This window comes from Phoxinus phoxinus (genome assembly GCF_949152265.1).
Source record: "Phoxinus phoxinus genome assembly, chromosome: 8".
Lineage (NCBI taxonomy): Eukaryota > Metazoa > Chordata > Actinopteri > Cypriniformes > Leuciscidae > Phoxinus > Phoxinus phoxinus.
This window is the reverse complement of record NC_136883.1, coordinates 3,759,661-3,827,405: the sequence shown is the minus strand read 5'-3', so window position 1 is coordinate 3,827,405 and position 67,745 is coordinate 3,759,661. Positions and strand designations below refer to the sequence as shown.

The 67,745-nt window shown below is 38.9% G+C and overlaps 1 long non-coding RNA gene across 1 annotated transcript; it reads right to left on the bottom strand.

The window, feature by feature from the left end:
* Nucleotides 1–16,785: 16,785 nt before the first annotated feature.
* Nucleotides 16,786–63,375, bottom strand: LOC307002494. Its single transcript, XR_013798485.1, has 3 exons — nt 63,290–63,375; nt 44,915–44,953; nt 16,786–17,228 (listed from the first exon to the last, which is right to left on the bottom strand). It is a non-coding gene; the product is annotated as an uncharacterized lncRNA (long non-coding RNA).
* Between the last annotated feature and the right edge of the window lie 4,370 nt (nt 63,376–67,745).

Genomic DNA, 67,745 nt, shown 5'->3' with positions numbered 1-67,745 from the left:
GTGCCTTAAAAACTGCTAATTCATTGATCATTATAATCTGTGACACAACTTGATGAGCACAAATGTAAAGGGGAGTGATGATTTGTCCTATTATTTTCCATTTTAAAAAACATCCTCACATCCTTTTCTTTACACAATTATTTCTTGAATAAACAAGTTTGACTATTATAGGCTTATCATTCACTCCACACTTCCTTCACGCTGTCCTGTAGTGCACCTCGCTCAAACAGGTTTGTACCGTCAAGTGCATTTTTGGTAGTTTACAGCACACACACTGATGAGAGCAGAGGCAATCACCTTGGGCTGTATGTGAGCTTGTGCATGTGTGAACATACACACGTGTGTGTGTGTGTGTGTGTGTGTGTGTGTGTGTGTGTGTGTGTGTGTGTGTGTGCGGACTAAAGGGGTCAGGGTCAAAGGTAGCTTGAAACCCCGAGGCAGAGGATTACGGCTGACAGGAAGTTGCAGTGGAAATGTCGATGATTGAAGTGTCACTGATTATCACTAAAGAGAGAGACACACTGCTTGGCTTCAACGTTTCGGGTCATGTAACACAGTCTGCAGTGGCAAACATTAGTTAACAAGAACTAACAATACAAAAATAGCATGTATTCATTTAATAATGTTCATTTCAACATTAAGTAAAACGTTATTACAAATCAAAAGTTGTGTCTGCTACTATCATTTGATGTAACAAGCAATGAACAGTTAACAAAGATTAATAAACACTGTAACAAAAATGTAATGCTCATCGCTTAACCATTGTTATATGTTTGCATGATATTTATTAATCAGTTATAATCACTTTATAAATGCTTCATAACTGAATACTTTGCAATACCGTAACTGGTTCTGTGAGCAAAAAAAAGAAGAAAAAATCATATTTCAAATATGTATGTAATATATTGTATTATGTGTAATATAAATTTGATATGTAAAATATTGTAAATAGTATGATTAAAATCTTTTAAATATACGGCATTGTTAATTTCCACATTTACTAATACATTTGTAAAATCAAATAGTTTAGCTTGTTATAACATGTTATCTCCAAAAAAAATATTAACCAGTTATAATGACTTTATAAATGTTTAATAATAGTAAATTTTTTAGTTTAAAGTCTTTAACATTCATATCTGCTTTGGAGTCTATGACTTTCTTTGAATAAAACAGATATATTAAATCACATTATGAATTAATATGTAGTATACATGTAATGTGTAAAATATACATGTAATATGTATACATAAATAAAACATACTGCAATAAAACCCATTTATATAAAACATCACTGCCAACAACTCTTGTCTTGTGTTGCTAAATTTTCATATCTTTCATAAACTGTCTTTATGCAACAATCATCAATGGCTTCCATATCTATAATCAGCTTTTATATAAGCAAGTAATCATCTGTGACTATTTTAGATAAAAACCCTAGATTTTTGTTAGAGATATCTTAAACACATTTAATTCAAAGTCATATTTCATTAAAAAAAATGTCTTATCGAATGCATTATAGGTTTAATCTAAGACCAAACAGCTTAGCATCGGGTCAACCCCCCGTGGAAAGTGATGATTTACTCATGTGTGTGTGTGTGTGTGTGTGTGTGTGTGTGTGTGAGTGAGGAGATCACATTAATGATCCTGCAGGTACAGCCGTCCCAGACTGAGATGTCTGCTGAGTCTCTTTGAGCATGGCAGGTCACAGCAGGCCTGTTGCATTGTGGGTAATTGCTGTGTGGTATGGTCAGTTTATGGAAATAGCCCGCAGGTATTGCTCTAATCAGAGAGGCAATCATTTAGTCTCCTGGCCCTCAGGTTCACCGTCAGGTCAGTGGAGTCTGGTAACCCTCCCGACGTCATCATCACCCCCCCACCTCACGACGTCAGTCACATGACACACATCCATCCCCACCTTCACCTGTCAGATTAGCTCGCACGTTTAGCATACTGTTAAGAATGAAAAAAACGCACGACTCGAGCTAACATACACGTGTGTTTGCCTTATCTGTCCTGTGACAGGGGAGGTTTCTACATACCGAGAGAAGAAACCGCAAACTGTCCAGAGGAAAGGATCCACCCTTCTATCGTACGAACAATGACCCTGTTGTCTTCACCTGCAGATGAAAACCTGTCATTATCAAGGGCACATACTTAAACTAACAGCAAACACACTGTTCTGTATCCATAATTAATCATGATGAGTTTCATCACTCTGGCAGACAACGCTTCACAGTGATTACATGTTTTTACAGTAACCTTCCTCTGATTATGTAGTCCAACTACATACATTCACAGACGGAGCTTAAAAGTGCACTATAAATAATCTCGCCTGAAACTGGTTTAAATATAATTAAACATTTTAATACTTCCCCAGTTGATTTATCTCTGTACATTAATTCAATTGTTTTGTATTACAAGTTATCTAAACATTTTATGTTTAAGTATTCAAATGAAGCAACATGTAATTAAATATGCACTAAATTTACAGAACATAAATCTGAGCATTCGATAAGTCCAGGTTTCATTTTGTTGACATATAAAAGTCAAAAGAGGAAAATTTGGATATCTCTTTTTATCATTTCAGCCCGGTCTCACCCCAAAACGTCACATACTGACGCGTCTTGACCATTCGGCAACATACGACGAAAAAGGTACCCTTTAACGTCCATATGAGACGCAGACATAAGCGCACCAGCAGCGCCTTCTAGCGGTACCCTACCGCATACCTAAACCCAACCATTCCCGAATCGTCACATATGGACGTTAAAGGGTACCTTTTTCGTCGTATGTTGCCGAATGGTCAAGACGCGTCAGTATGTGACGTTTTGGGGTGAGACTGTGTTAATCATTTATACCATCAACAGAAAAATGAAACTACCAGTTTTTAAGAATAAAATGTTATATAAATCACGCAAATGATATATGAACAAACTTTGTAAAAACCTTCAGATTATAGATATAAATAAAACTAAAGCTTAGTTTTAGGCTTAGTTTTTTTACTCAATGCAGGAGAAAAACTAATATTGAGAAAACAGCCTTTAAAGATATGTATTGTAATTGAAATCTGCTGACAGAAATAGACGAAGTTCAATAAAATAAACTTAAACATTTTTTTTTTACTTTTGAATGTTTTCTTTCCACTAGTCTGAAAGAAGACATGTTATGGAAGCAAACCAGCCAAACATCTCAAAATTGAACAGTGCATGAAAAAACAATACAGTACTTTTCCCTGTGTCTTGCCTTAAATGTGAAAAATATTTTACATTGATTAAATACATCAAATATTTACTATTGAGAGTGGCTTGCTCATGCAAAACTCGCCACCAACATCTAAGTGTGCAGTAAGCGGTCGCCAATCAATGCTACGCAGTTGCTAAAGTGTCTTTGCTATGTCACTGTTAGCTATGCTAAAGTGCTAGGAGGATGGTGCACCAGCAAGCATTATTAAATATTACTAGGGTAAAAGTGAAGAGGTAAAGCTGTAAGGTGACAATATAAATGATGTCTACAGGTGTCAGTGTTATTCACAGCCAGAGGAAATCACATGCTTCAACCTGTGGCCCTAATATTTCATCAATACACACACACACACACACACACACACACACACACACACACACACACACACACACACACACACACACACACACACACACACACACACACACACACACACACACACACACACACACACACACCTTGCTAATACCGTGTTGGACCCCATTCAAGACTGCATTAACTATTCATAATTACACCAAAATAATGCCTTAATAATGCTGGAATAATGCTCTATTGGACTGAGATCTGGTGACTGTGGAGGCCAATCTTCTATTGTTACACTTTGTTGAGTCCGTGTGAATTGTAGCCTCAGTTTCCTGTTCAGCTGACAGAAATCAAGCTCGCATCAGCCGACTCTCAGCTGATCAACTTCTATACCTATACGAATACAACGTCTATCACGTATAAATATATAAGCTCCTTCAGTATTATCAGCAGCTATCGCGTTTCTCAGGAGCGAATTACCCTCCTCCCTCCCCAGCTCCACCTCTCGTCAGTCAGGATTTGGCATTATGATTCCCCTTGAATCAGAATAAATTCTCGAATTATGTTGTACTTTAAAATCTTGAGTTAAATATATTTGCATACATTCATGTTGGTTCTGTTGTGTTTACCCCAAGGGGGGGTATTGCTGCTCTTATCCATGCTTCGATGCGCAGGGAGTTCTCGCCCAGAACAAACCATACCGCCAATCCAAACTATATGCCAATTGTCAATCATATTTGAGGATAGTGTTCCTGACAGAAGTGTCACCGATGTGTCTTCTGACCTGGTCACTTGAGTTACTGTTGCCTTTCTATCAGCTGAACCAGTCTGGCCATTGATTCTCCTCTGACCAGACATTTTCACCCACAGAACTGACGCTCACTGGATATTTCCTCTTTTTCTGACTATTCCCTGTAAACCCCAGTAGATATCTGCTTTAACGAGCAGTTATATAGCCTATATATATATATATATATATATATATATTCAGTGAGAACACTATATTTCATCTAACAGTAACTGGTTGGATCAAAAAACAATTTATATGCCATAATGGTTACAGGAGAGGGGTCGATAAGTAAGAGAGATTCGTAATGACAGCTGGGAAGGTACGGTATCTTTTTATTTGGAATAATGTGCACCAAAGAATCATTTAGGGATATTAAAAACTATGCAGGTAGGGTAAATGTTGATTTCAGCTTGATTTTGAGTATTGGAAAAATCATCTGTGGAAGACGACCAATCGGTTTAATAGTCTCTACATTTTCTCAGTCAATTTGCCAATCAGCGCATCTAAAGTCTATCAATCTTTTTCATCTCACACCTAATTAATTCCGGTTAATGCTGGTCCATGCGGACAGCTGGTTGGTGTTATTTTAGATACTTGCAAATGTATTTACAGTAGCAATTACCCTTCAGCAGTCCACCCCCGCTCTCAGTCTAATACACCGGTCAACAATCTGTCCAGCGTCTGCGAGATGGCGCTGCCGCCTACACACACATTAAACACTCTGCCTTACACATACTGTACACAGGCCCACAAACCTAAAGAACAACACAATCTCTTGTTTGTCATTTTGGGGGATTTGAGGGAATGCTTATCATCTAGACCTCAATGGCTTGACTTGTAAACCACCTCTAAGAAACAATACACTGGTTTGTATCCGACTTTACTAGTGGCCAAAAGTGATGAACGGCCTAGAAACATTTACATCTTCACCCTTTATTCAAATATTATTCAAATTGTGTTAAATATTTTGTAAGCATGTTGCATAGTAAAATAAAACCTGTAGCTGTAGTTTGCCTTTTTAATGACAATAATAATTTTACTACAGTAGATAATAACTTAACTTAGTGGTTTGTTCTTTCATATCTTGATGGTTTAATCAAACATGGGTCATTAAAAATTATATTTTTTTGGGCACTACTGTAACTATATTGTCACTGCTCTATATAAAATTGTATATAATATCCAACTTCTAACATATACATAGCATATACACATAAAGCAATACATAGCAAATCTCAACTTCGCTTTTATTGTTACAAAATGTAAACTATATTTTCCTCCAACTCTATTTTACTAAATGTGACTACAAGGCATGAAGATATTAAGATATTATAAACATTAACACCATGTTGAGCTGCTTTAAAACAATGTATATTGTGAAAAGCGCTATTCTAATTAATTTGACTTGGGGAATTACAAATAAAATCACAATTTTACTCATCCTCATGTTGTTACAATGAAAGTGAACACAGACTCTGTAAGACTCCAAAAATGAAACATAAAAACAAGTACTGTATTAAAAAAACATAAGTAAAAAAATAAGTAGTCAATATGACTCACAGGAACAGACTGACATTTATATTATTTCATTCTAATATACGTGTATTCAAATGACTCTATATAGATTTTTTATTCAAGTTGTTATAACTTACGTTTCAGTCTGTTCCTCACATGCTACAGAAGCACATAAACTATGGAATAGTGTTAAGCTTACTTTTATGCTGTTTTTTTGTCTTTTTTATGGGAGCTTGCCATTCCTTGTTCACTATCCACTTTCATTATGTGGAAAAAGTAAGAGCATCCCATCTACCGTAAATGGAACAAGCGAATCATCAGGGTTTAAAATGACACAAGGGTGAGTAAATAATGACAAAATAAATTTTTTTATGAACTTCGTCCGGTATCCAAAACTTCAACCCTGGTCCCTGAGAGATCCACAGAGAGGCGAGTCAGACGTGACACAGATAGCATGGAGTCTGCGGGACATGTGATCTGCCTGTTCTGGTGCCCAAACACTCCATTAAGGCAGTGATGGGGATGGACAGACAGTGAAGATGGAAGAGGAGGGCACAGCGGTCACTGTCACCCAGCTGGTGGAGCTATAAGTCATCACTGGGCACAGCTGCACACAGATCTCCCAGAAGCCACCAGTGCAGCCCGGTCTGCGCTTGTGTTTTCTCTCAACATGATCTAAGGCTCCGTTAAAGCTTGAGCCAAAAAAGACTTTCATGCAAATTCTTTGTGCTGGAATCCATGCCTAAGTCAATGGCAATTTAAAAGCACTGACACATACGGTACGTTCAGTAACACTCACACAGTGTTTAAACGGGCACAGGAGTTTCCGTGCCAGACCTCAACCGTTGGTTTCCTATTATGATAAAAACAACTCTTAATGCACTTCATGAAACGTTCGCTACAAGCTTGTAATCCACATTTTACACTGCTACTTGGATTTATAAGAGAAACTGCTTTCAGAGCCAAGGAAACATCAGTGGGATCGGGGAAGACTGCCACGCTGCAGACTGTGTAATGCAGGATCAACTGCCTTTGGAAATCGCTGCGCAATTACGTATTTGTTGACAGGCCGTGGCAAAAACGAATGTGTCTTATGGAAATGATATGCTTCAATAGTGCATGAACACAGGCAGGCTGGAAGACATGGATTCCAACTAACTGTTAAAAAAAAAGAGATTTGAACTTCTGAAAAACTGATTCATTACTTTCGGCTGCACAATGGATTCCCTGGTAAAATAATGGATGATGTACAGTCACACAGTGCAGCTGTTTTTGAAGCCAATGTCATTTAGTTTACTGAGGTCCCTGTTTGAGAAAGAAAAATGAACTTGAACAGTTAAACTGAATGCAACAGGCCTGTGCTTCATTTGTAGTGGCAGAGCATTGCACACTTGTATTGTTTTGTATTATAAAAAATAAAAATAAAAATGATTGTGACATGTAACAGACTCTGCAAGTCCATCTCATATTAGCGACAATATAAATGTTTTTAACTCAAATGTTTATTATTTAATTATTATAAGAGCTTATATTTTGAGATTCACTATATATTATATTGAAAAATATATTTGAAGGTAACATTGTGTCCCTCAACTTCTATTTTTGATCAATATAATCTTATTAATATTTGCAAAATGTAGTCTATATTTTAGAAAAGTTCAGATTGTTTGTGAAGATACTGCCTGCACTTTTACCATTGAAGACAGAAACTCCACAAATTGTTTACATTTAAAAGTATTTGATAAATTATTTAGATGATAAAACTCTAAAACTTCAATTTCACTGGATCTAGCATAATAGCTATTTTTAAATATATAACCATAAAGCATATTATGAAATGAGTAACACACCACTCCAGATGTTTGTGTAAGTTTTCCATTGATTATGGCAGCAATTAACTAACTGATTGGCTAATTTAGCAGCTATGTACTGTATATGTTATCAGATCTGAATTAAATCTCAAACATCAGTATGCCGTCGCTGTCGGGCGGAAACCTTGTTTTTCAGATACATCGCCGTTTTCAATTCGTTTTCATAAATCATTAGCCTACTATTGGTCACCCTTTACGTCTGTCTGTGGGTTTTTGCAAATATTTAAGAGATGAATAGCATTTAAAATAGCTTGTGACTAAATCTCGCGACTTCATTGGATCCTCAAACTGTCAGTCAAACCTCATATCTCCGCCCCTATCGTGAATGAAGTGCCACGTGCAAATCATCTCTGCTTGTTTGCAATGCAAGCGTAAATAAAGAACTGGTTGTTTGAATAAGTACATCGTTTTATTATTATATAAAGGCTAATGTTTTATGTATTTGAGGGGCGGAGAAGAGTGTCTTAGTCTAGCATTTGTCATTGAATCATAAGCAACACTGCTTTAAATAGCCTGACTTTTCTAACATTAGATTTTGGACAAATGACAGAAAAAACTGAGTAACCCCATAGCTATAATAAACGTAATAACCTGTAAGTTGATGTAACGTGATGCAGCAGCCATTCCAATGACGGACAAAACATGTATGTCCCAAATTCTCAGAAATTTGCTGGTCAAAAACCTTGTAACTAGCTTGATTTTGGTAAAATTTGAATAATAGAATGACACATGCAAGAGTCTGACCATATCAATAATATCAACTTCCATATCAACTTCGACAATGCAGTGTTTTACCCTTTCCTGAAAAGTACTGTATTCGTACATACAGGGTTTCCGCCCGACAGCGATGATGTGTAAAAAAACAACGGCATCAGTAGATCACACAGATACAGTGTTCAGTGACACTGTGTTTGGAACGGCACTGATGTCTTCACTTTTCCTAATCCCCTTCATACACTTTCCTGTGTTGATAGACCGGATCTCAGACCCTTGACCGTAAATGCTCGGCACCACGACCAAAGCTGCGGAGAAGAGAATTAAAGGTATTAACGTCAGGCCGTCTGTTTTCTTTCTCATTTTTGTTGGTTATGAACCACGGTCTGTGTGCTTTTGCAGGATACTTTCCAGCAGGAAAAAGAGAAAAAAAAAAGAGGAAGCGGGGATTTCTGAGTGGCAGGTGTTGAGAGACTTCTCCCATCATAGACCATTTATGCTCATTTTTAACGAACGCTCTGACAGAGGTGGATGTCAGGCCGTTTCTGTGGGCACCTGCTTCCTCCAACACGCTGGAGGTCAGGACGGGGTCGCGAGAGAGTCAGTGGGTGGGGTTAGTCAGTTTGACTGACAGCCTTTAATGCGGTATGTTAACGCTGGAGCTATAGCACACGTAGGCCAGAGGGGGAAAGGAATGAAGAAAAGTATAGATTGGCCTCCAAAATAAACAAAAAGTCATTGTCTGTCAAATGATGACACAAGGAGTGCATGTACACACACGTCCACGTAAAGCCATTCACGTGCACATAAAACGCCTAAAATTACAGCTAAACGTCAAGTATGTTTAGATTACTGACCAAAGAAGTTTATATGAACGTGTACTTTTGAAAGAAAAACATAACCCGTTCTTGCCACGCCATCGTCCGGACACGATTATCCATCTGATCGCTGCAATTACCAGCTTCATATATTTTTAAGACACCCTTGGCTCCTGCAACAGACCCTATGACTCCATCAAAGAGAGGAAAATGGGGAAAATAACACTGCAAAAAGAGCTTTCATGGGTCTTCAGGTAGGAGTAACTCAGCCGGACGCTTTCCCAGCTCGTCTAGGTGAGCTGCACAAAAGGCTAAAAGCATTAAAACACTATTTCGTTTTACAAGCATTACCTCTGATTGCAAAGTTATTGCACGCTTTATTAAAGAGCAGCTGCGCTAGGTTAAATGTTCAGCCAACTTACATGATTTCTTTTTATTCTTCTTAGGTTTACTTTTCTGAGATCAATAGGAACATAAATTACGTTGAATATTAACTGATGAACAGAGGCCTAGAAAAGGAAAGCATGTCGAGACAAACTTTGATTAAAGTCGTAAAGATAGAGGAAACACAAACCGAAGGAAACGGCTTCAGATAAGCCTAGACAATATTTCCCAATTGTTCTCATTCACCAACTGAATAATTTTACATTCTCATTCACGACATTAATGCATTTAGGTGTGTGTGTAGAGCCCAGACTTGTGTAACCAGTGCGGTTCATGATGTTTTTCAAGTATGACACAGTTCAGGATCATTATACTGGTATTGCAACCACAATCGCCCTCAGCACATTCATGTCAGTACTTTGCTGGAATATTTTCATGATCATTCTGTGAACACAGTCTAATTTTGCTTAATGCAGTCAGTACAGAATTCATATGTATATTTTTTTATGTGTTTTTTTTTTTTTTTTTTTTTTTTGATAATAAATACAAAAAAATGCTTCAAATTCATTCGTTTTGGCCTGTAATTAGTTTAGATGCTAGCAGGCCCGAACACGGTAAAGAGGTCAAACTGCATGCATGGTGGCCGTGCTGTTAAACAATAAGGCCATGTTCTCAATAACAAGCTCAACTGACTGATGACTTCATGTCTACTTGATGAGCTGTCAAAACCCATCAGAAAGCACGGTTCATGAAGAACGATGCCAGCATTCCTCTCCACCACCCTGTTAAATGCCTGTGTGTGTTGCTCCTGGTTGCTATAAACATTTAGGTAATTTGCATTGACTTTGTGATACTGTAATATTTCCTTGGAGATGTTATCTGCTCAGGTTTGGTGTGCTGCCACATATGCAGTGATCTGATGTGCCTTCGGTCTTGACAAGGTGAGTGCAGAGCCTGCAGGCCCACGATGCATTGCTGTTCACTGAGGCAGAAGAGGAGGCAACGAGCCAACGGCAAGCGCGAGATTTCATAAGCACTTAACTCTGATGAAACCAAAAAATACGGGGTGAGATGACAGAGTTAAAAAAATGAGTGTCAGGGTTTATGTCACTCTGAATCTGTCTTTGTGGGTGGGTGTGTCTTCGTGTGTGTTTCTGAAACTCAAGCATGTATGTAAGCTTTTAATCTCATGCAGCACAAAGAGATCATTTTTTCAAACCCACAGCTATCTATAGTGTCTCTAATTAACTAAATATATATCTATAGTGTCCCCGAGTACTAAATAAACTGTCTTCAGACCACAGGAAAGAAGAACAATTGATATTGTTGGGGAACAGTTTCCTAAACAGGTAATAGCTGTTCATAATTTTATTAAGTGTGACATTTGACATGAACATAGGAAACTGTGTTGCATTAGAAGTTAGACAAGTAAAAAGGCAATTTTTAAAAAGTTTTAAGATGTTAACTGCTTTAAAAAAAGAATACATAATTCTTATATAACAATATTATTAATAATATGTATGAATTGCTATTTTATATTCCTAAGGCCATTAAATTGATATATTTTCATGTTTTAATTGTAAAATAATCACCAAGGTAAGTGAGGATGAAAAACATGTTTCGCTCCAGTCATTAGCAGTGGGATGATTTGTGTACTAACCACTTGGCAGTTCATCGGCAATCTTTTCGCAGACGCATTAATGCACTTCCAAGTTTATCTTTCATACAGCGTGGGTGGTAATGATTTGATTTGCCCAGTGCAGTCACAGAAGATGTTTCCTCATTAGAGTACAGAGCAAAAAGAAGCTGTCCACCCCGCTGTGTATTAATGATGAGTGAGAGCAGGACTGTTCATCTCAAATAAGTACAGCCAAGAGGTTCCTCCACCGATCAGGAGATAATACACATAAATTACCCGTCAAGATATTCATCAGAGGTTTTCATCAAGTTTTTTTCCATACAAGTTTGTCTTGCTATATACATGTGAGGACATTCCATATGCGTAATGGTTTTTATACTGTACAAACTGTATATTCTGTCCCCTTACACTGCCCCTATCCCGAAACCATCACAGGAAACATTCTGCATTTTTACATTTTTAATAAAACATTGCTTTTTATGTTTTTTAAGCTATTTAAATTATGAGGACTCATGAAATGTCCTCATAAATCACGTTTAAGTTGTAGTGTAATACACATGTCCTTACACAAATTTGTGTTCTCATAAATCACATAAACAAGAACACACACACACACACACACACACACACACACACACACACATGTATACATACACACGCAAACACACAGAACAATAATTTTATTTAATCAAGCAACATAATATCTTGACTGTAGTGCAGTATTAGGGCTTTTGATTTCCCATCACTGCTGTGCATATTGACATATTTTATTCCTTAAGCTGTGGCTACATTACACATCTCACAAGTCAAATGCTGTCTTGGCTCGTCTGTATACCAAGACAATTGTGTAAATACAGAATGTCACAATTCTGTCAAATTACCCTAGAACAGCTTACAATGGCTGGAGAGAACATATTAAAATGGTATATGGGAAGTTGTTCTCTGGGTGAGTCATTTGGACTTTCAAGTTCACCGTGAATGAGTCATTTGGAGTTAGCACAAAGGCTAATTGTTCTCCAGTGGCCTTGGAGGCAATTTATGTTAATTCTGAGCGTACAGTCAAGACACGCTTAATTTTAGTCTGCTTAAAAACAATGACATATAGGAGTCAAAACAAAAAGAGGCCCCACACAAAATCCTCACATTTATCAATCAGTGACAGAATCTCACCGAAAGCAAATGAATTATTTCTGAGGCTGTTACCCACAGGGGGGGAAATCACCTTTAGCCTCCAAAGAATTTTCAATGTGTGCATACCTGCATACACTCCCATTCCCATGTACACACACACACACACACACACACAACACACACACACACACACACACACACACACACACACACACACACACACACACACACACAAGCTTATATACCGCTGCATTGTTCACTGCAATAATGATCCTAACATAGGAGTGTGCAGATACTATACATTTTTTGAAGATTATTCAGTAATATTGTAATCCCAAAGCACAATTAATCAGTTTAGAAAGCAGTAAGTCTGGGAAACAGGACCGAAAACTCAAAGATCAGAGTCAATGTTTGCATTGAGTGTTAGAGGGCAGACTACTGTTTCTAGATCTAATCTTCTGCTGAACATGAAAGGAGATACTTGGAAAAAATGTCTGGTCGCTCAGTTATTTAAGTATTTTTTCGCATTAGCTATGTTTCCATAACCCTGTTTTTATGCATATTTTGAAGTATCACATCAGAAACGAGTGATGGGAACCCTTAACTTTTTTACACATTTTTGTTTACGCTTAAGGTGTTTTTTGATATGTGAAAAAGAGTAATTGCGAATAGTGGGAGATGGAAAGACATTACACAATACATTCTAACCGCTGATGGTGTTTTATTTACTATTGGTTACTAGGTTACCAATACCGCAGTCATCCGCTCGAACAACTTGATGGAAACGCACGGATCAACGAATTCAATAAAAGATCTGGCTCAAAACTGAAACTTGTTCCGGAATCGAACACCATTGAGATTTCCTGTAAATAACGACATTTCAGTTTGTCTCTCATTGTGTCAAATAAGCTTGATAGAGAATCATGACGATTGATGTTTATATCTTAAAGTTCCCCTATTGTGCTATTTTAAAGGTTTCTCATTTTATTTTGGAGTCTCCTACAATAGGTTTACATGAATCCAAAGTCCACACTTTAGTTTTCTCATAATATACAGTACATTGCACATCACCTCATTTCTCAGAGTCTGAAAACAGTTCTTTAGAAGATTCAGGCTCTCTAAACCCCTCCCTTATGAGAGCCTTCTCTGCTCTGATTGGTCAGATGGCTCAGTCTGTTGTGATTGGTCGATCGCTTACAGTGCATGTCGGAAACTAAACGCCTGTTGCCATATCTGAACTTCATCTCCGGAAGCTTCCTCTGTGCTTGATACAGTGATCCCAACAGCAACAATGGCGTCGCTTTTTCCATATCAATTCCAGTGCAAGTCCTCAATCTTTTGAAGTGTATTCTCGACATACTCTTCCAAACCTCAGCAACAACTACAGTGTTTGAGAACGGGGAAGAGCAGACGTTGTTCACGGGCAGCCAATGAAGAGCTTAGGCTGGCATTATTCAAATTTGTTACATTGTTACTGCGGTATGTCACAGGAAGTGAGACTGGAGTTGCTGACGGCAGTTCAGAATCGATTCTTTATCTTAGCAGACGATAACTTTATTCATCGTGCACTTTGATCTTTAAAACTTCACGAACAGCTATATTACACACTGCATGAAAGATAATGTTCGAAAAAGCATAATAGGGGCACTTTACAGTTTTTTCCAACTGCTTACACACAAAATATTTTTATGTCACACGATTTTTGAAACCTCTCACTCAAAGTGCAAAACTACACACCAAATCTTCAAAACTATAAGCTATTTCTCAGCATTTGTCTCAGTTTTCAATAGCATAAAACACTTTTTTCAAAACACTACACACAATTCTCTACCTAAAACACAAAAATCTAACAGGAAGTGACTTGCTTTCCTTTTCCAAACACAACCAATCAAAATGCTACACTTATTCACCAGGTCACACACACACACACTCCTCACATGTGCAAACACTACAGTAATTGCTGATCACTAACCAATCACAGCTTTACTGTAGTATAGGCCTACAAACAGGTCAAAGGTCAGATTACCTGTTTTGAACAAAGGATGCCAATAAAGGACAGAGACCAACACACAATTGTGTTTTTACTGTATTCTAAAGAATATACTTTTGGTTTACATATGTTTATGGTTTTTGTTGTATGCTACTGTATACAGTAATGTTTGGCCTGATAAATATTTTCTGTTTCTACATTGCATTGCTGTTCACAGTGTACTTGTTACCGCTCTCAGTAGATTACTTTCACTGTAAAACATTGTATTGAAATGTAGATATACGCCTATGAATGACCAAAAAACTTTAGATTTAGAACAACAGTGTTTACATGATATATCCAAAAATGTACTATTATGAAAGAAGTGTTTGCCATTTGATGCAAATGCTTCAATCTGACGTGTGTTTATGGCATTTTGAATGCAGTGTTACATTTTGAAGGAGATGTGAGGCATTTTGCATTTTGTGTGTGCAGTTTTGGGAATTGTGTGTAGAGTTTTGAAAAAAAGCGACATTGTTTTAAAAACGTGTGTAAGCAATTGGAAAAAAACTGTAATATCTTCATGCCTTCTGGTTGCATCAAGCAGATTAGATGTGGTCGATAATAGTTTATATTTTGATTATACAAGCAATCAAAGAGATGAGATACGCTATATTTCACTAAGATTGTAATATAGCACTCAAATCATATTTATTTTGAGATTTTTTTTTTTTTTTTTTTTTACATTTTGGAGTTTGGCAGCCCTTATCTCAATCACTTTCGTTACTCAGAAAAATGTGGCCACGAAATTCTCCAGAAATTCTTAAACAAACTTGGAAGGAAGCAATAACATCACACAGTTTTGAATGATAAACAGATAAACAGTGCACGAGGAGGTTGATTATAACACTTCACATCTGGGATTTAACATGACTGAAACATCTAAACAGCAACAATTAATTGGATTGATGGATGGAGGGATGATTCACGTGTGCAACATCCTCAGGCAAAACATGAGCTAATGCTCTTCTCACTTATGGAGACTGAGAAACAAGCTTTCATTAAAAAAAAACATTTCCAAACTGCTTACTTAGATACAGTGTTGACTGTACTGATTTGATCCAAGCACAATCTTAAAGACAGCAGACCTCACACACCTTTTGCGAAGGAAAAAACCTCAACCACTGCTCGTCACGAGCTCTTGTCTTCTCCGTGGTTATTAGATTGAGGTCTACGTTACAAATTCTTCATTTTATTGAGGTGATAAATCTATCAACTCTCCAGTGCTATGATTTTTTTGTCTTTCCTTTCAGAGCAGATGTGTGGCATAAATAAACAACTGGTTTCTTCTCCTTGTCTTTCATAATTGCTTTTTCCCTCCCTGAGTATTTGTTATTGGAGGGGCATGTCTTGCTGTTTGTGTGTGTTAGTGAAGTCTTCTGTCAAGATGTACACACTTATCATGGTGACAGTAATCCTAGCTGAGCTGTCTGTGTGTGTGTGTGTGTGTGTGTGTGTGTGTGTGCGTGTGTGTGTGTGTGTGTGTGTGTGTGTGTGTGTGTGTGTGTGTGTGTGTGTTGAAAACAGCCTGCAGTATATGTTTAGTCACAGTTGTGTTTGTTACATACAGCATGTCAAACGGAGCACATCTTGATGTTTTTGACAGATACCTTTCTTCCACAATGAAACAAATAAAGATACACAGTTGCTCCTTTTTCAAGTTTAGAAATAAAAAAGATAACAAGATGAGGGAAGGAAAGGCATTTTTACTGTTGAAACTGGTGGCATTCCATTAATATGCACCATAATCTTTTTTTTTAAGAAGAGTTAACTTAGCATGAAACGTATCGATCAAACACATTCCCCCTTAAAATGGTGATTTTGGCCTGTCTTGACATTTCACAAATTTTGATTTAATCTGAATTTTGATTTTCAAACCACTAAACTGTAGTTAATTTAATACATATTTTAAAACAATATTCCTAAAACATAATATTTAGGAATTAAATACAATGAATTGAAACGTAGCATTACTTAAAATTGTGACACCCAAGACATAGTTTCAAGTTCCAACCCTTTCTAGCACCGTGGGAAGATATCATCAATAGGCCTATCTAACTAACATTTTCCCCTAAACTAGCTTCAACTGAGCTACCTAGTTTTGCAAGTTTGTGAAAAAGGACAAAATTTGCAACTTTCATTTTTATTTTTGAAATTGTAAAAAAATTTGCCTATATCTTTCATTTTATATAATGTATAGATTACAAAATCACACAAAACAGGGTTTTAAAATGTATTCAGACGTGATTTAATAACAGCGCGGCTAAAATTGTAATCCTATTTAATATACAAATTACACCAGCTCATTTAATATTTACTGTAGATATCACGTTAATATGACCATCAATATTCTCTGAAGGTTAATCACATACCTCCCCAAAATAAAAGAAAATGTGTACCCTATTCGAGGAATGTGCATGCACGTTTTTATTAAATATACACAGAAAAGGCAAAGATTACAGTTCAGATAAAAGTGAAGCACTCATTTAGAAGCACACATTTACTACCACCGACCCACAGTAGCGACAGTAGTGGCTTTTCTTTTTTTTGTTCCTCCCGGCAGACATCAAGAAAACAGAATCAAGTAAATGTGTGTGTCTGTGTTTTATGCGCGGCCAGTTTGTTCCTGTTATACTCCCACACACCCATGCAGGTTTCCACTAGCTCATCTGAAGAACTCAATCCCTCCCGAATTACAGGGAGATTTAACTAGATTATCCACTGGGTCCTCGCCCGCTGAGAAAACCAGGCCCGACGCAGCGACGCTGGGCCAGCACCTGTTCCTCCACAGCTGCTCTATAGCAAAAGAGATAGAGGGAGCGAGAGAGAGAGAGAGAGAGAGAGAGAGAGAGAGAGAGAGAGAGAGAGAGAGAGAGAGAGAGAGAGAGAGAGAGAGAGAGAGAGAGAGAGAGAGAGAGAGAGAGAGAGAGAGAGAGAGAGAGAGAGGAAATGAGAAAGAGACACTCACAGAGAAACGTCTGAACTAACTGTTTCCCTTTCCACTCTAATTAATACAATTAATTCAAAGAAATGGGTTCAAAAATTTTTTTACACTTGCATAGCGGTTGCCAAGCATGCTTAATACATCATAACGTAATAGTTAGTGCAAGTATAAAATGACATAATAGTAATAACAAATAACATAATAGTTTCTCCATTACTTCAACATAGTCATCAAATCAAACTCTTAATGAATAGAATTTGAATGCTGAAATATTGGCTGTAATAAAATGCAGCAATTTACTGCAAAATCCAAACAAAACAGGTGCAATTTGCACAAATTATCAGGTCTGAAACCCTAATAGCTCAGCATGGCATCGCTAAAAACACATTACACAAACCTTATGGCATTAGACTAGTTTCAACAGTGAAAAAAATAAAATAAATGCTAAAAGCACTTTAAAATTAACACTCAAAAAATTTACATATACATCCAATTTACTGCAGTTTCCAGCAGAAATGAACACTAGTGGCAGTAAAACCCCAACTACTCATTTTTTTCACACAAATTATGATTAAGGGGCAGATTATCGATTAATAAATACTTATTTTCGTGCGGTTCTTTGCAGAATACCCTCAAAACACTTTTATCATAATGTATGATTTGTTAACTATTACATTCTGAAGTTTATCATCACATAGCCAGATAACCAGCAACATTATGTGGTTTTTCTGACAGTAAACTTGCACGGTAGCTCATCTGCTACAACATTGCACTTGTGATGCGGAGCACTCGAGTACGAGTCCCGTGAAACGCAAGTCACAACTAAAGAGCTCAAAGACTAGTAGAAACAAGCTAAAATGACATGGTTGCGTAAGCAAATGTGTTTTTATCTCGCAATTGCTTTAGTAAACACTAGATTTAGGTTTAGGGTTTAGTGTAGTTGGTACATTATTTTCAAACGTTTTAATCTGTCAGCGCCACTCACCGGACATTTCCTCTCCCAACTGCAACGATAGCTACAATAGCCAATGTAATAAAAAGTTGCCAGTATAACCCCTCCAGTCTTACTCGCCCCGCAGTCTCTAGTGCACCTAGTGCACATCAGGGGAGGGAGGATTACCTGCACAGCTCTCACTAGCTGGCTTCTGTTATGTAAAGGACTCGAACCTACTGGACACTAGAGACTAAGGTCTCTTCATGGAGTATGGGACCTGGACAGCTCTCACTAGCTCACTCACTCACATCCGGGTCACGGCACCAATCTAACCCCTCCGGTCCTACTTTCCCTGCTCCGAGCGGGACTCAAACCGGCATCTCCAGCATGGGGGGCAGTAGCGCTAACAAGGACACTAGAGACTACGGTATCTGCACGGACTACTGTACCTGCACAGCTCTCAGTAGCTGGCCTCCGTTACACTAGATTCAGAATGTGATTCACGATCATCTGTTTAGGATGAAACTGAACAGGCTTTTTGCACCACTCACTGGACCTTTAACTTTTAAAGTATCGCAAAATATGGAATATGCAATATTTGCACATATAATTTGTGCAAAAATGTCGTAACAGGCAGGTTTTTTCCTATGAGCCTGGGTTGATTGTTTTTTAAATTAGTGAACAATAATGAAATATCAGTAAATTCATTGTTGTCATTGTTTGTTTGTGCACAGCTTAGCATTGTCTATCCATAATGACCTTTAATAGACTGTTCTAAGACCAGCTATTCAAAAATGCAAGAACACTGCATACACATGCGTCTTTGGCTGCTGTACTAAATCTTATCTCAATGTTTTTTAAGCATCTTACACCATGAATGTTGCAAACCTGCGTTCATTTCCACTCCATTGCTGTTAAACACAATAACTCGTCCTGCTTGAACGCCTCTTCACTTACACACTTGCTGGCACTCTGCTCTGATCTTTTGTTACTGGATAAATTTTAGATGGATTACTTTTCACCGTAATCCGGCTTTATTCTTTTGAATCTTCAGACTAAATCTCAGTTGACAGAAGATGATGAAAAATCTTCATCTGTATTTCTATTCATTGAGCTCCTCAATAACCACACCTAACACTGAATGGATCTTCAAAACTGCGTGTAGTTACTTGATAGTTGTGAGAATATAATCATTACGATTGGACATTTCTAGGGCTTAATAATTGACAATGCGCTGATAAGAAAGGTTGCGCAAAGCCTTTTTGAACACTGTGATTTGTTATCTGAACGCAATGTTTTTTAAAACGCTGTCATTTGCAGGACATAGGAAGAGGACGTGTCTCAAACTCTCTTATTAGAGACCTTGATACTAGTCTAAACACTATGGCTTCAAAGTGTTGGCCCAGGTGGGAATAAAGACGGTGATGTAATGCAAAGATGTAATGTCTGGCTGTCTCATACCTCAACGTTATTTGGTCATAAATAATTAGAAATGATAGAACTACCTTCGCTTGTCAGGTGAGAACACAGCACAACTAATAACTGAGGTTAGGGCAAAAAAACGAAGAAGCCACGAAATGCCAAAACGTTAACTATACACGGAAACATGTTGCGGGGGTTGCTAGGAGACATGTAAACAAACATTGTTGTGAGAAATGGGTGTTGTTTCAATGAGCCTGCAGGTGACAAGGCCAAAACGCCTAAGGAGCCAGTTCCACAGGAAACAAAGCCAAGTATCATTCATGGCACATTCCGTGAAAGTAATTGTTTTAACTTTTCACCTCGTTCAGTTCACCTATCAGACAATAGATGCAACATTGTTTTAACTGTTGATTCAATGATTATTATAATTACGCCTATGTTAATTAATTAGTGCATCCTAATAAAAGATTGAACAATAGATGCAAGATTGTGCTATTGAGAATATAGTCATAACTTATGGTAGTGGACAACCTGCTGTGATTATACAGTAACGATGACAGAATTTACATTTTAGTGTGAACTACCCATTTAAGCAGCATCTAAAATATAGACCCAACATGTAAATGAAGCAGTTCATCTTGTAGTGTTGAAGCCAAGTCCAGCTAAACTGAGACCAAGACCAGAGTGTGTTGAGACCAAGACAAGACCAAAACCCGACCAGCACTCCTCAATTTCATGTCTCATTATTCTTAATTGTATTTATTGATTAAATGTAAGACACTATACAATCAAATTAAAAAACTATAGCAACAAAATATTTGGTTGCAGAGATGGCACACATGTAAGTTGAGAAATAAAATTATACTTTTAAATATTAAACTAAAACTCATTTATCATTTAATGAGCGAGTCACTGAATCATTTATTCAACCGATTCGTTAACGAAACGCCATGTGTGTTTCTTGAAAACGCACAACAGTTCTGCTATGGATTTGTTTGAAACTATTTTCATTGCACAAATAGCAAAAACGTGTGTCTAAAATTGTATCTAAAATGTAAGACACTTACAGTAATATTAACTTCTTGTTTATTGAAGGTTTCTATAAAATCAATACCACATTTGCAATTATGCTCATATTCGTGGAAACAGCTCTCTTGAAATTGTGAAATTGTTTAAAGCTACAATAAATATTGTTTTTCTCACCGCTAGGGGTCGCTAACCTCTTACAATAACACAGCTGTAGGTTGATGATGCAGTGATAAGCAGAATGATGGGACTTGCTGTCATGCTGATGGATCTAATAATGTGTATGGATGAGTGAAAACATTTATGTTTTTTAACATTACAGCGGTATGAAGCAGGTCGCGATTCCTAATAAGACACAGATATCAGCGTCACACGTGAGTCCCGCGGATATAAAGGAATAAGGACATTTAATTCTACCGAACTACCCGCAAGTGCTGAATTACTACTCACACAGGTCAGTTTATTTGACAAATTAAACTTGAGGTAACGCAGCACTGTTTCATTTGGTCTTATGTTACACTATCATACTAAACAGCATTTGAGTGTGTTGAAAGTTTTCTAGTTTGTTTGCTATATTAGACTAGCAGTAAGCTATATAAATATTAGAATAACATACTGATCATATTCTAACATTTCATCATGCTGAGCTATATACTGTAACATTGATTTGTTTGTACATTTCTGTATAATAAAGTACATGTAAAAGTGGCGTCCCTGTCAAGTCGAAGTTTGTCATGGAAGTGGGGCTCGTTTAGTACCTGTTAAGTTAAATTCTTGAAATAAATCAACTTTTTGATGATATTCTAATTATATGACAAGCACCTGTGTATATATATATATATATATATATATATATATATATATATATATATATATATATATATATATATAAAATCTGAATTAAAATTTATGAAAAAATACCATTTATTTACATATGATATCCACTTAATACTTTTGTTGCATTTATTTTTTTGCTATACAGGCTTGCTTTCAGCTCACTAATCTATATAGATTAAAGATATGATAAATTTGACTATATTCAGTGTTTCCGCCATGTTTCAATGGTTCATGGTGAGTCATTAGTAGCCACACTATTAGCTATGTATTACACACTTTCCTTACGGCTGACAGCAAATATACTTTTCTTCAATGGCACTGGTAACCAGAATGAATAAAAACATATATATTTGTTTTTAGTTTCTGTTTTAATTTTAATTAATTTTAATGTTTTCTTGCCATTTTTATTTGTTTTATGTCTATATAGCTTTTTATTTATTTATTTCAGTTTTAGTTATTTTAACAGTTAAAATAATGTAAAGAAAAAATACATGAAAATAAAAAATTTTGGTTTATGCTTTATTGGTCCCCAATATATAATCTGTTGACAATAAGTAACGTTGCACCTACATGTCCACTAACTCTCGTATTAGTAGACTCTTAGGTTAGGGTTAGTAGAATAAGTTGACATGTACTTGGACAGTTACTTATACTGTAGTCAGTAATGTCTGTTGAGGAGCATCACAATAGGTGTTCGGAGATATTAAGTAGACAGTTTACTAATACTCTAATGAGAGTTAGTTGACATGTAGTTGCAAAGTTACTTAGTCAACAATGTCGAAAGGGGACCATCAAAATAAAGTGTTACCAAATGTTTTATGTTTATATTTTACTCAACTACAATCAGAATCATCATACATTGGTGATGTAATGTCGTCTCCAGGTCAGTTCCTGTGTGTGGGGCCTGAAATTACATCTGAAAACTGAAAATTAAGTTGTCATTTTTTTCCTGCTGTAGGGCAGTTAGGACGGGGCCTGTAGTAATAACTTGTCTGTGCATGAGCTAATCTACAAATACAGTGTCTGACCTCTGATGACCCCTGCTTACATTTCTTGCATTTCAGCAGGCCTCGCATTTGCTTTCACTGTTTCTCTTGACAGCTTGCTGGCAGAGAAGAAAGTGAGTTTTTGAAAATATATTTCCAAAAAAAAACTGAATGACTGAAAGAGGAAATGCAAGGCTTGATTGGTATGCACTGTCTGCGGCCTTTCAGATTCATTCTATTTTGAAGGCCGATACTTGCACGCCGGTTTCGATGCTGTTCCACTGAACCGGGCCGACCAGCGCATTCCACAGATGTGCAGAACACACACTCCCATGTGCACCATGTAAATACATTAGCTGACAGGACACATGCACACACAGACACTCAAACGGAGCATCTCGGATCAGCAGAAACTACGTCTATGACAAGGTAATCACACACAACAATGTGTGTGTGTGTAAGCACTCTCAAGCTCTGTCTTCCTGGTCAGATGCCCACACACACACCCAGTTCTATCAATCACTGTGCATTCTAAAAATGATTTAGCCATTCAGTAATAAAGCCCGCCGGACACATTCAGACTTGCACATAGAAATAGAGAACTCAAGAAACCCAATGCTACTCTAAAGGACATACTTGCTTTTCAGCAAGCCACTCTTTCACACCATTTGGACAACGCAATGCTGAAATGGTTTACAATAAAAGTGGTGCTCAGGGAAAGACCATAGGTAGAATTACACTAAGCATTCTGGGACTTCATGCCAGTAATTCATTTGGCGTGATGGAGGATCTACACAGGGCAACGCTGAAGTGTGTAACAACCACGGTCAGATAAACAGTACAATGCTTAAAACTTAATTATGGGCTCATTTATCCAATGTTTAGCAATAACTAACTAGTGATACTACTAACTTAACACTTAACAGTGGGGTAACAGTGGTACAGCTGTTATATAATGTGGTAAAGTACTTTTTCCAATGCTACATCGCTACATTTAATGTGACACTGTTATGCAGTGTTGGGGATTAACTAACTAAAAGTAGCAACATTACCAACTTAACTACATTTAGCAGTGGTGTGACAGTAGTGCCGCGTTTCCAGTACCAAGCTTTCAAATGTGTAGCGCAACATGCTACGTTTAATGTGACACTGTATTGCATACGCAGCTTTACTCTCAAACTGCACACAATTAAATATGCACGTTCTTAAATGAGCTTCTCTCATATGCAGCATTGCAACATCTGATTCTTAGTGATAATATGTAAATGATTGGACTGAATGGTAAATTAAGCCATTTTTCCCTGTTTTGTGAAATGCTGCTGTTCATCTCTAAATTTTCAAATGAGTGTCTTCTATTCTTTTATTTATTTTTAAAGTTTTGTTTATTACTACCTAGCTTTGATTCTGTCACACTAACTGGCATTGATTCATACAAAATTCCATTATTAGAAGATTAGAGAAAGTTTATTGCCATTCCTGCTATATGCAGGTATGCAGTGGAATAAAATGTCGTCTCACTAGTATGCAGTGTAGTTTACAAAAATAACATTATGAGGACACATGGTTAGTAAAACAATTACTTCACTGTAAACAATATACATATTTAAATGATATTATTGCAAGCCAGCCTCATTGGAAATACATGATTCTTTGTATAATTCTGCTAAATATACCTGTACATTATTTTCACTTTGGAAACAAGCTACAATGCTAACACAGTCGCTCAAGTTTAATGTAGGGGTTTAGTGTAGGTGGTACGCATTAAGCTCTATTTTATTTCATCTCCGAACTGCTGTGATACATACAACAACCAATATAATAATACTCTGCCAGTCACATTTAACTGTTTTGGGGAAAATGTAAGACGCTATTTAACTGGACACTTCACTTTGAAAAGGCCATGAAACATGCTACAAAACAATATAATTTTGCAAACATGACACTGGGCTGTTTAATAAACCTGCATCTGCAATAGAGAACAAATTATATTGCTTATATAGAGCCACTTGTGGACATGTCATCTAAAAAAAGTGCAGTGAAACGTACCCAGAGCTACATATTTTATTATTTTGCAGAAATGTAGGCAGAGTCATGTATTTCCAATGAGCCTGGGTTGCATTATTTATACTGTATATACACAACACACATATATAAAAATACACAATGTCCCCTTAATTAGCTTAAATGCAGTTAGTAATTATTTGTTAGTTTATTTATTTTTAATTTTAATTTCTACTACATTCCAAAGCATAATTTCATACTCCACTACATTTCATAAAAACATTTAAATCCTCATTATTTTGAACAGAAGAAATCGACACCCGCCCTGAGGTGCAATAGGGATATCAGATTCTTTCCAATAAAACCGATGAATTGGTTCAACAATCCAACTGAACGATTCAGTTAGTGAATCGGCTGATCCAATTGCAGCTGTTCTCGAGTCAACAGCTGGGTTCCACTTGATCCAGAAAAAAATTTGCCAATAGCGATTTTCAATTCCTGAACAAGTTGAATCTTTCCAATAAACCAGATGAATTGGTTAACAAATCACACTGAAAGATTCAATCTGAGAATCGGACTGATTGCAGCTGTTCTTTAGTCAACTCACTGATTCAATGATCCAGTCAAAATGAGCCATGATATTATCAGAGCTTGAACGTGTGCACGACTGCTTTAAAAGGCGAGCTGTTTTGCCCATTAAATTGCTTGAATGTGGACATGTCCGCATTTGTGTGTCAACATCTGTACAGCGATTTTTGGTTAAATCACGCAAATTAATGTTAATGCATATTATCCGCTGCTGTAGCAGTTTCAAATGATATAAAACCAGTATGTTGGCATAGCGTTCATCTTAAAATGTTTCCGCAGTTTTTCCCTATGTGATGTCTTTGCATTGTATTTGTAGCCACATGTTTAGCTACACAAAATAAGTCTTTCCTCAAAAAAGCAGCCTGGCTGTGGTTAAGTCAGGAATACAGTTTCAAAGCATCGTCCCTGACCCCTATACGTTTACATGCAACATCTGAAAAAGAGAAATAGTAGAATGAATCTTGTAGTGTCTCCTGAAGCCTGCGGAGGGGACGTGTTGGCAGGCATCGGGGATCGCAGCTGTGGGCGATGTCACTCGGCACCCAGCGAATGTCAGCGTGAGCTAATGGCCCTTGTGTTGCTTCATCACACGGTTAAGTGCTGCTCCAATTTAAGTGAAGCTAAAATGACTGCACAGGCACTAATAAACCCATTCAGTACAGCTCCCTTCCCTTGAGGACAGCGTGTTTGTGAGTGCGTTCAAGGCCAAGTGCATGACACAGGTGTGTGTGTGAGTGTGTGTGAACCGTGGCTGTTATGCGGTTAGCTGCGATATTTTGCAGGTGCAGTTTCTTTTACACACTCTCTGGTATCTGGTTGCTCCCTGGTGTTTTCCATGAATAAGATACCACTGATCCTCAATTACTTCGTGAAATCCTTAATTAGTGATTGACTTTCCAGGAAGCATCTTGAGCATTTGCGGCAAAACCATTATAGATTTTTCATGCAGACTTACATGCATACAGTGAGTACGGAAGGATCATAGTTTTCTAGTAAAATCACAAATGTCTCTTTTAAATTTACATACTGTACAAGCTTCCCTCCCAACAAGTTGGTTTCACTGGTCAGCTGCTGTCGTGCAGGCTCCAAGACGAAAACCAGATGGTTACGTTCTAACATAAGCTCATGAAATTAATCACAGGCTCTGAAAGTTCTCAAAAACATGCTGTGATGTAAGATGAGTCAAAGCTACATACCCAACCAGTCAATGTTGCAGTTGTTTCTACATATGAGAGATATGTAGATCTTTTGCAACTTTGTAAAACTGAATGGTGGGGCTTATTCTTGTTCTTTCACATATCAGGCGTGGCGTGTGCACAAGATTCAAGTCCTTTATGGATACGCAATACATCCTTCTATCAATGGAACCAAGACATAAGTAATGTTCGTTCCCCTTTGAGCGGTTACTGACAGGCCTTTGGCAGCAGCTGGATGGGAGCAGGCGCTGGTGTCAGGGCTTGTCCTGGGTGAGCCTGGCAGCGTGCCATCAGGGCATCTGTAGAACAGTGGGATTAAGCAAGCTGTCTGTCTACTGGGCAGAATAGACTATTCATTTAGAAGGAATAGTATGGTTTGAGGTTGAACTTATTTAAATGTATTGACATGTTTGAATTTTCATGTTTTATGGAGATTTTCCATAGACATTATAATTTGTATACTGTGCAAACTATATATTCTCTCCCCTTACACTAACCCATAACTCTACCCATCACACAAAGTTTTTTGCATTTTTACATTTTTAAAAGACATGGTCCCTCATGGGGACCAAAAAATAAATGTAAAAAATCCCCACAAAGACCATTTTGGATATTGCCATCATTGCGGGGACAGTTTACCGGAACCATACAGACAGTTGTTTTTCAACGACTTTCCAAAAAATGTCCCCACATGGACAAGGAATTCAGATATATTTGTGGGGACATTTTGTCCCCATAATGTAGGATTTACCACACACACACACACGCACACACACACGCACGCACACACACACACACACACACACACACACACACACACACACACACACAAATTAGATTTTTGTCATTCTCCAGTGACACATCTCAGCCTATGTAGCACCTATGTACACCAAACTTTCCAGTTATACACTTAGCAGTATTATGTAGATATGTTCAGAGGGATTTGTTAATAAATCATTCCTGGCCTGATTTATGTGACATTTTAATAAATAAAAAATGTCGAAAATCGATTTTTTTAAGGCTATGGGCAGTATATTTTGATTTAGGTAATGCATATCCTGAAATCCCTCTGAACATCTTTTTTCATCTTGTATGTAATCAAAATGAAAAAATAATTTTGCACCTAGCTTTATCATATGTTCAGATCTATCTACCGAAAATATATGCAAACTTGTACATATTTAATGAGATAATGCCTAATTTGCATAATTAAACATACAAATTTCAAAAACTTGTAATACATTTTTTTTTTTTACTTGTGTAATCAACTGAGGAAATTTCATGGTGATATATATTACTTTAAATGTTTACCCTATTCACCTGTAGTGTCTCGCCTTAACAGACTTTAACTTTGTATAACTTTGTTATAGTAGAAATTCAAATAACAAGTTACTACTGCCATACTGTTTTAAAACCCAATTTAAAGTAATGACCCAATATTAGAGAAAAGATACTCAACTTGCGCAAAAAGCGTGCACAAAATGGCGACTGAAGTGGAATCATGCTTAAAGAATGCCCGCACTGAGCGCTGCGTATCCAAACACCTCGGCTGGCAGATTGTGCAAACATCTGCCTCATCCGCTCGGAGGCAATGCAAAACTATAAATTCTAAACAATTATAGGGCTCGATTAATGTTGGGTTGTTTGTGGACTGAGAGTGCCTGCTGCATCTCGGTCTCCACCTGTCATTCATGATATATACGATGAGGTTTAGGTGTGAACAGGAACATGTAAATCAAAATTTAAGCTAGCGGCAAAACACTTGCTAGTCTACACAAACATACCTAAACCAACATGCATGTGCGCATGCATGCTCACACACACTAACATGTCACAAAGACCATGCCTTTAAGACACTCTATAAATAAGACAAAGGCAAGGGTTATTGGAAAAAAGTGCTCAAATTTTCCATAAAACATTCTCCTGATTTTTCCAAAGATGATGTTCCACATCAAGGAATCTACAACATGACAATCTGTCAGTGGTATTAACAGTTTAACTGTTTTCCATGTTTGCTGTAAGGGCCCAGAGGTGCTGGTGGCTCAGGATGGGACATGCACTCCTGTCTTCCTCCGAGTGGGTGAAAAGGTGATTTTTTTTTTTTTTTTTTACCATGGTGTTTCATGTGGTTGTACCTTTAGCAACAATAAATGCTTCATTTAGGAGCTTGTTTACATGTCAAATATAATGAAGAGCAAGACAGGACTAAAAAAAAATGTTCCTGGGAAACAACTTGTAATAATAATCCAATTATTCTATGACAGCCACAATTTTAAACCTATGACGACATCACCAGAGGGTAGAAATCAGCGGTTTACCTGAATGAAGTGTGCTTTGTTTGGAAATGGGTTGAGTTTGCAGGCAACACCTCTTATTAATGTACTTTTGCATTTGCATGACATAATTGTTATTGGCAGATTTGTTTCTCTATTAGTCAAGTCATCTTCATTTATATAGAGCTTTTAACAATGTAGATTGTTTCAAAGCAGCTTTACAGAGATAAACGTATAATTTAAGGTAACAGATTGTTACCTTATGTTGATGTTTCCTAATGAGATCTCCTAATGGTAGCATGTACAGAGTGAACAGCAGCGGTCCTAGTACTGAGCCTTGTGGTACGCCATACCACAACCAACCAAACCAAATTCTTACCAAACCAAATTCTAAGAATCCTTGAATTCTAACTCCTGTTTTAGCAACTGTGTTAAATGCATATCATCATTACTGAAATTAAACTCCAAATGTCATAACAAATTATCAATGGAATGGCAAAAAGTTCTAATTCAGTTTGTTCCCTTTCGAAAGCTACAATCGATGCTGCGCTGCTCAGCGCATTGGGAACATATTTTATCATGACCAGCTGTGAATATTGTGTATAACACGTCAATGAAATTGACCCGGAGGTAATATAGCCTCGGTCGGTGACGTCATCGGCGCGCCCCCGCGACACGAGGCTATAAGTAGATGAGCCACAGGTCTTTTGTCTTCAGACCATTACTGTGCAGTGTGTGCGTCAAAAACTCTCTCTCTACCTTCATTCTAAAACAGATCTGTTGCTAGGAGTTAGTTTACTACAGGCAGTGTGCAGAATTTTCTTTTTTTTTTCTCATTTCTAAAAATCTTTTTCTCTCTACGTTACATCATAGAGTTTAAAAAGTAAAAAAAGAGGTGAAATGAGTCAGCAAAGCAATAAGCGCTGTGTTCCTCCATGCTCCCGTCCCATGTCTGAGCTGGATACACACGACTATTGCTTTGTTTGTTTGGGGGAAGAGCACGCGGTACAGGCTATAGAGAAGGGCGGGTGTGAGCAGTGCGATCAGCTCACAGTTAAGATGCTCCGCACCCGCCTGAACTATTTCCAGTCCGCACCCGCATTACCAACGTGGGGCTCTCGTATGGATTTGTATGACGAGCAAGAGACGGGTCCGTCCCTTTCGCTTGCTGCGTCACCAAATCCTAACATCCCTTCTCGTGATACCGAAGCGTGCTCCGGTGCTTCTTCGGCTCGCGAGGGGGATGATATATCTCTTGGTTCAGGTAGCGAGCTGCCAGCCTCTGAGCATTCAATTGCTAGAGGTGGTGACTCGCGCGGTGGCCAGGTTACAGCTTGACTGGCCACGCGACCAAGAGACCCCCAAACCCAGTAAGCTTGAGGATAGGTTTCTGTCCGGTGGCAGGGGGGAGAGAACATTACATCAGTCTCTCCCCTTTTTCGAGGACCTTCATGACGAGCTGTCTAAGTCATGGAGTAAACCATATACTTCTCGTGTTTTTGTGCCCTCGACATCGACTTTTTCGACTATCGTGGGTGCGAAAGCACGGGGGTATACGGAGATGCCTCGGGTTGAATAGACGCTCGCGGGCTATCTCTCACCCGAGTCTGCATCTTCGTTAAAGAAACCTACCCTCCCCACTAAACCCTGTCGTGTAACATCATCTTTAGTGGGAAAAGCTTATCAAGCTGCAGGTCAGGCTGGTGCTGCGCTGCACACTATGGCAGTGTTACAGGCGTACCAGGCTGACCTGTTGAAGGATTTGAGTGCGGGCAGTACGATCGACGAGGAAGCATTTTCTGAGCTTCGTCGTGCCACAGATCTGTCTCTCCGTGCGACCAAGCAGACGGCCCGTGCCATCGGCCGTTCTATGTCTGCTTTAGTCAGCACGGAGAGGCATCTGTGGCTTAATCTGACAGGGATTAAAGAGAAAGATCGACTATTTCTTATCGACTCTCCTATTTCTCCATCTGGGCTGTTTGGTGACTCGGTTAACACCGTTGTCACACGCTTTAAGGAAGTTAAGAAACACGAGGAAGCGTTCGGTCAGTTTCTTCCTCGCCGCACTCAAGGGGAGGGGCCGTATGCCACCCAGCCCCGCCCCGGTCCTTCAAAACCCAGGGAGGTTAGAAAGCAGAGCGTAGCGGACCGTGCTCCCCCTCGCAGGGATTGGGGACAGGTTCGCCGCGCTCAGCAACCTCCCAAGCGAGACCTCAGGACTATTATTAATAAAAAGAGAAATTCCTGATGGTCTTGCGCCCGATCTAGTGGGGGTAGTCCCCCGCGGGATGGGGCGCGTTCAAGACCTTTTCGCCCCTTCCCGCTACCCTCACAAAACCACTCCATCCCCGCCACCTCTCGTGCCTCGGGGGGCAGCGGTTTCCAGCGAAATGTTAGATGTTCCGTCGTTCCCGGCCGTCATTCCGGACACGGAACATCTAACCTCCCCCAAAAGGAAGTATTAAAATTAATACCACTCTCAGAAAGTCTGGCAGCGTGGAAACTTCTGCCAGGCGTTTCTGCGTGGGTATTAAGCACAGTACAGTTAGGATACAGAATCCAATTTATTCGTTGTCCTCCGCGTTTCAACGGCGTGATTGTCACTACCGTGAAACCAGAGCAGATGCATGTACTGTTGCAAGAGCTGCAAACTCTTCTGAGCAAAGAGGCCATAGAACGTGTTCCTCTTCCATAGAGGGAGTCAGGTTATTACAGCAGATACTTCCTAGTACCCAAAAAGGACGGGGGGTTGCGTCCAATCTTAGATCTTCGAGGCTTAAACCGCACAGTCAAAGCACTCAAGTTCAAGATGTTAACCGTCAAGACGGTCGTGTCGCAAATACAACATCACGTTTGGTTCGTCACGATCGATCTGAAGGACGCATATTTTCACATAGAAATATTGCCACAACACAGGAAATTCCTGAGGTTCGCTTTCGGGGGCGGAGCGTACCAATTTCGGGTTCTTCCATTCGGTCTAGCACTGTCACCCCGCACATACACAAAATGCATGGATGCAGCACTGGCTCCATTACGACTCCAGGGCATTCGCATTTTGAATTACATCGACGATTGGTTAATTCTAGCACAATCGCGAGAGATGGCGCTCCAACACAGAGACATCGTGTTAGCTCATCTAGTTTCTCTAGGGCTGAAACTCAACACCAAGAAAAGTGTTCTTTCTCCTGCTCAGAGAACGAATTATCTCGGGATCGTTTGGGATTCGGTTACGATGCAGGCACAAATGTCTCCCGCTCGAATCGAGACCATTCGGCAGACCATGACCAATGTCAAGCTAGGCCAAGTTCGTACTGTTCGTCAGTACCCAAGAATGTTAGGTTTCATGGCCTCAGCATCCAGTACGAAGCCCGCCGCGGGCTTTCTCTGTGGCTCAGACCCCGGTTCCTCGCCTTGGGTCCCACTTTATGGGCGCCGTGTCGTCGCAAACTGCTAACGATGGACGCCTCCCTGACGGGCTGGGGAGCGGTCTTGGATGGCCGTCCAGCTCAAGGGGAATGGGAGGGTCATCAGCTCGATTGGCACATCAATTGCCTCGAGCTGATGGCCATATTTCTGGTTCTGAAATATTTTCTCCAGCAATTGAGGGGCTGTCATGTCCTGGTGCGGGTGGACAACACAGCAGCAGTCTCGTATATAAATCACCAGGGGGGTCTGCGCTCATGCAATTTGAACAGAATAGCGAGGCAGATTTTTCTCTGGGCCCAGGGCAAGTTCCTGTCACTCAGGGCAGTATATATCCCAGGGCATCTGAATGTGGGAGCAGATCTATTGTCCAGACAGACACTACCGACGGGGGAATGGAAACTCCACCCGGAGGTAGTGAAACAGATATGGACCAGATTTTACGAAGCGGAGGTGGACCTCTTCGCCTCCCAGCAGACAGCGCAATGTCCCCTCTACTTCTCTCTGAGTCACCCAGCTCCGTTGGGTCTGGATGCGATGGCGCACTCATGGCCCAAGATGCGCCTGTATGCGTTTCCTCCCGTTTCTCTGCTCCCGGGAGTTCTAGACAGAGTTCGCCAACAAGGGTCTTGCCTCTTACTGATAGCGCCGCGTTGGCCGAACAGGTTATGGTTCTCGGAGATAATGTCTCTCCTCGACAGCTCACCGTGGGCGATTCCGGAGAGGAGGGACCTTCTGTCTCAGGCGGAGGGCACGATATTCCAGCCCAGGCCAGGCCTGTGGAATCTTCACGTTTGGCCCCTGATGGGAACCAATTAAGAGACACTGGGCTTTCGCCGGATGTTATTGAGACCATTCTGAGTGCTAGGGCCTCATCCACTAGGAGAAGTTATGCCATTAAGTGGGGTGTTTTTGAGAGGTGGTGCGTTGAACACAATGTAGATCCAGTTAACTGCCAGATTGCTTCAGTGCTGGATTTCATGCAAGAGAAATTATCAACGGGCATATGTCCTGCCACTCTTAAGGTTTATGTGGCCGCTCTTTCAGCTTGCCACGCCTTAGTTGACGGGGCGCCACTTGGGAGACACCCTCTGCTCTCACGCTTCCTTCGGGGAGCCAGGCGACTGAGGCCTCCAGTAAGAACCAAGATCCCTTCTTGGGACTTAGCTATAGTTCTCGAGGGTCTGGTTGATACCCCCTTTGAACCATTAGAATCAGCGTCTGATAAACTTCTGACTCTAAAAATGGTTTTTCTGATGGCAATAACTTCCTTGAAGAGAATTGGGGATATGCAGACTCTGTCTATCTCTCCATCCTGCTTAGACTTTGCCCCAGGTATGGTGAAAGTGATTTTGCATCCACATCCTGATTACCTGCCTAAGGTTCCATTTTCGGCTGTACATCCTGTCACTCTTGAGGCTTTCTGCTCTCCGCCGTTCTCAACGCCGGAGCAGGAGAGATCTCATAGGCTGTGTCCAGTCCATGCTCTTTAGGCTTACGTCCACCGCACTAGCCAGTGGCGTAAGTCGGAGCAACTGTTCGTCTGTTATGGGGGCAGCAACAGAGGAGGAGCTGCTACCAAGCAGACTATGTCTCATTGGGTCAGGGATGCTATCGCTCTTGCTTATGAGGCGCGCGGCCAAGCTTCGCCTATAGGCCTTAGGGCTCACTCCACCAGGGGGGTCGCCTCTTCTAGTGCTTTGGCAAGGGGGGCCCCTTTACAACATGTTTGTGATGCGGCAGGTTGGTCCTCTCCGCACACATTCATAAGATTTTATAGTTTGGATGTTCATGCCACTCCGGGCTCTCATGTCCTTGAGTCGACATCGCAAGGTAATGTCTAGGCCTTCTTACGTTCTTGTGAAACACACCTGCACAACCGTGGGAGTCCAGACATGTTCAAGCACGGCGGCATGGGTATTCTCGTTCCCAATGCGCTGAGCAGCGCAGCATCGATTGTAGCTTTCGAACGGGAACGTCTCTGGTTACTTAACTGTAACCTTGTTCCCTGAGAAAGCGGAACGAGATGCTGCGCTACTTTGCCGTGCTGAAGATGTCCCAGGACTGCTCTTCAGACAAAATTTCCTGACGTTGCACCTGTGGCTCATCTACTTATAGCCTCGTGTCGCGGGGGCGCGCCGATGACGTCACCGACCGAGGCTATATTACCTCCGGGTCAATTTCATTGACGTGTTATACACAATATTCACAGCTGGTCACAATAAAATATGTTCCCAATGCGCTGAGCAGCGCAGCATCTCGTTCCGCTTTCTCAGGGAACAAGGTTACAGTTAAGTAACCGGAGACGAACTCATCAAACATGCAATTACACACGAAAATAATAAACACCTAGACACTTGAAAAACCGCAAACAGTCAATAAAAACACAGAATTGCTACACTTTGAATTTAGTAGGGTGGCAATCTTAAATGTTTCTTGTTGAAGTGTTAATTTAAGACTGGATATAACGTAATTGTTGTAGTTTGAATAATCCACATGTTTAAATGATGTAAAAACATGAAAGTTTCTTTGACCATGTTATTTTGTTTACTATAAATATATTAAAGTTACATTACATATTAAATTAAACTAATACATCAACACTTATAAAATTTCAATTAATTAATAAAACTACACTATTCAATTACACTAATTCAATTCTGGAATAGCCCACAAATAGACATCCTTCTTTTATGGTGCTTTCATCATCTTTACATTTTTTTTTTGTGATTGTGTGATTGTGATTCACAGAAAATAAATAAATGAATAAATACATAAATACATACGTACATACAGACTAAATGAGGGCAGAACATTTCGAAATGTGAGTGTCTGAAGATTTTTAGTTTAGACTTGTGTAAGATAGCATTTTGGTGGTCCAGGATAAAGGTCGTTCCTTCAAAAAGTGATACTCAAAAAATACTACATAATGCTACAACCATACTGAAGGCAACTTTCATTCGCAGCAAAAAGATACAAATGAGGGCAGCCTATATTATAAACCCCAGTAGTTTATGCTTATGGTTTGATTTATTCTCTCGAGGAGAAATTGATGCTTATGTTGCACATTGTTCAAACAGCAGCCTATAGAAAGGGTTTAGGTTGCTGGTTTTGCCACACTCACAAACCCTTCAAAACTACTTAATTTGAGCATTGCAATCTTACACAGTGCATTGCAAACACTCTTGCTGTGGGGTCTGTCCTGTACATACTTGCACTGACTGTAGGGATTGGATTATTTAAAATTGGAATGGAAAAATGGGATTTTGTAAGATTTCCCAGATTAAATCTCTAAGCATCAGCGCTGCCTCATGCATCTAGAAGCGGTGAGAAAATATGAAGTGTTTAAACATACGAAACTCCAGTTGATGAGATTCGATGCATTGTTTTATAGAAGACTGATGCGGTCAATCAGAGATGTGGTGTAACATTGACCGCCATTGTTGGAAAGTTAAGTTGTTCTAAAAAATACATTAATTACAAGATTATAATTACATCTTCAACAGTATAATTAGACTGCTGTACGAATTACTCCCTATAAAAAGTATTGCATCACTTCTTACAAATTAATTTCTAAATCCCAGTTGAACAATACAAGAGTAGACATGAAACTGCTCTTTTAATTATTTTAAATAAATACTATAAAATTGCTTACATTATTATTGAACTGACCATAATATATTTAAAGAGTGAAGATTACATTAAAAACATACATTTTACAATAAGACGTTACATTTTGATGTTAAATCCACTATTGCTTTATATGGAAATGTTCTAGTCTATACAGTTTTTAATCAGAAGTAACTAATTAAATTACAGAAAAATGAAGAGTAATTCTTTACATTACTTTTTCAAGGGGAAATACAGTAATCAATTACTTAGTAATGCATTACACACAACACTGTTTACCGCACATGCTCTTAAAACAAAGAAAGTATAATGCATTATGAGCAATGTGCACTGCATGCCAAATTGGAAAGCATGTTTAAATTTACCAAACATTTGCAACCAGATTACACTGTGTGGAATACTATATCCTAGAATGCAACGCACTCATGGAGTGATGCATCAATGTTTTAATTCTTAACTAAAGTACCCCTGTAGTCAATCATTTTATCCCTTAAAACTCGACTTTGATTACCAAAATGACATATTTAAACGTTTTTCCTTGAAAAAAAAATATTCATGCCTTAAAATAACTTGAATGTAACTCTACACCCTTGCCTCATTTAATATCCCCGCCTCCACTCACTCACTCAGCTCAGAGATCCACTGGTTGACGATCACATGTTGACATGATTGGTTACAAGGTAGTTTGTGACGTCAGAAACACCAGCGATTTCAAACCGTGTTTTTGAGACTGTCTTTGGTTCACTGCAGTTTTAAGGAGAAAATACTCAGTAATGTCTAACCACATAGACATTACAATCTTTGGTTTTCACCACTGGGAGACTTTAAATAAAATAGGGAGAATTCAAGGTGATTGGGAAACTTTTTGCCATTGAGATGACTTGGAAAAAGTGTCCCAATCAACCTGAATTCACCCCTAAAATAATTGAAGTGTAATATAAATGTATTATGTTGTGTATGTATCTGTATATGTACCATAATACTTCTTCAAATTGCAAATTGCTTCAAATTTTATTGTTGCATACTACATACCGTAAAAAAAAAAAAAAAAAATACATACATACACTATATGTAGTCATTGCAAAATGTATTAGTTTTCTAGTGATTTAAAACTTTCTCAAATGCAACATTATATAATGTCCTGATACTCTGGTACATGATTGTTTGCTCAGTTTTCTGAAAGCAAGCAGGCTGACCGTCCAGGATATAAATCACATTAACATTTGGCAAGGCAGCATAATTAAATGCATTAGCACTGACTAACAGGTACAGCATGTTTGACTGATCTACAGCCAGAACAAACACTTAAAAGGATATAAAGCAAGCTTGTGCTGAAATATCCCCGTTCATTCTGTCGAAATCCTCTAATTGAAAATTATTGATATCTGCAGACTACACCAAATTGCATTGCCCTATGGACTTTCACATAACTGTAGTCTTTCTCTTTATTATGTCTCTGCTTAACTCTGTCTTAAGGTTCTGCACAGTGCGATACCATCCGTTTGCCCAGAGGGAGAAGATTAAGCAAAAAGGAAGTGAAGAAAAGGAGACATTTATGAGCTTTTAAGCAGCTCCCTTCCTGCAAGGCTGATTCGTTGATAGACTTATCTGCCCTGTGTGATAGAAAAGAGGCCATCTTTCAACCCCATAATCTAAGGTAGCATTTATTTGGTGATGACGCATAAGATGGCCAGCTAGCTTAGCGAAGCATGGCTTTCACAATGAACATAATTTGAAAACACGAGAGATGACATGAGCTGTCAGACAGGGTCATCATACCCAAAGATGGGCGTTTTTTGCCTGACATGTCTGCATAATGGATTTAAAGGGTAACTCAACCCCTGGTCCGACCCTGACTCCACCCACTGGCAATATTTGAAAAAATGCTGGAAAAGTGGGCAGAGCCTGGCGGGCTCAAATGCAAAATTCAACTGCAGTAGCCACCATTCAAACTGAGAGGGCAGCACTCAGACGTTTTTACACCATATATTGTAGAATTAAAACCATAGACTGTAAAAAAATATGGAAGTAGTGTCCGTGACTTTCTCTTTCTGACGAGCATTTTTGAAGCCTAAAGTGGGCGGAGCCGGTCGTCGCCATCTTGGCCTCGCGTCACTCTCGGATAACAGAAAATGTGCTAAGAGGCGGGGCGTGGGTGGAGCTGAGGAGCCTGGCTATCTGAAACCACGCCCATCTAGCTCGACGTGATCAAGTCAGCTCAGGCTTGGGAGCTAATGCTATATGCTACTGAGTACTGACAGTACCAAGTCTGCGACTGCACAGGGCCTCGCGCTAAAGTGACAGTTGATGATGTAAAGCCAATTAAAAGTTCCTGTTTTTGCCCATCAGAATATTATGATAGTTGAAAGACATGGCTACAAGTGAGACTGAGTGTGTGACAGTGATTTATGTGTCAGTGAGTCACTCTTTTTCTACAGTCTATGGTCCAGAAATCCATTAGTGCATGTTCACAGAGGAATCTCTCGAACGATACTTGATGACAACGACGGAATCCAAAGGATGTGGGCGAAGTAATGGGTGTATTAAATTGTATGAAATAATCCAGAAAAAAAAGCACAAACACGGCAAGTTCAGCAGCTAAAATGTGTGAAGTGACAGCTAACAGCAGACAAATGGCTAGCATTGACATCAGCGGCAATCCACCTGTCACTCAAGTGGACACACCCTTAATTATGCAGAAATGTAACGCTTAATAAAATTTAAACGGATGAGATATAAAAAAATTCACCCCCCTCACAGTTGTCATGAAGGGCAAAATTAGTATAGACCAAAACCACTTAGAGTACCAGGCTGTAAACATGTTTTTTTTTCTGCTGTAAAGTTGGGCATTTCAACATGGGGGAGATAAAGACTTGACTCACTTTTGACACCAGCCTCAAGTGGCCAGTTGATGAATTGCAGTTTAACTCACTTCCGTGTTGGTTTCAAGAGAGAGACAGGGAGGTTGCCGCTTGATTAAAACACTTTGTCAACAAAGGTACTTGAATCAATAAACAGCATTAATAAAGCCCCAGTCTTACAGATCATTAACTAAAAAAAAAGTTGTTTTAGGGTTTAGTTACTAGAGTTGGGGTACTCGAACTCGGACTCGGACTCGAGTCCGGTCTCGAGTCCAATTTTGAATGGACTCGGACTTGTCACGCACTCGAATGAATTTGTACTCGGACTTGACACGGACTCGGGACATTTTAGACTCGGAAAAATGTCCGAGTCCAGTCGAGTCCGGGCACTGGATGACACAAAACTAAATTTTGTGAATTTTTTTTATTCAAAAACGAAACGAAACAACGTTGTTTCAGCGTTGAGCATTGTAGCCAATCACAGTTAAGTGCATAAACACAGTGGCAAATCAGAGGCGTTTTAGAGTCCGCATGCGAATAATTCGCTCAAAATGTATGTTTAGAATCAGCACGAGCTTTATCCTTTCGCAAATCCCCTCATAAACAACAAAGTCTCTCTAGACGCAATATAAATAAGATATTCACTGTGCAGTGCGGACAACTTCAGTCAGTGTTTATGACGAGAGTTTTAGGGAGAGTGCAGAACGCGGTAAGTGATGGCTTAAAGGGAGCGCTATTGAGAATCTAAATAGTTTTGTTTTTCATACTTCTAGAGGACCAGTGGTTACGTTCACACTGTAAATTATAAATAGTGATAACTGCATTTAAATCTGGGATTGAATCCACTTAATTTTTGTCCTTTGAGTCATGAAATTGCGATGATTTGACACATAGCAACATAAGAACGTGATAACCATAGCAACATTTTGGCGTCTAATAATGTTATCATTGTTGTTGCATTTATACTTTAGTCATAAGTTAACATACTCCTTGCAGAATCTCCAAAATCAATGTTATTTTTATGTTTTTTAATAAGACGGATCATACACATTGTTTCTATTTAGTACTGCCCTGAAAAAGCTTTTTCACATAACAGATGTTTAATAGCCTAAATAAAATACAAACACAAAATAAAGACAAATTACATAGGCTCGATTTTAATATTGTGTCATTACCTGAATGATCCACAACTTTTTTTTTTTTTTTAATGGTTGAGGAAAAATCATCCAGCTCCTGCACATTCTTTGCTTTTCCAGCATCTTCTGCATATTTGACTCCTTACTAGCAGTGACTATGATTGTAAGATCCATACTTTCACACTGGTGACAACTGAGGGACTCATACACAACTATTACAAACCCTGCAAACATTTAGTGATGCACAAGAAGGAAGCATCCATTAAGAGCCAAGAGGTGTAACCTTTTGAACTGGATCATTGATGTAAATTGGTCTTATTTGTTTAAAAATGCATTCATTAATTTAGTCCAACCCTTCAGAGGCAAAATAAGATATTAGCATGTACAACACAATAAGAAAAAATTAAACATCATCATCTTGCTCAAAAGTTTACCCCTGGCTCTTAATGCATCGTGTTGCATTATTAAGCATTACCTTGCAGATTCTAAAAGATGTACAATAAACGTATGACTGTAACTATACATTGCAATCATTTTGTAAGGTTTAAAATATTAATTTAAGAGCTCAGTGTTGAGACCTTTCGCCGGGATTTGATTGACAGGTGATCTGACAAATTATAATGCAGATACACGCCATTTTTGTTCGACAAACAAACCAAATCAGTTAGTAGATTAAAGGCAGTGGACTTGAACTTGAAAAATAGTGTGTATTGATTTCTTTTTTAGAAATTTGTGCTATAACTAGAAGAGATTATCAGTTCACGTGCTGCTTGAACTGAGGCCTACACATTAAAGCACCACAAAACAGTATTTATCGTTTGATTTTCATAAAAATTAAAAAAATTGAAAGCTGAGACTTTATTTCAAACCAAAAGTACCCTGCTCTGTCTTGTCTGTTGGCACATTGTTAGTGTCCTCTTTTCTCCGACCGAGAACATGTGGAGTGAGAGAGGAATGGCTTGTCGGACGTAGCAACAGTAACCAAGAGGGGCGGGTCTTTGTGAAAGGTCAATTTCAAATCATTTAAATCTTTGTGGACTCGGCCGGACTCGACTCGGACTCGGATGTTAAGGACTCGGACTCAAGTCCGACTCGACCCTCTTTGGACTCGGACTTGGACTTGTACTCGGTTGTTAAGGACTTGGACTCGACTCGGACTCGACAAAGGTGGACTCGGACCCAACACTATTAGTTACCCTTTAAACAGGGTCAAATGTAAGTAAATTGAGAGTATAATGCATGCGCATACTGAAATCGATTGCAGATCTTGGGCCGTACACACTGTGAACATACAGCGCTATTCAGTCATGATGTCAATTTGAAGATAATAGAGAAATGAATCTATTCAATTCAGTTCAGTGTTGATTCAGTTTAGCTCACAGTTCATTATGAAACTAGCTTTATTCTGCTATAAGCAGCTCTGCAGAAGGTAACAGTGTCAGTTTAATATCAGTTTTGATGTTGCAGAGTTCATCAATTAAGACATTAATTTGATCAATTCTATAAAGCAGCTCAAAGACAATTTTAATTATACAACTCAATTTAGTCCAAGTTTTGTTGCCAGTGCAGTCAAATTTAGAATATTACTGAGTAATAAAGTGTCCCATTATGCTATTTTGAAGGATCCTAATTGTGTTTTGGGGGTCTCCTACATTAGGTCTACATGCATCCACCCAAGGTCATCATTTTCTCATAATATAAATTGCAGCATAACTTCTTTTGTCTGAAATGGTTTGATAAAAAGATTCAGTCTCTCTTCAGTAACCCTTCCTTTCTGAAAGCCTGCTCTGCTCTGATTGGTCAGATGGCTCAGTCTGTTGTGATTGGATGATGGCTATATCTGAATACACAGTAATACGAACAGCAATAATGGGGCCAGTTTTACAGTATCAACATAACATAACATAACAGATGCACTTTAAAAGTCTTTTAGATCCCAACTAAATTTTGACTCAAAAAATAAAATAAAAAATTCCCAAGTTTTCGGATGACGAACCGGACATCTTTCTAGCATGCCAAAATAAAATGGAAAGGTGTCCTGACGTGAAATGAATAACAACACAACTGGGAAAGCATCATAAGGCGGCGTAAACAAGTATGTGTGTTTGTGAGAGTCAGGTTGGAGAGGTGGAGTGGACCTGGAAGAAATCCAGCTCAACTTGACTTGGCATGTGTTCAGCAATGATGTAATAGACTGGAAAATGCTTGTTGATTTCCTCTAATTCAGCAGGTGAAACATAACCATCATCAGATTCGCCTCACACATACCTTTCTCAATGCTTTCCCCCCTCCGAAAGGGTCTCAACTGTGTGTGCTTAACGCTCATCCCTTTCTGCTCATACCTCACACCCAACATTCACTCCCAGTCCAATCTAAGATGCATGATGATAAGATTAATGATGGAATTGCAATTAAAGGTTCCCCTTTGTACATTCAAGAGGCTTTGACAAGGTTTACATAAGCTATATTGACACATAAGCCATGTTTCCATTCGAACACACTCATCCTGAGTCATTGTGTGTATGTACAACAGTTTACAGAGTTACCAGGTGTATTGTCGCTTACAAACACACTCACCCGCCCTCCTAAAGAAAGGCCCATTCACACTGACAGAGGTGAGCTTTGTTCAGGCCGCTGAAACCACTGCGCCTAATTCTGGTTTTGTGATGAATTACGAATAAAGCTGCAGAGTAAACAGTTTCAAAGTAAAATCGAAACAAAATAAACCCGGCACAATCAGTTATGGTAATGATTAAAGACCGCGCATAGTTTGCCATGATAGATTCGATACTCTCACACATGCATGCATGTGCACACAGCGCTTGTTGAAAGATGCGTAACACCACCCTGAACGCACAAAACACACTCGCATTCGCACACCCACACATACCTGGTTACTAGCAAGGTGTAAACGGTAGTAAGTGCAAATCTGGATTTCTGTTTGAACTGCTAATATTGATTGATTGATGAGCAGCACCTGAACTCCGATTTATTTATCATCCTGGAAAATAATAAATGATTCAAGTGTTTATGAGAACAGATAAAACAGGAGACGTGAACAATGCCCAAGCAAGACGCAGCCCGTTATTGAAAGTGATTATTTGATTAGCTGGCCTATAGAAATAATTTGGAATAGTGTAAAAAAGCAATGAAATGCAGCATTCCTGCATTATTAGTTTAATTTTGGCAAGACTTGACATTTTATATAGAGACTATTTCAATATTAAGACGCTTAATATCTAGTGTGTAGAGTCAGAAATACTGAAAAAAGGTTTTAAAGTAAGCAGCAGTGGAAATAATTGGTTAAATCTCCAGCGTATAATAACACATTTGCCAACAGAAAAAAATGGGGGAAAAATCTAGTGCCAATTTAATAAAGCTAAGCCTGTCACCGGTTGAAAGTGAGTAGAGGTTAATTCGCTCCAGTATGTGACAAAATAGTCAGGGTTACTCTGGAAACCAACAGATGACAAGTACAAACAGATTAGAAAATTCCCAGGTCAGTGTTAACAGAGTTTACTGCCAACTAGAATCATATTTCTACTTATTGAAGTGTTGCAGACACATTATGAAAACAATATATACAAATTAGAAAAAGAAAGAAAGAAAAGGTTAGAAAACTCAAAATATCCCCGCAACATGATACAATAAATTTTTGACTTTTTACAGTACCTCACACAACTAAACGGTTTTGCTTTGGACTGTTAAAAAACAGTATTTCAGTCAATTTAATTTTAATTGTTCAATAATCTATCTATCTGTCTATCTGGTTGACAAAAAGAAAAATAAATGACAATTTGAGCATATATGGATTTCATAAATGAATATATGAAGTCCATATATGCAGCAAAGCAAGTCAGCAAACAATCCTATAAATACAGTAACAATATACAGAAAAACATGCTGGAAACTGTACATTCCTGTACAGTAGTTCACATATAAGTGACTCAAAATATACTGATCTTTTCTTTGGTTTTAATTTTAAACCTCACTGAGCATTTACACAATATAGTCACAGTTGCTCTAAAATGGTCTAATCACACAAAGGCTTGCTTTATGAACATTGCAATGTTTATAGTGTAAATACATGGATAAACTTGCTGGTTGAGCTAACAATTCTGCAAACTATTCCTTGTATGCTTTTTCAACACTTTAACTCCAATACACTTTAAGTTATATATCAAAGTGTATCTTCAGGGTGCGCATTACACAATGACAGGCGTATATATACATGTACTACTATATACGCAACTTGCACATGCAATTTATTGACAGATAAACTGCACGCTCCTATTTCAGTGTTGTTTTAAGTTGTGCATATTTTCAGTGAACGGTTTCCTTTGTACATTCAGTTTAACAGCATTAAAGAGGGTTTGTTCTCATTCAACTGAACTGTGTATGCATTTTAAACATTATGTTCTTCATCATTGCAATACATGCAAGTTAATGAGCACAGTTTTATAGCGCTTGTAATTCAACAGCTCAGGTGAAGCTAACAGTGACACATCCCAGAGATGGACAAAATTACAATTTAAAATCAGTCAGAGCTAGAAACATCTTTATATTTACTGGTAAATCGTAATATTACGGGTAGACTTTCTTTGACCCCCTGGTAATTCACACCCTTCTGGTATTATTTAAAGATACACATGCATTTAATAAATGTCATTAAATATAACGCATGAGTGCATGTGAGAGCATGTGGCTGGTGGCGGTTAGCAGAGCAGTCCAATGCCCAAAATGACACTCAGTTTACACACACACACACACACACACACGCACGCACGCACGCACGCACGCACGCACGCACGCACGCACGCACGCACGCACGCACGCACACACACACACACAAATGTTTTTTATGGGGACTTTCCATAGACATAATGATTTATCCTGTACAAACTGTATGCTATCCCCTAAACGTACCCATCACAGAGAACTTTCTTAATTTTTACATTTTCAAAAAACATCACTTATAATTTATAAGCTGTTTACCAAAAAATGTCTCCACAAGGATTTCAGATAGTGCCATCATTTTGTCCCCATAATGTAGGGTTTACCCGAACCGAACCAAACCAAACACACACACACACACACACACACACACACACAGACACACACACACACACACACACACACACACACACACACACACACACACACACACACACACACACACACACACACACACACACACACACACACTCTCTTATTACTCACATGAGAGGAGTCTGGGCACCATTCAGGCAGAACGCTGTCCTTTATGAAGCAGATCGTAAAGAGAGAGAAAGAGACACGGAGAAGAGTAGTTAAAATGCCTGGAAATCACACATCACTAGAGTAATTGCATTAAGCCACCACTTTCATTGAGGTACAAAATAATGTTTGCCTTTCAATTACAGTGTAATGGCCATGACGGATCATTCCTGAACTCCCAATCATGTTTGTCTTGGATTAAGAATGTTATTATTTCATGTTCAAATCAGTTTTATATGTGATTGTTAGAGAAACTATAGAAATGAGCTGCAAATTCACATCTCAAGGACTATTTAAACAGCTTAAAGAAGCCAAGACACACGCTCACAGTTTCAAACATCTGAAGAGTGCCAAGCGGACGGAAAATAAAAGAAAGCATCACATGTACATTTCAAATGATGTATGCAACTGCATTTACAACTAAACGGAATATATGCAGAACATGTTTCAATTCAAAGTAATACTTTGATAATCTAAATGATAAAAAACTAGATGTTTAAGCTCAAAAATATTATATGAATTTCATATTATATGAAATAAAATAATTATATGAATTATGTCAATCAGAAACAAATTGGTCACTTAATAAAAACACTTAAAAATTTTCATATTTACTCTTATTTATAGATGCTTTTGTAGATACACATGTACATAGTTGTGTGTGTGTGTGTATGCGTGCGTGAGTGAGTGAGTGTGTGTGTGTGTGTGTGTGTGTGTGTGTGTTCGTCTCACAAACACCCGTGCCTACAATGTCGTCAAAATCGGACAGAAAGACACAGACATGACTGTAAATAAATTAAATACAACAATCAGACTAGCACGTTTTTCTTGTTCATCACTAATGTATCACACTGAAGATCATGCATGATTCAAAAGCAAGACTGAGTATTCCTACTCTCATCACTGGTCTCTCTCTCCCTCTCTCTCTCTCTCTCTCTCTCTCCCTCTCTCTCTCTCTCTCTCTCTCTCTCTCTCTCTCTCTCTCTCAAAATAGCCACCTTCAACATGGCACAGAACTGGTGTGACCTAATAGCTGTAAAATGCCAAATAAAACTTATGGACAGCAATTGCCATGTAGCTCTGAGGCCGCGGCCCTCAATGGATCATTGTTATGGGACAATGAGGTCATAGCACAGGCTGACTATTAGACTCGTCCTGCGTTCCACCCTTAATTGGGAAGAAAATTATTAATTGATATTTATGTCAGATGATGTCATGTCTGTATCTATCACCAGGTTCTTCCTCTGAGTTCTCTCTTTTTTACTTTTTACTTTGTGACAAATTCATATTATTATTTGGATGTTGAAGTTCCTCACAAAAAAAACTTAAAAAAACTTCACTGCTCCTATATTTAGCTTTGTTGACAGAAAAAAAAAAGAAATAATTGAACCAATATAGATCTGAAGTTAGTGTATAATAGAAACACATTTTTTTTTAAAGAAATTCATACTATTATTTAACAATTATGCATTAAATCATGCAAAATAAATTATGCAAAAATACATTTTTACATTACAGTAATACATTCTATTTTAAAATATATTAAAATGGAAAACAGTTCATTTAAATTGTAATAATTAATAACAATATTACCGTTTACTGTATTTTTGATTTAAAAAAGAAGCCTATAAGTGAAAATAAAAGACTTATTTAACAAAAAAAGCATGGAGAGGGTAAAATGACCCCCAAAATAAAGACATTAAGCACATTTCTGTGCACATAAATTGCGAGGTGTAAATTACAGAGCCTCAGTAATTTAGCATGATAGCAGTGCGGCACCGCAGCACCAAATAGAAAATTGCTATGCTGGCAAACACTGCAATCAGCATAAAACATATTACTAAAATAATATACCTTATGCGAAATAGCTTGAGTACATAATTATACAATTTGCCTCATTCCACTTTACCTGTACAAGAGGTGAAACAAATCATTTTTCCTCTCTTTGACATTTGTCGCTAAGAAATTCTCAAATGAAATGCTTTGGTTGGCTGCCCGATCCAGGAATGAGATACGCGTGCACTGTATTTCACACAGATTCTTATCATGTGGCAGGTATTAATTAGCCGTGAAGACAGTAAATCAGTTTGTTTTTGTTATGTTTCTCTCTCTCTCTCTCTCTCTCACTCTATCTCTCTCTGCGCTTTACAGTGACAGCTCGCATGAGGCTAAGATATGTCTCTTTATCTATATGTCAGTTTACTGCTGTTCAAGTTTAAATTAACACATTATTACAAAATGACAACTATATCAATATATCAGAAAATGAGTTTATTAAATGATAGTGACTTGACAGAGTATACATCATTTCTGCCCTACTTAAAATAATGTGAACTATATATCTATCTCTATATCTAGGTAGGGACTTTCCATTGACTATTTGTATCTATTTGTTTCCATACACAGCTAATCATATTTTTACCCCCTCTAAGAAATGATTTTGTATGTTTATTGAACAGTTCTCCCCAATGCAGCAGACTTCAGGTTTGGTCGTCACAGTGTAGATTAACCCTGTATAAGCCTTCTGTTTTTGCATATGAACAGATGCATGGGGGGGTTGTTTCTTAGAAAACAACTTGCATCTATGAATGCCAAGTATTTCTCCTTTGATGTAAGATCACCCCCTGCTGTTTAAATGAATTATACTTTTATCAAAAGTGCACATGTATTATTTTCATAGACTGATAATTGGGACTATTTTCAGCCAGTGGTGCGTAAGTCTAAATGCATTCTTTGAATAAGGATACAATATAATCTTTACCAGACAAAAATAAAGTAATTAATTTGTATAATTGTAATATTTTTTGGGGGGGTTTGGATGAACTATTGAGTGTAAAACTGTGGGAAATGAATAACACGAGAGTCCAAACGTTTGAGACCCCTGTAAATCTGGGATTCAAAATCGACTGTAAACCTGGAAATAAAAACAGTATTTGACCAACGTAAAACTATAAATCTTATGACTTAAATGTACATGGACAAATTTAGATTATGCACTATTTCAAATAAGTACATTTTTGTATATTATGGGATCTTGACAGTTAAATGTTCTTGATCTAAAGAGCACCATCCTCTGAAATCATGTTTACATTTTTTATTATTATTAAGATTTTTAAAAGCAAAATAAAAGCTTTTGTTTTACTGGAAGAATTTGACCGAAATGTATTTTTAAATTAATAACATAAGTGTTAATTGTATTTATATTATAATATTATATTGCATGAAGCCAGCATTTAAAAAGAATGAACTGAATTTCCATCTGCTCTGATGTTTTGGGCTGAAGTCTGAGTAGACAAAACAGTGAGAGTCAGGCTGTGCTCACGCTACTGTGTCCAGCCAGGATCCCTGAGATCCTCTCTCTCTCTCTCTCTCTCTCTCTCTCTCTCTCTCTCTCTCTCTCTCTCTCTCTCTCTCTCTCTCTCTCTCCAAATATATAAAATAAAAATAAATAAAAATAAAAATTACATCAAAATAAACATAGCAATACAATCTTCTAATATTTATACCAGTGTCTCTAGGTGTATAGTTTGTAGCTCTGTCCTGCTGGAGGCTCTATGGTCGTGACAGGACCTCACACACCGGCAGCCAGGGTTGAGCTCGCTGGGCTTTCTCCAAGCAGGAGTGGGAGTTTGTCCTTATTTGATTTCTGATGGAAGTCTTTCTGGTGGGTTGTGGAAAGGGGATAGAAAGTGTCCCTAATGTCTGTATAATTGGGGCAGGAAGTCAAAAAGTGTAGCTCTGTTTCCACTTGATTCTCTGAGCAGTGAGGGCACAGTCGCTCTTCCCTCGGCAGCCAGCTCTGTCGGTCTCTATAGTCAGACTGTGTGTGTGTGTGTGTCTGTGTGTGTCTGTGTCTGCCTGTCTGTATAGTCAGACTGTGTTCACTGAGTCTGTACGCTCAGGACTTTCCTCAGTTTAGGGTCGCTCACTTTACTCAGGTATCCTGCCAATTCATATCTTCTGTTCTCTCTATCTCCAATTTACTCTGTTTTTCTGTTGCGTCTGTCCAATGTTTGATGTATTTTTCTTTTTGTGTTTTAATTATTTGTTTTGGTCTGGCTATGTTTTTATTGTCAGTTTGTGATGTCAGCTCTGACACCAATCGGCCGAGGGCGTTTCTCTCTGGCTTCAGCTCTCGGTAGGACAGGGCTTTGTAATGGAGGGTCTGTTCATCGCTATTTTTTAAGTGGGCATGGAATTTAATGGCTCTTTTTTGCGGTCTGCAAAGTCTCTATTGGGTGTTTGTCCCATTTAGTGAACTCTTGGTCTGTGAGTGGACCCCAGACCTCACACCCGTACAGCGTGATGGGTTCGATTACTGTTTTGATGATTTTTAGCCAGATTCTGATTGGGATGTCAATTTGGATATTTATCTTAATTGCGTAAAAAGCTCTCCGTGCCTTTTCTCTCAAGTCGTTAACAGCTTTTTTTTAATTCCCGGTTTTGCTAATGTCCTGCGTGTGTTCGAGGAGCATGTTGTCCAATGTAAAACTATAATGTTGGTCTTGGCGGCTGGGTCTTTTCGGAAAATCATTATTTTTGACTTTTTGGGGTTAACTGCCAGGGCCCAAGACTGACAGAAGTTGTGCAGGAGGTCTAGATGCTGCTGTAGACCCTCTTTCGTGGGAGACAGCAGCACCAGATCATCAGCAAACAGAAGGCACTTGACTTCAGTGTCCAGTAGAGTAAGGCCAGGTGCTGCAGACTGACCCAGAGCCCTCGCTAGCTCATTTATGTAGATATTGAACAGCGTGGGACTTAAGCTGCAGCCCTGTCTCACTCCACGACTCTGAGGGAGAAATTCTGTGTGTTTGTTACCAATTTTAACCGCAAATTTGTTGTTTGTGTACATTGATTTGATGATGTCATATGTTTTTCCTCCGATGCCCCACTGGATCAATTGAAGAAAAAAACCTTCATGCCAAATGGAGTCAAAAGCTTTTTTGAAGTCAACAAAGCATGATAAATTTTTACTTTTGTTTTGGTTGATTTGCTTGTCGATTAAGGTATGGAGAGTGTATATATGGTCTGATGTGCGATATTTTGGTTGGAAGCCGATTTGACATTTGCTCAGGACGTTTCTGTCTCTGAGGAAATGGGCTAGTCTGCCATTTAGGATGTTGCAGAAGAGATTGCCTAGGTTGCTGTTTACACATATACCACGGTAGTTATTAGGGTCAAATCTGTCTCCGTTTTTATGGATTGGGGTAATAAGACCTTTGTTCCAGATGTTGGGGAATATACCTAAACTCAGGATGACGTTGAAGAGCTTGAGAATGGCCAATTTGAATTTGCGGTCTGTGTATTTAATCATTTCATTTAGGATGCCATCAACACCACAGGCTTTTTGCAATCTCAGGGTTTGTATGTTGTCTAATAGTTCGGCTAGTGTAATTGGAGAGTCTAAGGGGTTCTGGTAGTCTTTGATGGTTGATTCTAAAACCCTTAGTTTGTCATATAGGGCATTTTGTTCCTGGTTTTTGTTTATATTACTGAAGAGGTTGGAGAAGTGGTGTATCCAAACATCTCCATTCTGGATGGCTAGTTCTTGATGGTAAGTTTTCTTTAGTGTGTTCCAATGTTTCCAGAAGTGGTTGGATTCTAAGGATTCTTCAATTTCCCTGAGTTGACTTTTTGTGTTTTGTTCTTTTTTCTTTCTTAAAGTATTCATATTGTTTAAGTTTTTCATGATAGAGATGACGGATGTTCTCCTTGTCAGCATCTCTGTGTTTCTGGTTAGATGGGATTCTTAATTCTTTCCAAATTTTTTTTACAGTCGTTGTCAAACCATTTCTCAGTGGCATGTGGTCTTTTTGGTTTTCTTTTTATGGTTTTCAAGTTGGATAATGTTGCTGATACCTCAAATATTCTGTTCAGCTTGTCTACTGCTAGGTTTGTACCTTCACTATTGTGTGGGAAAGGAGTGGCAAGGAATTGATCTAATAGCGCTTGAATTTTCGGTTGTCTAATTGTACTTAGATATGTATCTTTACTGTTTTGTTTCCATCTATACATGTTTCTAAGTGAGCGGAGCAGGGTTTGTTTAGATCCTTCTTGGTTGGGCATTGCTCTGTTTAAGTAGAGGGTTATTTTACTGTGGTCTGATAGTGGGTTTAGTGGGCTGACTGTGAACGCTCTGAGGGAGTTTGGGTTAAGGTCTGTCAGAAAATAGTCGACTGTACTGTTACCGAAGGGTGAGCTGTAGGTGTATCTACCATAGGAATATCCTCGAAGCCTGCCGTTGACTAGGAACAGACCTAGTGTGCGACACAGATGAAGAAGATGTGTTCCGCTTTTGTTTGTTGTTTTATCATAGTTGTGTCTCTGTGCTTGTATAGGTGTGGGGAGGACATCGCCTCCAGGCAGGTGTTTGTCCCCCTGAGAGTCAAGTGTGTCCAGTTCTTCACCTGTTCTGGCATTCAGGTCTCCACAGAGCAGCACACTTCCCTGTGACTGGAAGTAATTAATGTCTACTTCATGAATTTAGAAACTGTCTTCATTACAGTAAAATAGGGAGACTCTACTGGAGGGATATAAGTGGTACACAGGAAGATGTTTTTCTCTGTTGCGGTGACTGTCTTATTAATTTCTAACCATGTGTAGAATTGTCCTGTTTTAACTACTTTGATGGCATGGGCAAGATTTGATCTGTACCAAATAAGCATGCCTCCCGAGTCTCTCCCTTGTGTCACTCCAGGCAGTTTAATGGATGGGATGATGAGTTCTCTCTCTCTGAGATCCTCTCACTTCTCTCTCTCTCTCTGAGATCCTCTCACTTATCTCTCTCTCTCTCTGAGATCCTTTCACTTCTCTCTCTCTCTGAGATCCTCACTTCTCTCTCTCTCTCTGAGATCCTCTCACTTCTCTCTCTCTCTCTCTGAGATCCTCACTTCTCTCTCTCTCTCTGAGATCCTCTCACTTCTCTCTCTCTCTCTGAGATCCTCTCACTTCTCTCTCTCTCTCTCTGAGATCCTCACTTCTCTCTCTCTCTCTCTGAGATCCTCACTTCTCTCTCTCTCTCTCTGAGATCCTCTCACTTATCTCTCTCTCTCTCTCTGAGATCCTCTCACTTATCTCTCTCTCTCTCTGAGATCCTCACTTCTCTCTCTCTCTCTCTGAGATCCTCTCACTTCTCTCTCTCTCTCTGAGATCCTCACTTCTCTCTCTCACTCTGAGATCCTCACTTCTCTCTCTCTCTCTGAGATCCTCTCACTTATCTCTCTCTCTCTCTGAGATCCTCTCACTTCTCTCTCTCTCTGAGATCCTCACTTCTCTCTCTCTCTCTCTGAGATCCTCACTTCTCTCTCTCTCTGAGATTCTCTCACTTCTCTCTCTCTCTCTGAGATCCTCACTTCTCTCTCTCTCTCTGAGATCCTCACTTCTCTCTCTCTCTCTGAGATCATCACTTCTCTCTCTCTCTCTCTCTCTCTCTCTGACATCCTCTCACTTCTCTCTCTCTCTGAGATCCTCACTTCTCTCTCTCTCTCTCTGAGATCCTCTCACTTCTCTCTCTCTCTCTGAGATCCTCTCACTTCTCTCTCTCTCTCTGAGATCCTCACTTCTCTCTCTCACTCTGAGATCCTCACTTCTCTCTCTCTCTCTGAGATCCTCTCACTTCTCTGTTCTCTCTCTCTCTGAGATCCTCTCACTTCTCTCTCTCTCTCTCTGAGATCCTCACTTATCTCTCTCTCTCTCTGAGATCCTCACTTCTCTCTCTCTCTCTCTCTGAGATCCTCTCACTTCTCTCTCTCTCTCTGAGATCCTCACTTCTCTCTCTCACTCTGAGATCCTCACTTCTCTCTCTCACTCTGAGATCCTCACTTCTCTCTCTCACTCTGAGATCCTCACTTCTCTCTCTCACTCTGAGATCCTCACTTCTCTCTCTCTCTCTGAGATCCTCTCACTTCTCTCTCTCTCTCTCTGAGATCCTCACTTCTCTCTCTCTCTCTCTGAGATCCTCTCACTTCTCTCTCTCTCTCTGAGATCCTCTCACTTCTCTCTCTCTCTCTGAGATCCTCACTTCTCTCTCTCACTCTGAGATCCTCACTTCTCTCTCTCTCTCTGAGATCCTCTCACTTCTCTGTTCTCTCTCTCTCTGAGATCCTCTCACTTCTCTCTCTCTCTGACATCCTCTCACTTCTCTGTTCTCTCTCTCTCTGAGATCCTCTCACTTCTCTCTCTCTCTGACATCCTCTCACTTCTCTGTTCTCTCTCTCTCTGAGATCCTCTCTCTTCTCTCTCTCTCTGAGATCCTCTCACTTCTCTCTCTCTCTGAGATCCTCTCACTTATCTCTCTCTCTCTCTCTCTGAGATCCTCTCACTTCTCTCTCTCTGTGAGCAGTGGAGAGGGGACAGTAGTTGCCGCTGGCAGGACTCTTACCGTGGCTCTCCTAAATCTCGTCCCCTGTCGCTGGCAGGCTCCGTCGCGGTGGCGTCGCGTGACATTCTTTCCCACAGGCGGGCACATAGTTGCAGCCTGTCCTCATGCGCGAGGGCCTGGGACCAGCCAACAGGCGCGGGTCACTTCAAAGCCGCGCAAACTCACAGCTGCAGCCTGTCGGCCTCGCTGCCCCGCTCCAGTTTGTAATCAATATTAAAGGATTGACCCCGGAGACATCTCTGCCGCTGTTCACACTCCACGGCTGAAAGACACGACATCAGCTATTGTGTGGCCAAGAGAGAAGAGAGGTCTCAGCAGATCACCATCATGACGCACCTTCACATCTTCCCTGCTTTGACACTTTGTTGAGTGTTCTGATATCATACCATACATCTCAAATTACACCATTCATAAAACATTTCTGCATTGTTCAGTACCTCTGTAATGACTTTGGTTGCTTTCACACTAGCACTTTTGGTGCGCACCCGGGTTCGAATGACGTCAGAGTTTGGTTTGTTTGGATGATGTGAACGCTGTCTTCTGAACTCGGGTGCGCAACCGCAAACCGTACTCGAGTCTGCTGAAAAAGGGTGGTCTGGGGTACGGTTCATGTGAACTCCAGTACGGTTCGCTGCTGATATGAACGCAATCGTACCAAATCGCGGAAGTGAACCGCTATTGCAACCCGATAACACTAAATGCATCTCTACAGCACGCAGTGTTTATCGTGCAATTCATATGTAAAAATTATTTTTTACGTGCATTGGATATGCATGGGTAGGTTAGGGCAGGTTTAGTAGTGGTGTGGGGTACATGTGTATTATACGTTTGGGTAGAAATAGTGGTGTGGGGTGTGTGTGTATTACTCGCAATGAAGTGCGTATCAAATGCACGCGAAAACTGCGTATCATATGCACGTAAAAATTTATTTTCACGTATAAATTGCACGATAAACAATGCGTGCTATAGAGATGCATTTACGTGAGAACAGTAAATGTGGTCGTGCGTGTGTGTGTGTGTCACTTACCTTGACGAAAAGCGGGATTGACGCACTGCAAGCAGAGAGATGATTTATGATTGCCTCTGCAAAAATTGTCTTCGGCGGACAGCCCGCTGTCTTTGCAACGGTTTTAGTACTTTTGCGGCAGACAGGCACAAGTGTGTTTCTGTATCTTTTCTTTGAAAACAAAACCAAAGGTTTAAAAAAAAGAACAAATGTGAAGCAAGCAATTCTATCCATTTTGATGCCTTTTCATTCATAGTGACTCCGGTTACCAAGCAACACGATTACAGGGCAAATTAGCATAATAGCGCAATTCCATAAAAGCATCGATGGGAGTGGAATATTTACTGACGACATGCAAATTAAAAAACACACACACACACACACACACAGCCGGATCATTTCCATAATGACCAACACAATCTACCAAGAGTAGTGCAAATTAGCATCTGGTTTAAGACATGCTTTTTTTCCGGCGGTAAATAATGGTGCAAATACCATTAAATTGACTAGCGCAAACCTTATAAATCACCTTGTATGATTAATTCAAAAACTCTCCTTCCATATATTGCATCTGAAAGTAAAACTAAAAAATGCATGCAATAAGGTCAAAGGCTTTGCTAAAAAAAAAAACATCAAGAAAATGTTTAGAAATTGATCTTTTAATTGAAAAAAAGCTAGAAACTAGAAGACCATCAAGGAGCCAGTGAGCCTGAAAACAGAAGCATCTTTACAGTTTTTAGAGAACTGTCAGGACTCACCTTGTGAAACCAGAACATCTGGTCACTAGTTTTTGGCCACGCTGAACTTTCTAGCAGAAAAAAGCAGCTGGCATCGGTGATTAGCTTGTTAGCCTTTCTGTGATGAAAGGGGAATATAAAGATCCAATTTGCAGACTATATTAGGCCTGAAGAAACGTGATCCGCTCATATTCAACACATTACGCTTGGTCACAGACAACGCTTTTTCAAAGTAGTCGTTGAAATAAAGATCATAAAATATTGATGGCGCACCATTGGGGAATTTTCTCTACAGTCCAGTAAAAGAATAAACAACATTTTCCTCAAGGCATTTCTATTTAGGCCTGGATAACCTGACTGCGATGCAAACCACCTGGATTAGCATTGGTGTTGTTGCTGTAGGCGGCACTGTAAATTTGTCAATACTCTGATACTTGGCATGTCAGTCACAACAAGACTGAGTCATTCATAACAACCATGTTTTGATTACAGAAGTCTGCTTTCTGAATAACAATCATTAGCAATGCTGTACTGTAAAACCCATCAACAAATTAGCCAGCTGGCAAATTTAATATCTAGGATGCTATAGGTTATTAAGCTACAGGCTCTAGTTTATTTCCTTTTCACGTTAGAGTAAAAGGTATGGGATTGATGTAACATCCTTTAGAGTGCTAACTGACAGCTGCCCAGCTATTCTCTTTTCCAGGTGTGCTACAGTTGTAACTCTCCGCAGAACGCTTGATAACCGTTCATTAAAGTTTCCGTTATCCGCAGGGAATGTGAGCAGCTTGGTGATTTCCCTCCAATGCATTTGTTCACACACAAACAACACGTTACTGGTTTTACACCTCACTATTGTGTGGAGTTGACTAATGAAGCTGGCGACATTGACCGTTTTTAACAACAGTTATACATAGAATAAAAGTATGCAAACATTATATAAATGCAAGAACAAAGATAAGGCATGTTGCTTGTTAAAGTAAACCTCCACAGATTACATATGATATAAATAAAGTATTTGTATTTTAAAGCAATATCACTGCATCAAATATATTTAAACTATAAATATGTTTACCATGGCAGCCGCAATTTCCACTAAAATACCATAGTTAGTACTACAGTAAATCTGTGGATGCTAAAAGCAAATTATGCCAAATTTTGACATTATTTGATTGCTACCATGATCTGAGCATATCTAGCACAGGGTAAAAAAAAAACACAGTGATAAAGGTTATGTTAAAATTATTTGGACCAATTGTGGCTCAATAAAAGTAATTGAAATTTCTACAAAATTGTACAGGAAAACCCGTACTTTGTCAAAAGTCATATTAGTGTATGATGCACAGCTCACACAGAAGTCACTAAACCTGGATAGCATGAATACTAGAGCTGCACAATTCTGAAGAAATTGAGAATCAATTTTTTTTGGTTTAAAATAGAGATCACGATTCTTCCGTGATTCTGAATAGACAACGAAACAAAAAAAACATGTAATGGGGTTCTGACAATGTTAATGGCTGCAGTCGATTACAAAATATCGGTTTAATGGTGAACGATGAATAAATGAATTATTGAATGCGTAGGTCACTTGTCGCCACCTACTGTACTGGTGTAACGATGTAATTGATACAATCTTTGTAAAGATATTTTCAAAATGTGATTTACTCAGTTTTGATTGCTACCGTAGACATCAGTTTATATGTGAACTATAAACTTGTTATTTTTATAGAACTATACACTTTTCAATTGATACTATGTGTTTGTGAAGCTGTTTCATAATTGCTTACATGACAACTGCTCTCTGGATCAGCGGCAGCACCAACATAGATGTGAATGTTCGCTGTGATCATACTTGTCTAGAGTTAGCCAAATCATTGTAATTGAGGAAGGGTGTTTGAATTGAGATTGCGATCTTTTAATGATTAATCATGCAGCTCTAATTAATGTAATTTCCAGGTGATACTTGAGTTTGACTAATCATGGAACAAAATTAAGCAAAGATGCTTCTACTCCTCCCAAAAAAATGATTATGTGTAACCTTTTTTTACTAAAAAAAAAAAAAAAAATCTGGCTCAAGTGATTATGTGTAACCACATATTTTCCATATTTGCACAGATTATACTTTTAAAGTAGCTTTTAACTTTTAAACTATGGCAAAAACTATACTTTACCATGGAATGTATAATCTTATGCAATGAAAAATCACCTGTGCGCTTATTTCATAAATCCCCTTCATTGTTTCCCATTTGGCCTGGATATGACATTATCTTTAAAGTGTTTGAATTGGCACAAATTGTTTTAAAGAAGACAAGAGCGATGAAACGACTGATAACTCTGTTAGTGACCATGGCAGTTGAACTTCATACTCAGCTGTGTTGACTATGCAAACTGTTCTTTGTTCAGTGCTTAAAATGAAGATGCTATCAGCGAACAGTTATGATGATTTACCATCTGTTGAGTCGGACAGTCTGAACTCCAGATGTGCGCTTCATTGCGACACACTAATCAAAACAATAGACGCTAAAATCTACTATATAGACTGGCAAAGAAAACAAACCTTGTTTCCAGAGAGCCAAATAACAAAGAACTAATCAGAAGAACGATGATAAAATGCCAAAGCATGCCAGCAGAAAGAAGTAAAAATTAAGATGATAAACTTGCACTCAATTGACTTATGATTGATGATCAGACTTTCAGGTGTTACTAAAGTCACATTAGAAACACACTGATATTAAAATTCTGGCTGATAACAGATACATGCCTACAGCATTAAAATTCTGTAAGTGAAATAAAATATATAAAATCTAAAACCTCAAAAAATCAATTCTAAAATTTAATAGGCTATTCATTTTGAGTTTTGCTAAAGATTAAATTTAAAACTGTAACTGATTTTTTTTTAAGTTTTTATTTTTTTTATTTTTAAGATGAACAGTGAGTGTTAGGTATCGTAATCTAAATATACAAATACTACACATGAGCACGTACAATTAACCCTTGTGCATTGTTCAAATTCCCATCCTTTCGTTATGTTCGTGGCTGAAAACAGCCACTACTTTAAACTGCTGTAAAAATTGATCAGATAAATATTTTTTTGCCATTTTTTTTTGCATAAATCTATTAATCAACATCAGTCCTGTTCAAAACTACTAAATGTTTAAAAAAAAATCAAGATTTTAACTCTTTAATTGCCAAATTCATAAATTATGTCACTGATTTGGGAGGGGAAAAAACACAAAATTACTTATTTTCAATATAAAATGTGATTGTGGACTGGATTTTTTTTTACCTTTTATCACAGTCTTGGACATGTCAAAGATTAGAAACAACATTGGTTTTGATGCATTGTTAGTTTTTGTGCAGCATCAGATTTTAACTTTTTCTCCCTCATTTACTGTTCGTGGCTGTTTTTGCCCCATTGACTTCCATTATAACCACATTTTTTGATTGCAAAGCCATGACACCATAAAATCATGCATTTTTGATTGTTGGTGGTTTTCCCTGTTGGGAAGAGGTAAAATTTGTAATTTTTACTGTTGATAACCAGGTGGCACCATTAACCCTTTATATAGGCCTGTGCAAAAAAAAGCTTAGTTTCTGGCTTTTACATGGAGTCATATGGAGTATAATAGCATAATAAAGTGTGTGTGTGTGTGTGTGTGTGTGTGTGTGTGTGTGTGTGTGTGTGTGTGTGTGTGTGTGTGTGTGTGTGTGTGTGTGTGTGTGTGTGTGAGAGAGAGAGAGAGAGAACTCACCTTGATGCGTCTGAGAAAATCAAAATATGCACCTCAGCTCTCAGAACTACATGGAGTAAACAAAAACAAAGTAAGTGTATTTATGCATCTGCCTTTTGATAATGAGAAATGCAGACTAAACAAAAACTAAGCAAGTGGATTTGAACACTTGCATGCAAGCCTGCTGGTCATTTGATGGTGAGAAGAGCAGGCAACATGAGAAAGGGCTTGACTTGTAGTGAAGTTCTAGAGATGATCATGCAGCCTGACCCTCCAGCGAGCTGTAGGATGTATTGTCTTCTCCCTCTGACTCCACAGACTCAGGAGAGTCAGATCCTGATTTGGATGTGGCACCCTCACCATCCTCTCTAGCTTCCACTGAAGGCGAGGAGGATTCGGAGGATCCTGGGTCTGGGTGGATTGGGAGAAACGGCGAAGTGTGGTTTTCCACCAACGCGGAGACAACTCCCTTTCTTCAGCCTGCCAGAGGCATGACTTCATCTCCGACGCGCTATGCCATCGCAAGGGTCCATAACATCGATTCTGTGTTCAATCTGTTTTTTACGGGCGCCGCACAATGAGAAACTGGACCGGGGTGGTCTCCGTGCATACATGGGGCTACTGATTTTGGCCGGCGTCTACAGGTCCAGAGGGGAGTCCACACGTTGCCTGTGGGATGATCGCAGTGGTCGTGCGATTTTTAGAGCCACCATGTCCCTCTCAAGATTCAAGAAATCAGCAGAGCTCTGCGTTTTGGAGGTTGGTCATGCTGACAATGAGGTCAATCATCTCGTCGGCCCTGGAGTCACGCCTCTGGCAGGCTGAAGAAAGGGAGTTGTCTCCGCGTTGGTGGAAAACCACACTTCGCCGTTTCTCCCAATCCACCCAGACCCAGGATCCTCCGAATCCTCCTCGCCTTCAGTGGAAGCTAGAGAGGATGATGAGGGTGCCACATCCAAATCAGGATCTGCCTCTCCTGAGTCTGTGGTGTCAGAGGGAGAAGACAATACATCCTGCAGCTCGCTGGACGGGTCCGGCTGCATGATCATCTCTAGAACTTCACTACAAGTCAAGCCCTTTCTCATGTTGCTTGCTGCTCTTCTCACCATCAAATGACCAGCAGGCTTGCATGCAAGTGTTCAAATCCACTTGCTTAGTTTTTGTTTAGTCTGCATTTCTCATTATCAAAAGGCAGATGCATAAATACACTTACTTTGTTTTTGTTTACTCCATGTAGTTCTGAGAGCTGAGGTGCATATTTTGATTTTCTCAGACGCATCAAGGTGAGTTCTCTCTCTCTCTCTCTCTCACACACACACACACACACCCACACACACACACACACACACACACACACACACACACACACACACACACACACACTTTATTATGCTATTATACTCCATATAACTCCATGTAAAAGCCAGAAACTAAGCTTTTTTTTGCACAGGCCTATATAAAGGGTTAATGGTGCCACCTGGTTATCAACAGTAAAAATTTAAATTTTTACCTCTTCCCAACAGGGAAAACCACCAACAATCAAAAATGCATGATTATATGGTGTCATGGCTTTGCAATCAAAAAATGTGGTTATAATGGAAGTCAATGGGGCAAAAACAGCCACGAACAGTAAATGAGGGAGAAAAAGTTAAAATCTGATGCTGCACAAAAACTAACAATGCATCAAAACCGATGTTGTTTCTAATCTTTGACATGTCCAAGACTGTGATAAAAGGTAAAAAAAATCCAGTCCACAATCACATTTTATATTGAAAATAAGTAATTTTGTGTTTTTTCCCCTCCCAAATCAGTGTCATAATTTATGAATTTGGCAATTAAAGAGTTAAAATCTTGATTTTTTTAAAAACATTTAATAGTTTTGAACAGGACTGATGTTGATTAATAGATTTATGCAAAAAAAATGGCAAAAAAATATTTATCCGATCAATTTTTACAGCAGTTTAAAGTAGTGGCTGTTTTCAGCCACGAACATAACGAAAGGGTAGTGAATTTGCCCAGAGTGTACTGTTAAGTTTTTGAAAATTTTCAAAGCATTTTCCTAAAATATGTGTAAAAATAAGCTTTGTCACCAAAAATCATTCCATTTGCTGAAACACGGAAAAAGTTATGGCCAAAATAAGACTCAAAAATACCCCATAGTGGCTGAAAACAGCCCCAACAGCACATAAGGGTTAAATAAGCATTCATTATCAACAGATATTAATGAAATAAAAAACTCAAATATCAGCCCGCAGCCAATACGGCACTGAATATCCAACCCGATCTCACGGCAATTCGGATCTTATGAGGTGGCTAATTCGTACCAATTCATACGTACCTCACTCGTACGAATTTGTAAGATTTTTGCCAAATCGTACATATTTTACACGTTGCCAAATTCGTACGAATGACTCACCCCTAAACCTACCCATCATGTGGGTTTAGACAAATCATATGAATTCGTATGAGTGATGTCGTACGAATTAGCCACCTTTTAATCACTCGTACAAATTCGTACGAATTGGTGGTGAGATAGAGTTGGAATATCACCCAAGTCAGCATCTTTGATATTTACTTTATTTTACTTTTTTATCACTGTCAAAATGTGCAAAAGCGCTATATGTGTATGAACAGGACAAATTCAGTCACATCTTTCAGTCAACAGTTGTCAGTCTTCAACTTTGCATGTAATAAGAAGGAAATTGATAAAGCTGAGACTAAATATTATATGCACAGTCCTATACAAACTGGAAGCTGTGCACTATTCCAATAGAATTCAAGTACTTCAGTACATCAAGATTTGTATAGAAGTATGAGAGTGAGTGACAAATGCCACACACACACACACACAGTCATCTGTGCCACTTTTCTATTGTTGATTTATTTATTTTTGGTGTCTGTATGACTGATTGCAGTCTTGACTTGTGACAGCAAGTGCTAGACATAATTAATCAGCCGCAACAAATAAGGAAAAGTGAGAGAGCCTCTCTTTGAACGCATGCAAAGAAGACTTAAGGAAGGATGCCACGGGTAGTTCAGTGGTCCCTGCAGCACAAGCCTCGGACTATTAACAAGCTCCTTCACCTTGACCCTCACACACACACACACACACACACACACACACACACACACACACACACACACACACACACACACACACAGAGCTAGAATGATATCAGCATTCTATAACGCAGCGTGTAATTCAATCAAGACTTTGTGTAAGCTATTCTTTGAAGCAAGGGTGGTATAAATACTCTCTCTCACACACACACACACACACACACACACACACACACACACACACACACACACACACACATTACGCTGGTATCACTGTACTGAGTTACACAGCCGCCAAAGCTCTGAGTCATTCTGTAATTTTAAATAAATACTTATGACAGCTTTTAATAGATGCATTACAGAGTCGTTCTGTATACAGTGTAATTTACTTCATCTCAGCAAAAATGTACGGTAGCAGATTGTGATTTGTTGAGTAAACCCGATCGCAAGGGCAGACCGGGGCTAGTTGTCACTTTTTACTCAGGATAGGGTTGTTGTTGTTGTTTTTATGTCAATTTTTGTATTGGCTCACAAAATCAGTTTATGTTGTGTAATATTTCCATCATAATGAAATACTTAAAAAGCTACATAATTATTAAGCACATAACATATTCATGAAAAACATAAACGTTCACCAACATATTAAACCATTGTGACAGCTGTCCCAGTAAAAATGTGACAACTTGCCCCAACCTGGCACTTATGAACAATGTCCTAGTCCTGAAATGAATTCACAGTTAATTCCATTCAAGTTAAAATCTCAAAGTTACTGAAATAAAGTCCTTTTGACTGCGTGTGACAACTTGCCCCGGTCTCTCAGAATATGACTTTTAGAACAGCACTTTAAGATAAACACCAATAACGCTTAGTTAGCCTACATTTTGAACCGCTAGCTAGAGAGTTTATAATTTGAAGCTCAACACAAAATCCACTTCACGTGCACGAGCAATAGTAGGGTGATGGCACTCATGTGACTAATGCAGTTGTTCACCAAAGCATTCAAACAAGTGATAAAAGCGTCGTTTTATGAGCTGAAGCCTGACAGAACATGATAAATATTTCCACTATAAAAAAAATAACTGGAACAGGAAGAGTTATGATAACTACAACATCACACTATGTTTTATTTCCCAAGTAATCCGAACCTGCCAAAAATATCATGGGCTGGATCCATGAGACGCGCCAAAACCACACAATGCAAATTGCTCGAGACTATAAAAGTAAATCTTCCGCTTAAACAATGAAGTAGTACATTGATTGGCAAATAATATTAAGCAATATCACACGAACTCGCTATGATTGAGCCGTAGGAAAGGCCACAGGCTGATGAGTACAATATATTCAGCACGATTGCGTGTGTAGCCTACTATGTGATATGTATGTTATACAATAGTTCAATGAACAAGTTTAAATTGTGCAACTTACATTTCATACACAATATTGACCGTCTGCTTTTGCGCCGTCGATGACAACCGAATGAGCCGTTGCGTTTCTCTCAACACAGAATCAGTGGATTCAATGACTTACTCATTGAGACTTGTCGCCACCTACTGGCGACTCGAAAAATATCACTCAAAAAATACATTTCAACTGCTTTGCATTGGATCAAAAAATTAAAGGGGTCATGACATGTTTTTTTTTATTGTATTATTATGTTCCCTTAGGTGCAAATATAGTATTACTATAGTTTTTTTTACAAAAAACTTTTAAAATGTAGTGATTCATGACCTTTTCCCACCCTGTTTCTCATCCTCTGATTCAAACAGTCTGTTTTGGGGGTGTTTCCCCTTTAAGAGTTCAGTGTTAACGCCCACTGTTATGATTGGCTAACGTCAGTGCCTATGCATCAATTATTAACGCCCCCAGCCAGAACCTGTGCGGATTCAGCGTATTTAAAAAGTAGTTTAAAGTTTTAAACACATTACTTACAGTTTGCGTCGTCGATGTTGAGCCCAGAATAGTCGGCAAGGACTTATCTTTAAGCAACAGTTTTCTGGCAAAGCCAGCATCATTTTGGGATTTGTTCTCAAAACAGTCATCCTTCAAATGTATAGAACAAACGCTTAAACTAACACTGCCGTGACTGAGACGTCCGCAAAAAATAAAGTGCATCCATTTTCCCCTGACGACTGGATCTTTCGCAGCGTATTCAAAGATGTTGTTTGTCCACAGCCAGGAACAGCACATCTGCGTGGCATCGTAATTTCCCTGTACACAGACCCACTCGCTGTCCGGCGACTGAACACTTGTGAGGCGCGCGGCGCGCGGGCGCGACAATGATACGAAATGAGCGTAGTTGCCTTGCGCTTAAAGCGTAGTTGTCTTGTTACCTGGAGGCGGTCATATGCAAACACTGGTACGTCACTTCGTACCTTGACGTCACTTCTTACCATCAATCCAGAACGAGCTGTATTTAGAGCTTGATTAAATAAATGATTTGTTTATAATGGGGAGGAGGTCTTAAGCTATGAAACTTGCAGGATGTTTTAATGGTACAAAGACCTCTTATATACTAAAAGATCAAGGCAAATTTGGTTTCTCATGTCATGACCCCTTTAAAAGGTAGGCCTAATTGTAACTTTTTATCTCAAAAATCAGCTTTTTTTCCTCGCAGGTGCCAGCTTGTGTCTCGCAATTCTTACTTTTTCCCTCCTCATATTTGCTAATTTATATCACGCAATTCTGAGAAAAGTAGCCAGAATTGTGAGAAGCAAGGGGGAAGTCTTTTTCCCCTCAGAATTTGACTTTTTAACTTGCAATTGCGAATTTATATCTAGTAAGTTCTGAGAATAAGTCAGAATTGTGAGGAAAAAAGTCAGAATTGCAAGATAAAAAGTCGCAATTATATTTTGATTTTGTTTTACTCAATGGCGGAAACAAGCTTCCATTGGAATCCCATTTCCGCCACATTGAAAAAAAAAGCATGCTTCTGAAAATCATTATAACATGTAAATGTTAATTCTTATGAGATGCAAAGTAAAAAAAAACACAAAAAAAAACACAAAGTCGTAATTATCACAAAAAGTTGAAATTGTTATGAGACTCATAAGCTGACATCTTATGAGATGAAAAGTGAAATTATGACATATAAAGTCATTCAACTTTATCCCATCATTTTGAATTTGTATGTCATAATTCAGATTTACCAAAGCTTATGTTGTGGAAATGGGTTCAGGATTACGGTTGGACTAAATGTTCTAAAAACTAAACAAAAAATGTATCTAGGCCGAATATTTCAAACGCTATGCTTGCGGATCAATTCGATGATTTGCATTATAGAGTTAACTCAGAGAGCAGTATTACACAGCATCATCCCTTTATATGTTCAGCTACTTGAAAAGACGAGCCTTTTAACGTTCCTTATGTGCGTACTTCTCTCTTCAAGTATTTCCTCTGAAGTAGCTACTGCAAGACACATCTTGAACCTTTCAGCTCATTTAGCAGTGGTCAGATTCAGTTTCCAATATTCTTGTGCCGTCTGCCTCATGCTAAGTGGGAACGCGCTGCACGGCATACGTGTGGGACTTCACAATTGTCTTTGGGAAAGTCGGCCTTTAATGTCCCTCTAATTAAGGCATAAATCAAAGTCCCTCTATCAGCAGAGCCTTGGAACCGGCCTTCCCCTCAGCCTGGACAACAGCTGTCATGTAATTTGCCCCGCTCTCACCCCAAGAAATCGCTTCAGACGCCATCCATCTGAATACCATTAAGGCCTATATGCAGACCGCTGCCGTGCGCTCAGTCTTTGACTTAATTACTTTGACCGCTGCAGTTTCAGTCAGAGCCGTGAGCCCATCATCTTGTCATTGATCCAAACACTTATTCTCCACCAGGGACTACTCGGACAAGCTTTGGCCCGCTAAGACAGAGGGGTTTGGGTATCAAGGAGAGCAGGACAATAGCAACAACTGCATGTCTAAATTAGCCCTTGTTTACCGTCAGGCTGTAACAGGAGCCGCGGGGACAATGTCAGGGAGCACAATGGGACGATGATCAGGGAGCTATTGTTTTTCAGTCTAATTGGGCATCTGAGGTGCGGTCTGGGACACACAGGACTGCTAAAAGAGGAGTCCGATACTGTGAAAGAAAACCTTACAAGTCCATGGCATTCAGGAGCCATCCCATCGGACTTCTGACCGCAAGCGAGAGGCGAGAGCGTGGAGCCGGCCGGCAGTTGTTTGTGCTGTCACAGAGCTTTCAGAGATGGTCCACTTAATCTTTATTGCTATTGCCAGTTTAGCTTACCCAGCGTTTGATATGCACAGAAACCTCAGAGGGGATGGACAGGCTGGACGGACAGAGCCTTGGCCTTTCACAAAGGCATTTAGCCTGCATAAACAGAGGCTTTTAATTGTTGTATTTTTGAACAAAAGATTTTCACTAATGATAACATCATGTCCAATTCAGAGTCATTATCAAAAACTGTTGAGGTAAATTATTAGGTATCACATTTTTTTTCATGGTCCCTTTTAAACATTATACTAACTATATTAACTTTGCAGCTACATGTCAACTACAGTAACTCTCATTAAAGTTGTAGTACTGTCTGCTTAATATCTGCTAACTCTTTCTTGTGTTGGTCCTCCAACAGTCATTCTACTGATTATAAGTAACTTGTCAAATGCATGTCAACTTATTCTAACCCTACCAGTCTACTAATACTAACACTCACTAAGTCATGTAGGTGCAACATTACTTATAGTCAACAGAACGTGTTAAAGGGACCATCTAAATAAAGAAAACTAAAACAAAAAGAAAACTAAAAGCTTTCGTCTAATTTGCCATCGACCAATTATAATGGATATATCACACACATAACCTCTATTCTAGCATTCATTTTTTTTTTTTTTTTTCACAAGACAGACGTGTCATGTGCAATTTTGTATATTTGACAGTGAGGAGACTGACTGACCATCTTTCACAACATTCATGCCTGAGAACCTGTTGTAAATTAATGATTTTTTCAATAAATACTGTTAATAATTGCATCCTTTTCTTTCATCATTGCTTTATACCAATGTTTTTCCCTTGTCTTATATAACTTTATTAATTTGAGTTAAATTAACTTAAATAATTCACGGCAAAAGGTTTCCTCAAACCATTTGAGTAGCAATATAGTTGTTTAGACTTGATTAGATTTATTAAATTAACTCAAACCATTTAGTTTAAATTAATGGAATGAACTTAAAATATTTAAGTTACATATAATCAAAAAGATTGACTAAACCAACACAAAAATTAACACTAAATTATGAGTTGTGAGTGAATATGACTCAATATATATAATTGATATAAGTAATATGCATATATACATATATTTGTTTTTAAACTTAAATGATTTGAGGCAAGTTCCCTCAATCAGTTTGAGTTAAGTTTACTTATTGGGTTTTACAGTGTATGCAAATTGAATATCCAGCAAAAAAAGGGCTTGATAAATATTCATATGCACATATGTTTTCCTGGAATTTCGATTTATGGACTGGAAAATTTCCTCAGGTACGTCCTCAAGTGAAATTGTAAGAGTTGAAACTAACTCAAACTGCAGGACATCAATCAATCAATCAATCAATCTGTTAAGTGAAACTAATATCATATATTCCAATTATTTCAAAAACTGCAAATGAATTAAAGATGCCATTAACCAAAAACCCAAACAAATAAATAGAAAAACATTAAATATACAGGACATCAATCAATGCCATTTATTGTATTTTCTTAACACAAACTGGTCTTGATGTTTGTTCTGGCTGGCCATCAATCCTCTCACTTTCTGGTAATACATCAAGCTTCCAGGCTGTTGATTGATATTTTCAACACATGTAACAGCCCTGTGTGGCAGAGAAAGCAAAAGTTACATTCAAGTCGTTATGGAAACAAGCTC